This window comes from Coffea arabica, chromosome 10c, assembly GCF_036785885.1.
Source record: "Coffea arabica cultivar ET-39 chromosome 10c, Coffea Arabica ET-39 HiFi, whole genome shotgun sequence".
NCBI lineage: Eukaryota > Viridiplantae > Streptophyta > Magnoliopsida > Gentianales > Rubiaceae > Coffea > Coffea arabica.
In genome coordinates this window covers 32,340,332-32,412,420 of record NC_092329.1, presented here as the reverse complement: position 1 = coordinate 32,412,420, position 72,089 = coordinate 32,340,332, and the positions used below count along the sequence as shown (strand labels likewise).

The window sequence follows — 72,089 nt, the reverse complement described above, 5'->3', positions numbered from 1 at the left end:
ATCATAAAACTAAACTCAACAAGATTAGCAAATCAAATAAAATTATCAAGCCACAATTATGATCTAAATCCCAGAATTAATCCACTCAAAAGACTACTTAAAAATGAAAGGATAATTAAAGTCTAAAAGGGCAAAATTGGTTTAATTACCAAAGGTTTTAGGCCATATCAGAATAGGGGAAATTCGAGGGATTCAAATGCAACCAAAGCAGGGACCTAATTGAAGGACTTACGCAGGTGTTGGAGGCAAATTATGAAGCTCAGAAAATGCAGGACCAAATCACAAAACAAAAAGAAAATGGAGGGACTGAAACTTCAATTTAAGCAAGTATTCATCTTCCCCAAATGAATTCAACATCAGATTAACATTGCTGCTTTCTTACGAAGGAAAAATGTCCGAGAAAAAAACTTCGGACTCACATGAATCTCTTCTCATCTGAATTCCTATCATTAAATCTATTTCATGCAAGAAGGGAAATTAAGAAAACAAAGCCCATCAAATACTGCTTTTATTCATGAAAAACGGCACCGACTACTGGCTCTCTTCATCCGAAAAATGCAGATAAATCACCTTTGAATCAGAAATTTCAATCAAGCAATTCGTCGAACAAGTTAGGGGCGTTAGAAAATTCACCAATTCTTTGTTATATTGAAGCTATAATCGGCCCAAAATTTATCAGAAATCAAGCCATTCAGCTCAATCAACATATGCAGCATGTATATTAAAAAATGAAGCCAATTAACAGGAGAATTGCACCAAACGAAATCACGGAAAACCCATTTCAAAAAACTGGACAAGAACTGAAAATTTTTTATCTCCACCATGTTTCAGTCCAATCAGCAAAAAAGAACATACACAATGACGAAATCACATATAAAGCTATAGACAACTAATCAACATCAGAAAAATGAACAATAAGAGCTCCAAAAAATCTGGAACCGACACTCGAAAATTAAGGAAGAAAGACTTACAGTGTTAATCTCAATGAGCTTTAATGGTGGTGGTAGTGGATTTCGGTGGGCAGCCGCTGCTCTTGCTTGGTTTTTACTTCTTTTCGTTTCTCTGTTTCCTTTTTCTCATTTTCCAGCCGAAGCCTTCCCTTTGCTTTTCCTTGTTTTGCTGTTTTCAATTCCTCCCTCGGTTTACGGCCTTTCCCTTTACTTCGCCGCCCATCCCTCTGTTTTTTCCTCTGTTTTCCTATCCAGCTGCAATAGCCGAAGCCATCACCTGATTTTCTTCTTCTCTTTCCTTTTTCTGATTTTTCTGCTCCCCCCATTTCATCCGCCACCTCCCTTTTTGGTTTCTTCCATTTTCTCTTTTTTTTTTTTTTCAACCCAGCTTAGTCGCAGCCATCTCCCTCAGCCTTTTTCTGTTTTTTGCTCCCCTTTTTCATTGCCGAGCTTTTTCTGTTTTTCAGACCTCCGTTTTTGTTCCGCCGCCCCCAGCCATCTCGTTTTTTCTCCCCTGTTTTGCCGAACATAGCCTCTCTATTCCGTCACTCTCTCTTAAGCCATCCCCCCTTGCGGCTGCTGTCCCTTTTAGCTTATATATGAGCATCTCCTCTACCCTAAAACCCAGCTATCCTTCTGTATTTGCAGCCCAAGGAGCCGTCCCAAACTTTCCTTGCAAGCTGCTACAAATGCAGCTTGCCGCGGCTATCCCTTTTTTTTTTTTTTTTTTATAAAGTAATTTAACAAAAATGATAATAAAAACTAAGTAATAATAATAAAATAAATAAAAAAATAAAAAATAAAAACAATAAACAAACTAAAACAACAAAATTGCCATTTTCAATCTTTTCCTTTCATTTTTCATTTTTCATCATTTTTCACTTTTTTTCATTTTTTCACTTTCAAGAAATCATTGAATTTAAATTACAAACGACTAAATCATATTTTTTGAATGTTTTTTTTTCTTTTTTCTTTTTTTTTCAAGAAATTCTATGTTAAAACTTAAAAATAAAAATAAAACTAGAAACTAAAAACTAAAAACTAAAAAACGAACAAAGCTAACACGGCAAATAAAAAGCTAAAAATAAACGGTAAATGAAATTACACCAAAATTTGGTGTCTACATTCACGTGACTGGATGGCATATATCTTGTATAATTTGGAGTTGGAATCATTTTATATATAGTTGGGAATTGTTTCCGCTTCGCTTTTGATATGTAATTTTTGGAGAATTTGATGTATATTGGAGATTTACATTGTAATATTTGAGGATTGTGGTGAACGACTGAGTCCCGGCGAGAGCTGGGCAGGCGGCCCGCCGAACCCTCTGGTTCGCTTTGGGGGGGAGGTGGGGCCGTCACAGTTGGTATCAGAGCTTAGGCTTCAGATTTCTGTAGTGTATCCTAGGCTTGAAGTTTAGGATGTCGGACTGTGGGTGTGGTTTGAAATATTAGTGATTCTTGCGGGATGTCTTGACTTGATTAGTACAAGATGGAATGTCGAGGACGACATTCTTTTAAGGAGGGGAGTTTGTGACGCCCCGAAAAAAAAAATGAGTTTGAGAACCCGGAAATTTTCTAAATTTCTAGGGTTTATTTTATTTCATCGCCCGCCTTTTCTACATTTTCTTTATTAGAAAAATTCCCCACATAAAGTTTATGAGCAAAGGCAGTTTTAAAATGATTTTTCTAGTATCGGTTAGTTTTTGACAAATTAAGAGCGTATTTTGGACGTGGGACCCGCTAGTGCGGTAAATGCATTATATTTTTGACAACTTGTTGGAATTTTGTATTAAATGATATTATTTTGCAAAGTGTAAAGATATTTGTATTGGAGAGACAAAAAGATAAGTTTTAAACCTAAAGGTGACAAGTGTCACCATAATATTAAGTCTTGGACTTTGACTACACTATTCACTACTTTACCAAATAAATCAAAAAATTGCCAAAAATCATCCTATTTCTAAAGCTACATAGCCAGCTCTCTCTCAAACGAAAAGAAAGAAAAACTCTCAATTTCTTCCTTCTATTTCTTGCTCAATCTTCAAATCCAACCAATCAAACTCCAAATCATGCCATAAAATCTCTTTGCTAAGTGGTCTTGAGGTGTTTTGTGGAGTAGTTTGGAAAGCTAAGGTGACTAGTTGCTCTATCTCTTGTATTGCTAAGGTGAGTTGTGAAGGACCCCTCTCCTTCCTCTAATGATGTTCAATTCATGATTGGTGGTGGTATGAGATGCAATATTATGGATTATTTCTTGATTTGTGGTTGAAGTGATGAAGTTTTATTATTTTTGGGGATTTTTCTGTTTTAATATAAGCATGGTTGTGTGGCTATCTATGATGATTGGAAATGGTATATAATGATTCTAGAAGGTGGAAAAAGTGGACAATTGCAATCAATTTCTGTTTTGGAAGAAATTTCAGAAAATTAGGTTTTGTGAAGGAACATTCTGCCCGAATTTTTAGCTCCTATTTAGAGGCCGAATTGGCCTTGGCTTAAAATATGAAAGTTGTAGGAAATGACATTTTAGAGGTGTCTACAAAATTCCAGGTCGATCGGAGTAGCGTAGAGTGAGAAAAGTCGAAATTACTATTGCTGTTCTGGTTTTACCCGAATGTAAGAATTGCGCCTGTAATTGGTTGTTTTGGTCAGGATTGCTTCCGAATTAGTTGTTGAGGCCTTCTGATGAAATTTAGCCCTGTTTCTTAGATATCATGTGGTTTTGGAATTTCTGGATTTGGACTTGGAGAACCTGAGTTATGATGTTTCCGCTAGAATGCGTTCTGTGAAGTTGTTTTTGTGATTCTGGTGTAGTTTCTTGTGTTTTTGACCTAGTTACACTCGAAACTGGGTTGAGTGACCATCTGGAATATTGTAACCCTATCTCTTAGCTTCAAAACGGTGGGTCTTGCACCTTCATCCGATAACCGTAGTGCCTTTGGTACCATTACCGCAAAATGACGTCAAAACCTGTTTTTCTGGTTTTGAGCTTAACTTTCATTTCCGGACTTTTTCCTAGCTTGACTTGTCTTTGTACTACTTGGAGCTTGCTGAATGGCTATTGGATGAACTTGTTGTTGTGTGTGTACCTTTGGGACTGGCTGAGGAAATAATGAAGCCATGATGGCTGGAAAAGTAAGCAAATTTAGGGGAATTGCTGTCCGAACTTTTAAAGGACTTGTTTGCATTGAGTTTGTGATCTAAGACTTGGATTTGAGCAAGGCAATGATATATGATGGATGGTTTCTGAGCCATGGAGGTGAGTGACCTCAAACAATTTCTAAAGTTATTTATGAACCGTTTCCTGCATTATTTACTTTTGAACTATTTCCACAGTTACTTTTGAACCGTTTTCTTGCATTATTTACCTTTAAACTGTTTCCAAAGTTACTTTTGAACTGTTTTCTTGCATATCATGCGTGCTTGCATATGAGTGTTCCTTGTTGCTGTATTCCTTGATTTATTGGCTTGTTATTATTGATTGATAATGTGTTAAGTGCTTTCAATGATTGTTAAAACGAGTTTTCTAGGCGAGTGTGTACTTTATCGCACTCGACCTAAATAAATATGAAATTTTCAATGATTAATGATTAAATGCTAGTTGCGCATGAATGTAAGCCGTTTGGCTGAACTGGCCACTGCCCTTTGTTACCGATCGACTCGAGCCAGAAGCGGACTCGGTCGGGCGATAGGGTGACCCTGGGTGAATTTGGTATACTCGAGTATTACCTTGTAGTCCGGCTACGTCCGGATGGGTGGAGTCCGGCCAATGGTCGGATGGGTGGAGTCCGGTCAACGTCCGGAAAAGGGGATGAACGAACAAAAGGATGAACGAGGGATTCTACTTACAAAAAAATGTATTTTCAAACGATTGGAGGAATAAGGGGAAATGTCAGGGGAACGAACGAACAAACGAATAGCTCCATGTGAGCCCATATCCTTTTAATGAATGTTACTATCGCTTTCCATTGTAAATGTTCCTTGAATTATTGATACTCCATTTTAATGTATTGTAAATGTTGTAATTGTTTCTGGACTTATCATTTGATTCTTCACATCATTGATTTATGACATCATTGAAATGAACTATTGTGAAACCGATTTAATTACTGATTTTAATGGTTACTCGCTGAGCTTCTAACTCACCCCAAAAATATTTTATTCCCCTCCACAGGGCTCGTGGCGAAGGAAGGACTTGTAGTACTTGTTCACGTGACTGGATGGCATATATCTTGTATAATTTGGAGTTGGAATCATTTTATATATAGTTGGTAATTGTTTCCGCTTCGCTTTTGATATGTAATTTTTGGAGAATTTGATGTATATTGGAGATTTACATTGTAATATTTGAGGATTGTGGTGAACGACTGAGTCCCGGCGAGAGTTGGGCAGGCGGCCCGCCGAACCCTCTGGTTCGCTTTGGGGGGGAGGTGGGGCCGTCACAGTTGGTATCAGAGCTTAGGCTTCAGATTTCTGTAGTGTATCCTAGGCTTGAAGTTTAGGATGTCGAACTGTGGGTGTGGTTTGAAATATTAGTGATTCTTGCGGGATGTCTTGACTTGATTAGTACAAGATGGAATGTCGAGGACGACATTCTTTTAAGGAGGGGAGTTTGTGACGCCCCGAAAAAAAAAAAGAGTTTGAGAACCCGGAAATTTTCTAAATTTCTAGGGTTTATTTTATTTCATCGCCCGCCTTTTCTACATTTTCTTTGTTAGAAAAATTCCCCACATAAAGTTTATGAGCAAAGACAATTTTAAAATGAATTTTCTAATATCGGTTAGTTTTTGACAAATTAAGAGCGTATTTTGGACGTGGGACCCGCTAGTGCGGTAAATGCATTATATTTTTGACAACTTGTTGGAATTTTGTATTAAGTGATATTATTTTACAAAGTGTTAAGATATTTGTATTGGAGAGACAAAAAGATAAGTTTTAAACCTAAAGGTGACAAGTGTCACCATAAGATTAAGTCTTGGACTTTGACTACACTATTCACTACTTTACCAAATAAATCAAAAAATTACCAAAAATCATCCTATTTCTAAAGCTACATAGCCAGCTCTCTCTCAAAGGAAAAGAAAGAAAAGCTCTCAATTTCTTCCTTCTATTTCTTGCTCAATCTTCAAATCCAACCAATAAAACTCCAAATCATTCCATAAAATCTCTTTGCTAAGTGGTCTTGAGGTGTTTTGTGGAGTTGTTTTGAAAGCTAAGGTGACTAGTTGCTCTATCTCTTGTATTGCTAAGGTGAGTTGTGAAGGACCCCTCTCCTTCCTCTAATGATGTTCAATTCATGATTGGTGGTGGTATGAGATGCAATATTATGGATTATTTCTTGATTTGTGGTTGAAGTGATGAAGTTTTATTATTTTTGGGGATTTTTCTGTTTTAAAATAAGCATGGTTGTGTGGCTATCTATGATGATTGGAAATGGTATATAATGATTCTAGAAGGTGGAAAAAGTGGACAATTGCAATCAATTTCGGTTTTGGAAGAAATTTCAGAAAATTAGGTTTTGTGAAGGAACATTCTGCCCGAATTTTTAGCTCCTACTTAGAGGCCGAATTGGCCTTGGCTTAAAACATGAAAGTTGTAGGAAATGACATTTTAGAGGTGTCTACAAAATTTCAGGTCGATCGGAGTAGCGTAGAGTGAGAAAAGTTGAAATTACTACTGCTGTTCTGGTTTTACCCGAATGTAAGAATTGCGCCTGTAATTGGTTGTTTTGGTCAGGATTGCTTCCGAATTAGTTGTTGAGGCCTTCTGATGAAATTTATCCCTGTTTCTTAGCTATCAGCTGGTTTTGGAATTTCTGGATTTGGACTTGGAGAACCTGAGTTATGATGTTTCCGCTAGAATGCGTTCTGTGAAGCTGTTTTTGTGATTCTGGTGTAGTTTCTTGTGTTTTTGACCTAGTTACACTCAAAACTGGGTTGAGTGACCTTCTGGAATATTGTAACCCTATCTCTTAGCTTCAAAACGGTGGGTCTTGCACCTTCATCCGATAACCGTAGTGCCTTTGGTACCATTACCGGAAAATGACGTCAAAACCTGTTTTTCTGGTTTTGAGCTTAACTTTCATTTCCGGACTTTTTCCTAGCTTGACTTGTCTTTGTACTACTTGGAGCTTGCTGAATGGCTATTGGATGAACTTGTTGTTGTGTGTGTACCTTTGGGACTGGCTGAGGAAATAATGAAGCCATGATGGCTGGAAAAGTAAGCAAATTTAGGGGAAGTGCTGTCCGAACTTTTAAAGGACTTGTTTGCATTGAGTTTGTGATCTAAGACTTAGATTTGAACAAGGCAATGATATATGATGGATGGTTTCTGAGCCATGGAGGTGAGTGACCTCAAACTATTTCTAAAGTTATTTGTGAACCGTTTCCTGCATTATTTACTTTTGAACTATTTCCACAGTTACTTTTGAACCGTTTTCTTGCATTATTTACCTTTAAACTGTTTCCAAAGTTACTTTTGAACTGTTTTCTTGCATATCATGCGTGCTTGCATATGAGTGTTCCTTGTTGCTGTATTCCTTGATTTATTGGCTTGTTATTATTGATTGATAATGTGTTAAGTGCTTTCAATGATTGTTAAAACGAGTTTTCTAGGCGAGTGTGTACTTTATCGCACTCGACGTAAATAAATATGAAATTTTCAATGATTAATGATTAAATGCTAGTTGCGCATGAATGTAAGCCGTTTGGCTGAACTGGCCACTGCCCTTTGTTACCGATCGACTCGAGCCAGAAGCGGACTCGGTCGGGCGATAGGGTGACCCTGGGTGAATTTGGTATACTCGAGTATTACCTTGTAGTCCGGCTACGTCCAGATGGGTGGAGTCCGGCCAATGGTCGGATGGGTGGAGTCCGGTCAACGTCCGGAAAAGGGGATGAACGAACAAAAGGATGAACGAGGGATTCTACTTACAAAAAAATGTATTTTCAAACGATTGGAGGAATAAGGGGAAATGTCAGGGGAACGAACGAACAAACGAATAGCTCCATGTGAGCCCATATCCTTTTAATGAATGTTACTATCGCTTTCCATTGTAAATGTTCCTTGAATTATTGATACTCCATTTTAATGTATTGTAAATGTTGTAATTGTTTCTGGACTTATCATTTGATTCTTGACATCATTGATTTATGACATCATTGAAATGAACTATTGTGAAACCGATTTAATTACTGATTTTAATGGTTACTCGCTGAGCTTCTAGCTCACCCCAAAAATATTTTATTCCCCTCCACAGGGCTCGTGGCGAAGGAAGGACTTGTAGTACTTGTTCACGTGACTGGATGGCATATATCTTGTATAATTTGGAGTTGGAATCATTTTATATATAGTTGGGAATTGTTTCCGCTTCGCTTTTGATATGTAATTTTTGGAGAATTTGATGTATATTGGAGATTTACATTGTAATATTTGAGGATTGTGGTGAACGACTGAGTCCCGGCGAGAGCTGGGCAGGCGGCCCGCCGAACCCTCTGGTTCGCCTTGGGGGGGAGGTGGGGCCGTCACAGTTGGTATCAGAGCTCAGGCTTCAGATTTCTGTAGTGTATCCTAGGCTTGAAGTTTAGGATGTCGGACTGTGGGTGTAGTTTGAAATATTAGTGATTCTTGCGGGATGTCTTGGCTTGATTAGTACAAGATGGAATGTCGAGGACGACATTCTTTTAAGGAGGGGAGTTTGTGACGCCCCGAAAAAAAAATGAGTTTGAGAACCCGGAAATTTTCTAAATTTCTAGGGTTTATTTTATTTCATCGCCCGCCTTTTCTACATTTTCTTTATTAGAAAAATTCCCCACATAAAGTTTATGAGCAAAGACAGTTTTAAAATGATTTTTCTAGTATCGGTTAGTTTTTGACAAATTAAGAGCGTATTTTGGACGTGGGACCCGCTAGTGCGGTAAATGCATTATATTTTTGACAACTTGTTGGAATTTTGTATTAAATGATATTATTTTACAAAGTGTTAAGATATTTGTATTGGAGAGACAAAAAGATAAGTTTTAAACCTAAAGGTGACAAGTGTCACCATAATATTAAGTCTTGGACTTTGACTACACTATTCACTACTTTACCAAATAAATCAAAAAATTGCCAAAAATCATCCTATTTCTAAAGCTACATAGCCAGCTCTCTCTCAAACGAAAAGAAAGAAAAGCTCTCAATTTCTTCCTTCTATTTCTTGCTCAATCTTCAAATCCAACCAATCAAACTCCAAATCATGCCATAAAATCTCTTTGCTAAGTGGTCTTGAGGTGTTTTGTGGAGTTGTTTGGAAAGCTAAGGTGACTAGTTGCTCTATCTCTTGTATTGCTAAGGTGAGTTGTGAAGGACCCCTCTCCTTCCTCTAATGATGTTCAATTCATGATTGGTGGTGGTATGAGATGCAATATTATGGATTATTTCTTGATTTGTGGTTGAAGTGATGAAGTTTTATTATTTTTGGGGATTTTTCTGTTTTAATATAAGCATGGTTGTGTGGCCATCTATGATGATTGGAAATGGTATATAATGATTCTAGAAGGTGGAAAAAGTGGACAATTGCAATCAATTTCTGTTTTGGAAGAAATTTCAGAAAATTAGGTTTTGTGAAGGAACATTCTGCCCGAATTTTTAGCTCCTATTTAGAGGCCGAATTGGCCTTGGATTAAAACATAAAAGTTGTAGGAAATGACATTTTAGAGGTGTCTACAAAATTTCAGGTCGATCGGAGTAGCGTAGAGTGAGAAAAGTCGAAATTACTATTGCTGTTCTGGTTTTACCCGAATGTAAGAATTGCGCCTGTAATTGGTTGTTTTGGTCAGGATTGCTTCCAAATTAGTTGTTGAGGCCTTCTGATGAAATTTAGCCCTGTTTCTTAGCTATCAGGTTGTTTTGGAATTTCTGGATTTGGACTTGGAGAACCTGAGTTATGATGTTTCCGCTAGAATGCGTTCTGTGAAGCTGTTTTTGTGATTCTGGTGTAGTTTCTTGTGTTTTTGACCTGGTTACACTCGAAACTGGGTTGAGTGACCTTCTGGAATATTGTAACCCTATCTCTTAGCTTCAAAACGGTGGGTCTTGCACCTTCATCCGATAACCGTAGTGCCTTTGGTACCATTACCACAAAATGACGTCAAAACCTGTTTTTCTGGTTTTGAGCTTAACTTTCATTTCCGGACTTTTTCCTAGCTTGACTTGTCTTTGTACTACTTGGAGCTTGCTGAATGGCTATTGGATGAACTTGTTGTTGTTTGTGTACCTTTGGGACTGGCTGAGGAAATAATGAAGCCATGATGGCTGGAAAAGTAAGCAAATTTAGGGGAAGTACTGTCCGAACTTTTAAAGGACTTGTTTGCATTGAGTTTGTGATCTAAGACTTGGATTTGAGCAAGGCAATGATATATGATGGATGGTTTCTGAGACATGGAGGTGAGTGACCTCAAACTATTTCTAAAGTTATTTATGAACCGTTTCCTGCATTATTTACTTTTGAACTATTTCCACAGTTACTTTTGAACCGTTTTCTTGCATTATTTACCTTTAAACTGTTTCCAAAGTTACTTTTGAACTGTTTTCTTGCATATCATGCGTGCTTGCATATGAGTGTTCCTTGTTGCTGTATTCCTTGATTTATTGGCTTGTTATTATTGATTGATAATGTGTTAAGTGCTTTCAATGATTGTTAAAACGAGTTTTCTAGGCGAGTGTGTACTTTATCGCACTCGACCTAAATAAATATGAAATTTTCAATGATTAATGATTAAATGCTAGTTGCGCATGAATGTAAGCCGTTTGGCTGAACTGGCCACTGCCCTTTGTTACCGATCGACTCGAGCCAGAAGCGGACTCGGTCGGACGATAGGGTGACCCTGGGTGAATTTGGTATACTCGAGTATTACCTTGTAGTCCGGCTACGTCCGGATGGGTGGAGTCCGGCCAATGGTCGGATGGGTGGAGTCCGGTCAACGTCCGGAAAAGGGGATGAACGAACAAAGGGATGAACGAGGGATTCTTCTTACAAAAAAATGTATTTTCAAACGATTGGAGGAATAAGGGGAAATGTCAGGGGAACGAACGAACAAACGAATAGCTCCATGTGAGCCCATATCCTTTTAATGAATGTTACTATCGCTTTCCATTGTAAATGTTCCTTGAATTATTGATACTCCATTTTAATGTATTGTAAATGTTGTAATTGTTTCTGGACTTATCATTTGATTCTTGACGTCATTGATTTATGACATCATTGAAATGAACTATTGTGAAACCGATTTAATTACTGATTTTAATGGTTACTCGCTGAGCTTCTAGCTCACCCCAAAAATATTTTATTCCCCTCCACAGGGCTCGTGGCGAAGGAAGGACTTGTAGTACTTGTTCACGTGACTGGATGGCATATATCTTGTATAATTTGGAGTTGGAATCATTTTATATATAGTTGGGAATTGTTTCCGCTTCGCTTTTGATATGTAATTTTTGGAGAATTTGATGTATATTGGAGATTTACATTGTAATATTTGAGGATTGTGGTGAACGACTGAGTCCCGGCGAGAGCTGGGCAGGCGGCCCGCCGAACCCTCTGGTTCGCTTTGGGGGGGAGGTGGGGCCGTCACAGTTGGTATCAGAGTTTAGGCTTCAGATTTCTGTAGTGTATCCTAGGCTTGAAGTTTAGGATGTCGGACTGTGGGTGTGGTTTGAAATATTAGTGATTCTTGCGGGATGTCTTGACTTGATTAGTACAAGATGGAATGTCGAGGACGACATTCTTTTAAGGAGGGGAGTTTGTGACGCCCCGAAAAAAAAAATGAGTTTGAGAACCCGGAAATTTTCTAAATTTCTAGGGTTTATTTTATTTCATCGCCCGCCTTTTCTACATTTTCTTTATTAGAAAAATTCCCCACATAAAGTTTATGAGCAAAGACAGTTTTAAAATGATTTTTCTAGTATCGGTTAGTTTTTGACAAATTAAGAGCATATTTTGGACGTGGGACCCGCTAGTGCGGTAAATGCATTATATTTTTGACAACTTGTTGGAATTTTGTATTAAGTGATATTATTTTACAAAGTATTAAGATATTTGTATTGGAGAGACAAAAAGATAAGTTTTAAACCTAAAGGTGACAAATGTCACCATAAGATTAAGTCTTGGACTTTGACTACACTATTCACTACTTTACCAAATAAATCAAAAAATTGCCAAAAATCATCCTATTTCTAAAGCTACATAGCCAGCTCTCTCTCAAAGGAAAAGAAAGAAAAGCTCTCAATTTCTTCCTTCTATTTCTTGCTCAATCTTCAAATCCAACCAATAAAACTCCAAATCATTCCATAAAATCTCTTTGCTAAGTGGTCTTGAGGTGTTTTGTGGAGTTGTTTGGAAAGCTAAGGTGACTAGTTGCTCTATCTCTTGTATTGCTAAGGTGAGTTGTGAAGGACCCCTCTCCTTCCTCTAATGATGTTCAATTCATGATTGGTGGTGGTACGAGATGCAATATTATGGATTATTTCTTGATTTGTGGTTGAAGTGATGAAGTTTTATTATTTTTGGGGATTTTTCTGTTTTAATATAAGCATGGTTGTGTGGCCATCTATGATGATTGGAAATGGTATATAATGATTCTAGAAGGTGGAAAAAGTGGACAATTGCAATCAATTTCTGTTTTGGAAGAAATTTCAGAAAATTAGGTTTTGTGAAGGAACATTCTGCCCGAATTTTTAGCTCCTATTTAGAGGCCGAATTGGCCTTGGATTAAAACATAAAAGTTGTAGGAAATGACATTTTAGAGGTGTCTACAAAATTTCAGGTCGATCGGAGTAGCGTAGAGTGAGAAAAGTCGAAATTACTATTGCTGTTCTGGTTTTACCCGAATGTAAGAATTGCGCCTGTAATTGGTTGTTTTGGTCAGGATTGCTTCCAAATTAGTTGTTGAGGCCTTCTGATGAAATTTAGCCCTGTTTCTTAGCTATCAGGTTGTTTTGGAATTTCTGGATTTGGACTTGGAGAACCTGAGTTATGATGTTTCCGCTAGAATGCGTTCTGTGAAGCTGTTTTTGTGATTCTGGTGTAGTTTCTTGTGTTTTTGACCTGGTTACACTCGAAACTGGGTTGAGTGACCTTCTGGAATATTGTAACCCTATCTCTTAGCTTCAAAACGGTGGGTCTTGCACCTTCATCCGATAACCGTAGTGCCTTTGGTACCATTACCACAAAATGACGTCAAAACCTGTTTTTCTGGTTTTGAGCTTAACTTTCATTTCCGGACTTTTTCCTAGCTTGACTTGTCTTTGTACTACTTGGAGCTTGCTGAATGGCTATTGGATGAACTTGTTGTTGTTTGTGTACCTTTGGGACTGGCTGAGGAAATAATGAAGCCATGATGGCTGGAAAAGTAAGCAAATTTAGGGGAAGTACTGTCCGAACTTTTAAAGGACTTGTTTGCATTGAGTTTGTGATCTAAGACTTGGATTTGAGCAAGGCAATGATATATGATGGATGGTTTCTGAGACATGGAGGTGAGTGACCTCAAACTATTTCTAAAGTTATTTATGAACCGTTTCCTGCATTATTTACTTTTGAACTATTTCCACAGTTACTTTTGAACCGTTTTCTTGCATTATTTACCTTTAAACTGTTTCCAAAGTTACTTTTGAACTGTTTTCTTGCATATCATGCGTGCTTGCATATGAGTGTTCCTTGTTGCTGTATTCCTTGATTTATTGGCTTGTTATTATTGATTGATAATGTGTTAAGTGCTTTCAATGATTGTTAAAACGAGTTTTCTAGGCGAGTGTGTACTTTATCGCACTCGACCTAAATAAATATGAAATTTTCAATGATTAATGATTAAATGCTAGTTGCGCATGAATGTAAGCCGTTTGGCTGAACTGGCCACTGCCCTTTGTTACCGATCGACTCGAGCCAGAAGCGGACTCGGTCGGACGATAGGGTGACCCTGGGTGAATTTGGTATACTCGAGTATTACCTTGTAGTCCGGCTACGTCCGGATGGGTGGAGTCCGGCCAATGGTCGGATGGGTGGAGTCCGGTCAACGTCCGGAAAAGGGGATGAACGAACAAAGGGATGAACGAGGGATTCTTCTTACAAAAAAATGTATTTTCAAACGATTGGAGGAATAAGGGGAAATGTCAGGGGAACGAACGAACAAACGAATAGCTCCATGTGAGCCCATATCCTTTTAATGAATGTTACTATCGCTTTCCATTGTAAATGTTCCTTGAATTATTGATACTCCATTTTAATGTATTGTAAATGTTGTAATTGTTTCTGGACTTATCATTTGATTCTTGACGTCATTGATTTATGACATCATTGAAATGAACTATTGTGAAACCGATTTAATTACTGATTTTAATGGTTACTCGCTGAGCTTCTAGCTCACCCCAAAAATATTTTATTCCCCTCCACAGGGCTCGTGGCGAAGGAAGGACTTGTAGTACTTGTTCACGTGACTGGATGGCATATATCTTGTATAATTTGGAGTTGGAATCATTTTATATATAGTTGGGAATTGTTTCCGCTTCGCTTTTGATATGTAATTTTTGGAGAATTTGATGTATATTGGAGATTTACATTGTAATATTTGAGGATTGTGGTGAACGACTGAGTCCCGGCGAGAGCTGGGCAGGCGGCCCGCCGAACCCTCTGGTTCGCTTTGGGGGGGAGGTGGGGCCGTCACAGTTGGTATCAGAGTTTAGGCTTCAAATTTCTGTAGTGTATCCTAGGCTTGAAGTTTAGGATGTCGGACTGTGGGTGTGGTTTGAAATATTAGTGATTCTTGCGGGATGTCTTGACTTGATTAGTACAAGATGGAATGTCGAGGACGACATTCTTTTAAGGAGGGGAGTTTGTGACGCCCCGAAAAAAAAAATGAGTTTGAGAACCCGGAAATTTTCTAAATTTCTAGGGTTTATTTTATTTCATCGCCCGCCTTTTCTACATTTTCTTTATTAGAAAAATTCCCCACATAAAGTTTATGAGCAAAGACAGTTTTAAAATGATTTTTCTAGTATCGGTTAGTTTTTGACAAATTAAGAGCATATTTTGGACGTGGGACCCGCTAGTGCGGTAAATGCATTATATTTTTGACAACTTGTTGGAATTTTGTATTAAGTGATATTATTTTACAAAGTATTAAGATATTTGTATTGGAGAGACAAAAAGATAAGTTTTAAACCTAAAGGTGACAAATGTCACCATAAGATTAAGTCTTGGACTTTGACTACACTATTCACTACTTTACCAAATAAATCAAAAAATTGCCAAAAATCATCCTATTTCTAAAGCTACATAGCCAGCTCTCTCTCAAAGGAAAAGAAAGAAAAGCTCTCAATTTCTTCCTTCTATTTCTTGCTCAATCTTCAAATCCAACCAATAAAACTCCAAATCATTCCATAAAATCTCTTTGCTAAGTGGTCTTGAGGTGTTTTGTGGAGTTGTTTGGAAAGCTAAGGTGACTAGTTGCTCTATCTCTTGTATTGCTAATGTGAGTTGTGAAGGACCCCTCTCCTTCCTCTAATGATGTTCAATTCATGATTGGTGGTTGTATGAGATGCAATATTATGCATTATTTCTTGATTTGTGGTTGAAGTGATGAAGTTTTATTATTTTTGGAGATTTTTCTGTTTTAATATAAGCATGGTTGTGTGGCTATCTATGATGATTGGAAATGGTATATAATGATTCTAGAAGGTGGAAAAAGTGGACAATTGCAATCAATTTCTGTTTTGGAAGAAATTTCAGAAAATTAGGTTTTGTGAAGGAACATTCTGTCAGAATTTTTAGCTCCTATTTAGAGGCCGAATTGGCCTTGGCTTAAAACATGAAAGTTGTAGGAAATGAAATTTTAGAGGTGTCTACAAAATTCCAGGTCAATCGGAGTCGCGTAGAGTGAGAAAAGTCGAAATTACTATTGCTGTTCTGGTTTTACCCGAATGTAAGAATTGCGCCTGTAATTGGTTGTTTTGGTCAGGATTGCTTCCAAATTAGTTGTTGAGGCCTTCTGATGAAATTTAGCCCTGTTTCTTAGCTATCAGGTTGTTTTGGAATTTCTGGATTTGGACTTGGAGAACCTGAGTTATGATGTTTCCGCTAGAATGCGTTCTGTGAAGCTGTTTTTGTGATTCTGGTGTAGTTTCTTGTGTTTTTGACCTGGTTACACTCGAAACTGGGTTGAGTGACCTTCTGGAATATTGTAACCCTATCTCTTAGCTTCAAAACGGTGGGTCTTGCACCTTCATCCGATAACCGTAGTGCCTTTGGTACCATTACCACAAAATGACGTCAAAACCTGTTTTTCTGGTTTTGAGCTTAACTTTCATTTCCGGACTTTTTCCTAGCTTGACTTGTCTTTGTACTACTTGGAGCTTGCTGAATGGCTATTGGATGAACTTGTTGTTGTTTGTGTACCTTTGGGACTGGCTGAGGAAATAATGAAGCCATGATGGCTGGAAAAGTAAGCAAATTTAGGGGAAGTGCTGTCCGAACTTTTAAAGGACTTGTTTGCATTGAGTTTGTGATCTAAGACTTGGATTTGAGCAAGGCAATGATATATGATGGATGGTTTCTGAGACATGGAGGTGAGTGACCTCAAACTATTTCTAAAGTTATTTATGAACCGTTTCCTGCATTATTTACTTTTGAACTATTTCCACAGTTACTTTTGAACCGTTTTCTTGCATTATTTACCTTTAAACTGTTTCCAAAGTTACTTTTGAACTGTTTTCTTGCATATCATGCGTGCTTGCATATGAGTGTTCCTTGTTGCTGTATTCCTTGATTTATTGGCTTGTTATTATTGATTGATAATGTGTTAAGTGCTTTCAATGATTGTTAAAACGAGTTTTCTAGGCGAGTGTGTACTTTATCGCACTCGACCTAAATAAATATGAAATTTTCAATGATTAATGATTAAATGCTAGTTGCGCATGAATGTAAGCCGTTTGGCTGAACTGGCCACTGCCCTTTGTTACCGATCGACTCGAGCCAGAAGCGGACTCGGTCGGACGATAGGGTGACCCTGGGTGAATTTGGTATACTCGAGTATTACCTTGTAGTCCGGCTACGTCCGGATGGGTGGAGTCCGGCCAATGGTCGGATGGGTGGAGTCCGGTCAACGTCCGGAAAAGGGGATGAACGAACAAAGGGATGAACGAGGGATTCTTCTTACAAAAAAATGTATTTTCAAACGATTGGAGGAATAAGGGGAAATGTCAGGGGAACGAACGAACAAACGAATAGCTCCATGTGAGCCCATATCCTTTTAATGAATGTTACTATCGCTTTCCATTGTAAATGTTCCTTGAATTATTGATACTCCATTTTAATGTATTGTAAATGTTGTAATTGTTTCTGGACTTATCATTTGATTCTTGACGTCATTGATTTATGACATCATTGAAATGAACTATTGTGAAACCGATTTAATTACTGATTTTAATGGTTACTCGCTGAGCTTCTAGCTCACCCCAAAAATATTTTATTCCCCTCCACAGGGCTCGTGGCGAAGGAAGGACTTGTAGTACTTGTTCACGTGACTGGATGGCATATATCTTGTATAATTTGGAGTTGGAATCATTTTATATATAGTTGGGAATTGTTTCCGCTTCGCTTTTGATATGTAATTTTTGGAGAATTTGATGTATATTGGAGATTTACATTGTAATATTTGAGGATTGTGGTGAACGACTGAGTCCCGGCGAGAGTTGGGCAGGCGGCCCGCCGAACCCTTTTGTTCGCCTTAGGGGGGAGGTGGGGCCGTCACAGTTTAAGTAGTGTAGACACCAAATTTTGAATTAATGCTTTGTGTTTAGATGATTTGCGTTTTAGTTCATTATGTGTTTGTCTAGCCCTTTTAGGTTTTATTTTATTTTAGTTTTATTCCCTTTTTAGTTTTTAGTTGTTTTTGTAGTTTTTATTTTGTAAGTTTAGCGTAGAATTTTTAGAGAAAAAGAAAAAAAGGAAAAGTGAAAAATGAAAAAAGGGGAAAAAGAAAATCATGAAAAAGAGAAAAAAAGGAAAATTGTTCACAAAAATACGTTCAAATTCAATCTTTTGGCATTTCGGTTTATTTTTGTTAATTTATTTTTGAAAAAATGGAAAATGATGAAAAATGGAAAAATGAAAGAAAAGGTCGAAAATGGTAATTTTGTTATTTTTAGTTTGTTTATTTTACTATTATTTTTGTTAAATCATTAATTTTAAAAAAAAAAAAAAAAAAAAGAAAAAGAAAAGAGAAGCCAAAAGCTGCATTTTTGCCGCAGCTTGCAAATGAAAGTTGCGAGAGGTCCTGGGGGAAATTTTTGGCTGAAGAGGCCAGGTGTCTAGGACACCTGGAGGAGAGGATGAATCTAGAAGGGGTCGGCTAGGTTTTAGCTGAGAAGGAGATTGAGAGAGGGTAAGAAGAAAAAAGGCCGAGAGTGGTGTCGAAAGAGCAAAAACAGAGGATAGGAAAAAACAGCAGGGGAGGCTTACGGCGGCTAAATTTTTTTGGGCGGACATAGAAATACAGGGGATGTCTGCGGAGGCTTTTGGGCGAAGAAAAAAAACAAAGAAAGAACGAGGGGAACGGAGAGAAGAAAAAGAACCGAGAAAGCTCTCGGCTAAGAAGGAGAGCTAAAAAAAGCAAAAAAGAAAAGAGAAACCAGAGAAAAAGAGGGGCGGCGGACAAGGAACTTCATGGGAAGAAAAGGGGAACTTCGTGAAGGCGAAAAATGCAAGGCTGCAATCTGGGGAGGAAGAAACCAGAAAACTAATCGGAAAAAGAAATGGGGGGCTTAAACTTGAATCATCCGATGAAAGAAAATTCTCCAACCACCACTGTAAAATTCCCCCCTATCTCAACCGGCTGCTACCACTCGCTCTCTACCATCCTTCTTCGAATTCCCCCAATTTCCCAAGATAATTCCCGTTTCCAACGCAAGCCCTTCACGCTGTCTGCTCAAACCACCACTAGTCCGCATCTCACTGCCATTGCTGTCTGCCATCACTACTTTCTACCGCCCCGCCGCCACCTTTCAACTTCCGCTGCCATTGTTGCCATCGCAACCGTCGGAATAGCAGGGGTTCTCTCTGCCCCTTTACAAAACCGACTGCCCATCCAACACTTCCACCGCTTGCCCAAGAACCGGAGCCTCCCCTTCGCTTGAACCCGCCGCTGCTGTCCATGAATTGTCGCCGTAAGAAACCGTTGTAAGGAATTGTGGCTGAAATTTGGAATCTGGAGGAGGAATTTCAGGCAGAAAAATGGGGCGGAGGAATTGCTGATTGCCGTAGCGCTGGAACCCACCACCTTACCGTCAATCCTTCACTGCCACCAGCAGATTTTCACCCAGGAAATGAGGTAAGCCAGCCTTCTATGTTCGATTTATTTCTTTTTCTGAGTCTTTAAGACTTTCAAAGCAGAGAGTTATTGTTGCATTTTTCTCATTGATTATTTACAATTTCGGGCATGAATGCTCTCTGGATTCATTGGGTTGTGTTGTCTTGAGTTGCTAATAAAAATTTTGGGCGGGTTATAGATTCATTCGAGCAGAAACTAGCTACAATTTTGTGTGCCCGTTTGGTATTCGATGAAATACCCGACTGAATGTTATGCCCGGAAAATGACTGGTCTGCGTTTGTGCATGTGAAGAAACAAATGGACAGCAATTTCAATGCTTTTCAGAACATAATAGTTGATTTCAAGGGTAGAAAGAAGAATTTTGATCCTGATATGTTAGCATGCGACACTGTCTTTGTTTTCCGTTTCTGGTTCTGCCTTTTCCCTTTGTATGGATATGAATTAATGGCCTGAAATTTGTATAAGAGGGAGCTTGCGAATTGCACCTTGGAGAGTTGTCGGAATAGAATTTTCTGGTATTCACGCGTAGACAAAGCAAGATGAAAACAGCCGGATGCTGGGACTTGTTTTGGAGAAGACGATTGTTTGTACAAGTTCTGCGATTTCAGTCCCCCCATTTCCCATTTCTTTGTAATTTAACCCCAAAGAAGTCTCGGAACTTCATATTTGCCCCCCAAAGCTATTGTAATTCCTTCAATTGGATCCCTGTTTTGTTGCATATGAACCCCTCGAGTTCCCCCCTGTTCTGATGTGACCCCAAAAATTGGAAAAGCTGAACTAATTTCATTCTTTTGAGCTTAGTCCTCTGTTTGCATATTTTATATGGTTTTCTGGACAGATTAATTCTGGAATTTAGACCATAATTGTGGTTTAATATTTTTGTTGATTTGTTCATGTTTATTAGGTTTAGTATTATGGTTTAAGTTTTGTGGGTAATTCTATTTGATTGGGTTTGTAAAAATGGATTTAGTTTATTTCTTTTGGAGTTTTGGCTTGGGCTAAAGAATCAAAGCCCATCAGGTTTGTTGGATTTTTCTTTGAGTCAATTTAATGAAATGGCCCATTCTCTTTTGTTTTGGATGTCCGTTGGGCTGGGAAGCTTTGGCCCAAACAAATAAAGGAAATGGCCCAACGGTTTGATCCATTAAGAAACCAGAAAACTATTTTGCAGATCAGTCCCTGTATTTTCCTTTAACTTTACTGTGGTCCTGGATATTTTCAACTACTTTCAATTCGGTCCTTAATTTAATTGCAATTGGGTCCCTTAACTTTATTTTTCTTTAATTTTGACCCCAAGACTTTATTAATTTTTGCAATCAAGTCCTTTTTTCTTTTGACTTCTTAAATGTGGGTCGTTGGCATGATTTAATTGGTTCAAATTCATGTTTATTTTTTATCCTTTGTGATTATTTGCCAAATAAATTGGTACCTTGACTCCTTTATTATTTTGGAGGGTAAATAAGTTGATTTCACTCCATTAGAGCTTCATTTCAAGGGAGGTATAATTTCTTTTATCCCTTTTGTCTCTCCTATGTGATCCAATGTGCTAAGTGTGAATCGCATGCCTAATTTGCTTTCATTACCATTCTTTAGTTCCATTATTTCATTCCTTCTTGCTTTTATTAAATTGATCTTTAAAATGGGGTATGTGTACACCTCTTGGCTTGTAATAGATAGGGCTGTGGCAAGCAATTTGGTCCATTTTCCCTTTCCCCTTTTGTTTTAGTTAGTGAATGTAGTAAGTTCATTAGCTTGGTTGCATGCCTATGTGTTACTTGTTACTTGCTTTATTAGGGCCTTGCATCTAGTCGAGCCTGCTAAATGTTACGTGCTACGTGTTTATGAGTATTTGATATGTCTACTTGCTTTCCATAGTGTGGATGAATGGAATGGATGAATGTACGTCACCACACTAGTCCAACGCTAGTTGTGGCTTCTTTTATCGTTTCCACTAGTCCAACGCTAGTCGGAATTCATAGAATGGGCTAGTCCAACGCTAGACCCTTAGGGTTTTTTTTCTTGTTAGTGCATCATTTGCTTGTTCACCACATATCACGCATTTTCCTTAGTTTTATCATTTGGCATGATCCTCGAACCCCTTTTCCCTCCATTTAAGGATTTTTGCATTTCATGCTAGTTATAGGGTTCATTTGCTTGAGAGTCCCCTTAAATATGGGATATAGACGAGTGTGGCTTTTTCTAAGCCTTAGCACGCTTGTATTCTCTCTATCAAAGGGCAAATGGAGTCACGATTTAGGTCTCCCCGTACCCATTATGCATGAATTCCCTAGGTTCATGCATCCACTCTATCATTACACTTTCATTTTTTCCTCCCATTTGCACACGTACACCTTTTATCCCTTCATTTGCACACAAACACTTGGATTTTTCATACAATTTCACACATGCACCTTTTCATACACTTGCACACAAACACTTGGATTTTTCATACAATTTCACACGTTCACCTTTTTATACACTTGCACACTTGCACTTTAGCCATCATTTGCATTAATCGACCTCTATAAGGCTTTCCTTTATTGGCCGCCACAATTCATGTGGTTGGGACCAAAAACCTTACAAGAGACATTTTAGAATTTAGGTTTGCATTTTTTCCTTCTTTTTGCATTCATGTAGTGCATCCAAATGTAATAAATTCTTTGGTTAAAACAAGAAAATCTTTGATTAAATCATGCAACTAGCCTTGGCTAGGTCAAAGGGGTGCCTTGGATTTTATCCTTGCCTTCCCCTTTGTCAAATGTGACTCCCGAACCTTTTTCATTGGTTTACGTAGATTAGGAGTCGTTTAAAAAGGGTTTCTCACTACTTTTTCCTATTTTTCTTTAAAAATACATTTTTTAGGTGACTTGGTACACCTTAACTCATTATCAAGTGGCGACTCCGTATTTAGTTTTAAAAACCCTTTTTAAACTATAATTTTGGGTCAAATCGTCGCATTCTCAAAACCCCATTTAGACCCATTTTTCTTTTAAATCACGATTCATTTTCCAATCACAAAAATACATTTTTAAACAATTCATTTATTTATCAAAAAATGGGGCGCGACAGTTGGCGACTCCACTGGGGACTTGAGAGTCCGAGCAATTGATTTAGTCAATTCTTTTCTTCTTTTAACCTTTTCATTTATCACATTGGATGTTTAGGATTGCATTTTTTCCCTTTTCTAAGATTTTTGCATTTCGCGTATCAACTCACTTCCTCACACATTCACCTACGATTGTTTGGATGGATGGATGATTTATTTATGTATGATTTCGCGCTTTGCATTGCATTTGGGGGGGGTGTGTGTCACCTTTAGAGCCTTGTGTGGTTCTCAACCCCTTTCCTCAAAATAGGGAACACTTCATACGTGCACGTTTACTTATTGTTATCCCACTTTATTTTATTTTTTCGTGGGCGTTTCCCACACCGCCTTGTAGGATTAGGATCGATCGCCTTGGGTAGGCGGCTGGTGTGCGCTGCGCCCATAGCGCTACCTAAGGGATCACTCGAGCCACCGATCGAAGGTCTTGGGAGTGATGACCCTTTGCCTTTAGGTCTGAAGGCTTGGGAGCCGAAGCCTTATCGAGTCTAGTTGCATTAGTTAGCCCCAGCCTCATGCATCCATGTTAGCATTTTCCTAGGTTAGAGTCAGCCTCACCCTCTTTTAAGCACATTAGGCACGAGGGAAGGGGTTCCACCCCTTTTACTTGTTTTTATTGTATTTTCTTTTCTTAATTGCTCCCAATGTGTTATGTGAACTATCAATTGCACTAACCATTCTTTTGTTTTCTTGGCTTGCATTCATGTGCCTTAGCAATAAAAGGCTTCTTTGGCACTCTTTTAGTGACTTACCCACTAGATAGCTCACATGTTTAAATTTCAGTCATTATGCTTAATTTTTAATAAGTACATTTCATTTTAGACCTCTTCCCCTCGATGCATTATTTATGCCCTTTAGGCCATATTTGTTGCATATTTACATTGCTTTAATAAAATGGCATCATGCATCTACCTTTGAAGGGAATGCCACATAGGGAATCCCATTTTAGAAATAAACCACCCCATGTCTCGGATATATAATCCAATGAGACCTGCACGTTTACTTTTCTCGTACCATCCAAAGGGGTAGTGCACAAGGTAAGGTAATGATCCGATCCTTTTAAAGAGAATAAAGCAACTTTTGCACATTAGGATATGAGCGTCTAGGAATCACTTTTTGGCCATTTTTTTTTATCAAAATTGGTAAAATTCCCTTGCGTAAAGGACGTTAATTGGAAGAAATTCACAAATAATTCCTTATCGTTGAGACAATTAATAAATTGGGGCCAAATCGTGATTTTAGAAGGCTCATAGACTATTTTTTTGAAACAACCAATGGCCGAACGATTCAGTCGATCCGTTTTGTCAATTAATTTTGAATGAACCATTCATTTGACCAATTTACCCTTTTAGGGTGATTTGGTCGATTTTTGCATAAATCATCAATCTCCATTTTATTCATTGGACTAATTTACTCATTTCTTAGGTCAATTCAATCAATTTTGAATAAGTCATCCGATTTCATTTGACTAGTTTACCCTTTTTAGGGTGATCTAGTCAATTTTGAATCAATCATTCGATCCATTGGACCGATTTGCCTAGTTTTAGGGCGAGTTGGTCAAATCATCATTTCACTCGATCTGTTTGATCAATTGACTTCATTCAATTCATTTGATTAGTTTAATTCATTCTTAGGGTTATCCATTCAATTTTGAATAAATGCATTTGACCATTTTACCCTTTTTGAAGGCGATTCGGTCGATTTTTGAATAAATCATCCATTTTATCCAATCCATTTTGTCAATTCATTCATCATTTAACCAATTCATTCATTTGACCAATTTACCCTTTTTAGGGTCATCCAGCCGATCTTTGGATAAGTCATCAATTCATTGGACCAATTTACCCTTTTAGGGTGATTTGGTCGATTTTTGCATAAAGTTATCAATATCCATTTCATTCATTTGGCTAATTCACCTATTGGTAGGGCAATCGAACCAATTTTGAATAAATCAAGTTTTCATTTAGTCCATTTGTCCAATCTACCCTTTTTTTAGGGTGATTCGGTCAATTTTTGAATAAATCAATTTCATTCAGTTCATCTGACCAATTTACCCTTTCTAGGGTCATTCGGTCAATTTTTGAATAAATCAATTTCATTCAATTCATCTGACCAATTTACCCTTTTTAGGGTCGTTCGGTCAATTCATCAATTTCATTCAATTCATTTGACCAATTTACCCTTTTTAGGGTCATACGGTCGATTTTGAATAAATCATCATTTCACTCAATGCGTTTGATCAATTGATTTCATTTAGTTCATTTGATTCATTTAATTCATTTTTTAGGGTTATCCATTCGATTTTGAATAAATAATCAAATTTCATTCAATACATTTGACCATTTTACCCTTCTTAAGATAATCTAGTCAATTTTTGAATAAACCATCAATTTCATCCTATGCATTTGACCAGATTTCCCTCTCTTAGGGTTTCGGTCTAAGGTTCACTGAATGACCTAGTCTAAACATTGCAATCTCTTTTACACGTCATTTTTTATGTCAATCAAGGCAAGCAATCCATTCGGACTTTGTCCTAATTTTTAGGACAAACGTGTCTTTTCACTCCAATTGGAGGCCAAATTTTTCAAATCATTTTTTTTCACCCAATCAACTGATCGGATTCATCAGGTATTGTATGGTGCCTACTCTAGCGGATTGCATTTTCATGCTAGGCCTACCCTTGGCACAAAAAGGGTCCCCCCATAGGACATGCATACCGGTTTTATATTCTTGTTTACTAACTCTGGGTATTTTTCTTTTGTTTTCCCCCTCCCCTGCATTCATAAAAATGTGTCAATAAGACGAAAATATTCTTCTATATCTGATGATAATTTTAATCCAATAAGGTTTGAAAATCGCAAGTGTTATTTGATTCTTGGGCAGATCTTATAATGAAAACACAAAAGATCTATCTGGAAGCTCTACGCTAAAGCATCTGAGAGATGTTGTAATTGTTTGCCAAAGGAAAATTCTGTTTACTTGATTTGTTAATACATTTTGTTCCAAAAAGAAAAGGAGACAAAAAGTGTGTATGTGGAGCTCTTTACAAGTTTCTCTCTTCTCATTTGTATCATAATTGAACGAGAAATTTTGTTTCAAATTGTTTTCAGCAATAAAATTTTTGGACAATTATTGTCTTGTGTATATGTACATTTCATTCTTTATTCTTACTCATTAGAGATTTCATGGTGAATTTTGAGAAATAAGACCCAATTTGAGATTTTTCAACCTCCAGCCTGAAAATTCACAAGTGTAAGCTTTCTAAAATCCTTACACTCGATTGGTGATCCAACCTGTACAATAAAAGTGCTCAAAAATAAAAGAGGCCACTCAAAAGATCCAATGAGATACCTTTTCTCTTTCACTGTACAATTCATATTTTGCCCACTTCATTTAACCCCAAAATAAAATCAGTCACATTGATTGATAAATTGCAAATTGGAGCAACTTTTTGCTTGCAAATGCCCATTAGTTTAACCAGATTCAATTCACATCTAAGTGAAAGCAAAAATGTGCATTATTCTTATTTGTTTTGAAAATTTGGAATGATGCTTTGAACATTCGTTTCTCTACCTATACACATTTTATCATTTGCTCTCTCATTTGAGCCTTTAAAAGAATAATTTCGTTTCAAATAAGCGCCTTGATGATTACTATCCTACATGAAAAATTTTTAAATATCAAAAGGGGGAATGGATTTTCAATGAGCATTGCATTACGTTGATTGTCATGGAGTGTAAGAATGATGCTTTGGCCATCATTTCTACAACTTAAACACTGTTTTATCCCTTGCATCCTCATTTGAGCAAAAAAAATTGGTGGTTCTTTTCGAATGCACATATGATCGCACCCCACATTGGGGAAGGAGATTGGGGAATTTTGAAAAAGGAAAAAGGGTAAAAGCAAAAATAAAGAGGGAATCACGAATTGGAGAAATTTCCACTTGGGTTTCAATTTTGGAAAAAAAGAAGAAAAAGAAAAAGAAAAAGAAAAAGAAAAAGAAAAGGAAAAGAAAAGGAAGAGATTTGTCCGCACGGACCGCCTATGTTTCACAAATATGGATGAACAAGGGTCTTCCTCAGTCAATTAATTCAGATACATGCCAAAGATTTCCCATTAATGAAAGTTTCCTTTCAGAGTTATTGTAAGGAACGGAATACAAGTCAGGCCATCTTCTTTTTCCGATCAAGCATTCTATCCCTAGTTATCCCTTTTGAGCCTTCAGAATAAAATACTTCGTTTGGCAACCCCTGAGAATCGCAAACCCCACACTGGGGCAAGTTTGCAAAAGAAAGGAAAAACTTCAAGAAGTGAAAAAGTGAAAAGTCGCAAAATCAAAAGCAAAGGAAGAAAAGAGAACCTCAGTTTAAAAATAAACTGGGGCAAATTTTGTGAAAGTTCAAAGATGGCAGAATGCCGAAAAATCAAAAGAAGAAAGAAAATGAAAGAGGAAAAGCCTCAATTGAGCACAAGCTCTGGCAAATTCTGATTTAAATCTAAAAATAGGGTTGGTGCAACAATGCGATCTCAGATTTTTCAAACCGTTCTTGAAATCTGCCTTCAAGCCTTAACTTTTTTAAACACCCCACCAGACCCCATTACAAAAGCCGAAAGTCCTGACTTCTGTTCTTTGCAATGGCCTTGTCGAGAAAATTTCTGATGCTGAAAATTTTAGCTGTATTTCTGAATTACTCGGGTATGAGGAAACCCATCAGCTCGAAAAAAAGAGAGGCAAAAAGCGAAGCAAGAAAAATAAATGCAAAAATATATCGACTCTGAAATCCTTGGTGAATGATGAGAAAAATGCAAACAAAGTTTGAGATCTTTAAGTTCAAAATAGGGGCAATTTTTGGAAAAAGGCGATCTATGGTGCAATATCCTTGAAAGTCTTATTCTTTAACTATCGTTTTCAAGCCACATTACAAGCCAATAAAGTCCATCGTTGACTTATTCCTTCATGACAATCCAAAGTGAGGATCATGCTCGTAAGAAATTCATCAAATCATTTGTGATCATAAGGGTATAACCCGTTTCCACATGTTTAGCTATCACTTCTGCCCATACGTTGCATGCCTAGAAAGCTTGTATGTTGACTAAGTTTTCTTGAAAAATAAGGGTGACAAACTCTTTGCTTTCACTAAGATGTGGCATTGAAGGAATTACAAATTTGGGCACAAGAACCAAACAAATCTCGTCTTCTCATTTCCCTTAACCCCCTCAAAAATCAGATCACTTGATTGGTCCTGACAGATGAACCAACAAGAAATGGTGACCCATTACCTAAAGCGTTGATGCTAAAGTGGGGAAGAAATCTTTCGTAATTTGGCATTATTTTGAGAAATTCATCATGGAATGTGTTATATCAGTTTAAGCAAGACATTCAATTTTCTTCATGTTAGGAAAAGCAATTGCTTACCCTGTGCAAATAAATGGAGAAGCATCCAAACCAATTTTTGCAATCAAATGGGCCCACACTGGGGCAAAATTTTTATTTGCGAAGTTTCGCAAAATAAGCTCACACAGGGGCAAATATTTTTGTTAGTCCAATTGAGAATTTCGTCCAAGAATCAAATAATGCATCTTTCAAATCAATCACGCTGCTCTTTTCATGTAAATGTGAATGCATGTCATATTTCGGTAAGCCCCTGTGCAGGTATTCATTGTTGAAATCGACGAAAAAGCATCTGGTGACGTGGAAGGCCGATGCCGAAGAAAGAGAAAAAGAAGGGAAAAGGGCCCTACACTGAGGGGCAAATTATTTTGAAAAAGATTCTCTCGAAAAATCAGGAAAAATTCAAAATTCAAAAATCAAAAATCAAGTTCAAATTCTTGTTTCTTGGAAAATCAGATTTCTTGTTCCTTGACAAATCAAATTCAATTTCTTGACCAATTGGGTGGCAGGACCGGGTTTTATCCCACTGACCGCTTTTATTTTCGTTGGGAATGGGTTTTATCCCTCCGACCTCGGCAGGCTCGGGTTTTATCCCACTGACCGCTTTTATTTTCGTTGGGAATGGGTTTTATCCCTCCGACCTCGGCAGGCTCGGGTTTTATCCCACTGACCGCTTTTATTTTCGTAGGGCACGGGTTTTATCCCTCCGATCTCGGCAGGCTCGGGTTTTATCCCACTGACCGCTTTTATTTTCATAGGGCACGGGTTTTATCCCTCCGACCTCGGCAGGCTCGGGTTTTATCCCACTGACCGCTTTTATCACGTTGGAACTGGGTTTTATCCCGCCAACCTCGGCAGGCTCGGGTTTTATCCCACTGACCACTTTTATTTTCATTGGGCATGGGTTTTATCCCTCCAATTCTCTCGGCAGGCTCGGGTTTTATCCCACTGACCGCTTTTATTTTCGTTGGGCATGGGTTTTATCCCTCCGACCTCGGCAGGCCCGGGTTTTATCCCGCTGACCGCTTTTATCAATTGGGACCGAGTATCATCCCGCCAATCTCGGCAGGACCGGGTTTTATCCCGCTGACCGTGCTTTATATCACTGACCGATTCCCACTGACCAATTCTTCATACTGGGGCAAATTATCTTTGGAAAGTTTCTCAAAAAAAAAAAAATCAAAAAAATCAAAAAAATCAAAAAAAAAAAAAATCAAAAAAATCAAAAAAATCAAAAATCAAAAAAAAAAAAAAGAAAAAAGGAAAAGGAAAATCAAAAATCAAATCAAGTTCATCACGGCAGGTTCGGGTTTGATCCCACTGTCCGATTGTCAAGACATTTCATTTTCACAACCACTGGAACGTGAATCAGTCCCATTAACACTTCATTTCACTCCTTTCATTTGCATCACCAATAAACATGAGTCAATCCCACCAACACTCCATCTCACTTCAATTCATCCGTTTTAAATTCTGTTCGGGTCAGCCCCGTTTAATTTCTGTTCGGGTCAGTCCCGTTTAAATTTCTGTTCGGGTCAGTCCCGTTTAAATTCTGTTCGGGTCAGTCCCGTTTAATTTCTGTTCGGGTCAGTCCCGTTTAAATTTCTGTTCGGGTCAGTCCCGTTTTAATTTCTGTTCGGGTCAGTCCCGTTTTAATTTCTGTTCGGGTCAGTCCCGTTTAAATTTCTGTTCGGGTCAGTCCCGTTTTTAATTTCTGTTCGGGTCAGTCCCGTTTAAATTTCTGTTCGGGTCAGTCCCGTTTAAATTCCTGTTCGGGTCAGTCCCGTTTAATTTCTGTTCGGGTCAGTCCTGTTTAAATTTTGTTCGGGTCAGTCCCGTTTAACTTTCTGTTCGGGTCAGTCCCGTTTAAATTCCTGTTCGGGTCAGTCCCGTTTTAATTCTGGTTCGGGTCAGTCCCGTTTAAAATTCCAGTTCGGGTCAGTCCCGTTTTAATTCTGGTTCGGGTCAGTCCCGTTTAAATTTCTGTTCAGGTCAGTCCCGTTTAATTTATGTTCGGGTCAGTCCCGTTTTAAATTTCTGTTCGGGTCAGTCCCGTTTAAATTTTCGTTCGGGTCAGTCCCGTTTAATTCCTGTTCGGGCCAGTCCCATCTTTAATTTTTGTTCGGGTCAGTCCCGTTTTAAATTCCAGTTCGGGTCAGTCCCGTTTTAAATTCTGTTCGGGTCAGTCCCGTTTAAAATTCTTGTTCGGGTCAGTCCCGTTTAAATTCTGTTCGGGTCAGTCCCGTTTAAATTCTGTTCGGGTCAGTCCCGTTTAAATTCCTGTTCGGGTCAGTCCCGTTTAAATTTCTGTTCGGGTCAGTCCCGTTTAAAATTCCAGTTCGGGTCAGTCCCGTTTTAATTCTGGTTCGGGTCAGTCCCGTTTAAATTTCTGTTCGGGTCAGTCCCGTTTAATTTCTGTTCGGGTCAGTCCCGTTTTAAATTCTTGTTCGGGTCAGTCCCGTTTAAATTCTGTTCGGGTCAGTCCCGTTTAATTCCTGTTCGGGCCAGTCCCATTTTTAATTTTTGTTCGGGTCGGTCCCGCTTTTAATTTCCTGATCTAAATCAATTACACTTTAAGTTTTGTCAAGAGGGGTCAGTCCCCATTTCTAAAAACGTCCACCGTTCATGACGTTCGCCACCAGATAAAGCAGGTAGGTATTTGGTGTCTATTTCTTTGTCTCAAGTTTTTTCAAAACTCAGACAAAGAGGGGCAAACTGTAGACACCAAATTTTGAATTAATGCTTTGTGTTTAGATGATTTGCGTTTTAGTTCATTATGTGTTTGTCTAGCCCTTTTAGGTTTTATTTTATTTTAGTTTTATTCCCTTTTTAGTTTTTAGTTGTTTTTGTAGTTTTTATTTTGTAAGTTTAGCGTAGAATTTTTAGAGAAAAAGAAAAAAAAGGAAAAGTGAAAAATGAAAAAAGGGGAAAAAGAAAATCATGAAAAAGAGAAAAAAAGGAAAATTGTTCACAAAAATACGTTCAAATTCAATCTTTTGGCATTTCGGTTTATTTTTGTTAATTTATTTTTGAAAAAATGGAAAATGATGAAAAATGGAAAAATGAAAGAAAAGGTCGAAAATGGTAATTTTGTTATTTTTAGTTTGTTTATTTTACTATTATTTTTGTTAAATCATTAATTTAAAAAAAAAAAAAAAAAAAAAAAAAGAAAAGAGAAGCCAAAAGCTGCATTTTTGCCGCAGCTTGCAAATGAAAGTTGCGAGAGGTCCTGGGGGAAATTTTTGGCTGAAGAGGCCAGGTGTCTAGGACACCTGGAGGAGAGGATGAATCTAGAAGGGGTCGGCTAGGTTTTAGCTGAGAAGGAGATTGAGAGAGGGTAAGAAGAAAAAAGGCCGAGAGTGGTGTCGAAAGAGCAAAAACAGAGGATAGGAAAAAACAGCAGGGGAGGCTTACGGCGGCTAAATTTTTTTGGGCGGACATAGAAATACAGGGGATGTCTGCGGAGGCTTTTGGGCGAAGAAAAAAAACAAAGAAAGAACGAGGGGAACGGAGAGAAGAAAAAGAACCGAGAAAGCTCTCGGCTAAGAAGGAGAGCTAAAAAAAGCAAAAAAGAAAAGAGAAACCAGAGAAAAAGAGGGGCGGCGGACAAGGAACTTCATGGGAAGAAAAGGGGAGCTTCGTGAAGGCGAAAAATGCAAGGCTGCAATCTGGGGAGGAAGAAACCAGAAAACTAATCGGAAAAAGAAATGGGGGGCTTAAACTTGAATCATCCGATGAAAGAAAATTCTCCAACCACCACTGTAAAATTCCCCCCTATCTCAACCGGCTGCTACCACTCGCTCTCTACCATCCTTCTTCGAATTCCCCCAATTTCCCAAGATAATTCCCGTTTCCAACGCAAGCCCTTCACGCTGTCTGCTCAAACCACCACTAGTCCGCATCTCACTGCCATTGCTGTCTGCCATCACTACTTTCTACCGCCCCGCCGCCACCTTTCAACTTCCGCTGCCATTGTTGCCATCGCAACCGTCGGAATAGCAGGGGTTCTCTCTGCCCCTTTACAAAACCGACTGCCCATCCAACACTTCCACCGCTTGCCCAAGAACCGGAGCCTCCCCTTCGCTTGAACCCGCCGCTGCTGTCCATGAATTGTCGCCGTAAGAAACCGTTGTAAGGAATTGTGGCTGAAATCTGGAATCTGGAGGAGGAATTTCAGGCAGAAAAATGGGGCGGAGGAATTGCTGATTGCCGTAGCGCTGGAACCCACCACCTTACCGTCAATCCTTCACTGCCACCAGCAGATTTTCACCCAGGAAATGAGGTAAGCCAGCCTTCTATGTTCGATTTATTTTTTTTTCTGAGTCTTTAAGACTTTCAAAGCAGAGAGTTATTGTTGCATTTTTCTCATTGATTATTTACAATTTCGGGCATGAATGCTCTCTGGATTCATTGGGTTGTGTTGTCTTGAGTTGCTAATAAAAATTTTGGGCGGGTTATAGATTCATTCGAGCAGAAACTAGCTACAATTTTGTGTGCCCGTTTGGTATTCGATGAAATACCCGACTGAATGTTATGCCCGGAAAATGACTGGTCTGCGTTTGTGCATGTGAAGAAACAAATGGACAGCAATTTCAATGCTTTTCAGAACATAATAGTTGATTTCAAGGGTAGAAAGAAGAATTTTGATCCTGATATGTTAGCATGCGACACTGTCTTTGTTTTCCGTTTCTGGTTCTGCCTTTTCCCTTTGTATGGATATGAATTAATGGCCTGAAATTTGTATAAGAGGGAGCTTGCGAATTGCACCTTGGAGAGTTGTCGGAATAGAATTTTCTGGTATTCACGCGTAGACAAAGCAAGATGAAAACAGCCGGATGCTGGGACTTGTTTTGGAGAAGACGATTGTTTGTACAAGTTCTGCGATTTCAGTCCCCCCATTTCCCATTTCTTTGTAATTTAACCCCAAAGAAGTCTCGGAACTTCATATTTGCCCCCCAAAGCTATTGTAATTCCTTCAATTGGATCCCTGTTTTGTTGCATATGAACCCCTCGAGTTCCCCCCTGTTCTGATGTGACCCCAAAAATTGGAAAAGCTGAACTAATTTCATTCTTTTGAGCTTAGTCCTCTGTTTGCATATTTTATATGGTTTTCTGGACAGATTAATTCTGGAATTTAGACCATAATTGTGGTTTAATATTTTTGTTGATTTGTTCATGTTTATTAGGTTTAGTATTATGGTTTAAGTTTTGTGGGTAATTCTATTTGATTGGGTTTGTAAAAATGGATTTAGTTTATTTCTTTTGGAGTTTTGGCTTGGGCTAAAGAATCAAAGCCCATCAGGTTTGTTGGATTTTTCTTTGAGTCAATTTAATGAAATGGCCCATTCTCTTTTGTTTTGGATGTCCGTTGGGCTGGGAAGCTTTGGCCCAAACAAATAAAGGAAATGGCCCAACGGTTTGATCCATTAAGAAACCAGAAAACTATTTTGCAGATCAGTCCCTGTATTTTCCTTTAACTTTACTGTGGTCCTGGATATTTTCAACTACTTTCAATTCGGTCCTTAATTTAATTGCAATTGGGTCCCTTAACTTTATTTTTCTTTAATTTTGACCCCAAGACTTTATTAATTTTTGCAATCAAGTCCTTTTTTCTTTTGACTTCTTAAATGTGGGTCGTTGGCATGATTTAATTGGTTCAAATTCATGTTTATTTTTTATCCTTTGTGATTATTTGCCAAATAAATTGGTACCTTGACTCCTTTATTATTTTGGAGGGTAAATAAGTTGATTTCACTCCATTAGAGCTTCATTTCAAGGGAGGTATAATTTCTTTTATCCCTTTTGTCTCTCCTATGTGATCCAATGTGCTAAGTGTGAATCGCATGCCTAATTTGCTTTCATTACCATTCTTTAGTTCCATTATTTCATTCCTTCTTGCTTTTATTAAATTGTTCTTTAAAATGGGGTATGTGTACACCTCTTGGCTTGTAATAGATAGGGCTGTGGCAAGCAATTTGGTCCATTTTCCCTTTCCCCTTTTGTTTTAGTTAGTGAATGTAGTAAGTTCATTAGCTTGGTTGCATGCCTATGTGTTACTTGTTACTTTCTTTATTAGGGCCTTGCATCTAGTCGAGCCTGCTAAATGTTACGTGCTACGTGTTTATGAGTATTTGATATGTCTACTTGCTTTCCATAGTGTGGATGAATGGAATGGATGAATGTACGTCACCACACTAGTCCAACGCTAGTTGTGGCTTCTTTTATCGTTTCCACTAGTCCAACGCTAGTCGGAATTCATAGAATGGGCTAGTCCAACGCTAGACCCTTAGGGTTTTTTTTCTTGTTAGTGCATCATTTGCTTGTTCACCACATATCACGCATTTTCCTTAGTTTTATCATTTGGCATGATCCTCGAACCCCTTTTCCCTCCATTTAAGGATTTTTGCATTTCATGCTAGTTATAGGGTTCATTTGCTTGAGAGTCCCCTTAAATATGGGATATAGACGAGTGTGGCTTTTTCTAAGCCTTAGCACGCTTGTATTCTCTCTATCAAAGGGCAAATGGAGTCATGATTTAGGTCTCCCCGTACCCATTATGCATGAATTCCCTAGGTTCATGCATCCACTCTATCATTACACTTTCATTTTTTCCTCCCATTTGCACACGTACACCTTTTATCCCTTCATTTGCACACAAACACTTGGATTTTTCATACAATTTCACACATGCACCTTTTCATACACTTGCACACAAACACTTGGATTTTTCATACAATTTCACACGTTCACCTTTTTATACACTTGCACACTTGCACTTTAGCCATCATTTGCATTAATCGACCTCTATAAGGCTTTCCTTTATTGGCCGCCACAATTCATGTGGTTGGGACCAAAAACCTTACAAGAGACATTTTAGAATTTAGGTTTGCATTTTTTCCTTCTTTTTGCATTCATGTAGTGCATCCAAATGTAATAAATTCTTTGGTTAAAACAAGAAAATCTTTGATTAAATCATGCAACTAGCCTTGGCTAGGTCAAAGGGGTGCCTTGGATTTTATCCTTGCCTTCCCCTTTGTCAAATGTGACTCCCGAACCTTTTTCATTGGTTTACGTAGATTAGGAGTCGTTTAAAAAGGGTTTCTCACTACTTTTTCCTATTTTTCTTTAAAAATACATTTTTTAGGTGACTTGGTACACCTTAACTCATTATCAAGTGGCGACTCCGTATTTAGTTTTAAAAACCCTTTTTAAACTATAATTTTGGGTCAAATCGTCGCATTCTCAAAACCCCATTTAGACCCATTTTTATTTTAAATCACGATTCATTTTCCAATCACAAAAATACATTTTTAAACAATTCATTTATTTATCAAAAAATGGGGCGCGACAAGTAGTATTCAAGTTACTTATCAAACTCTAGAAAATTCATGCTCGCTCTTTTGGTGTTACTAAAGAAGAAACTAAAACTTTGGAATTCGCATTTAAGTCCAAAAGACGAGGAAAACATATTCCGAGTGGTCACTACTTTCATTTTTCCAAGGGTACGAGTTTCGACCAAATTCCAGCTTATATACCTCTATAAAAGAGGACTCAAATAACCTAGACAATTCGAGTTCAATTCTACCTCAGCTCTTTGCTCGAACCACAAGTACACACGTCTAGTCCTCGAGTGAAAATTTGGGCGGCATGCCCTTTGTATTTAGCTATTTTTCCAGCCATTTATGGCTTCATTGCTTTTCTCAATTCAGCCCCAAAATCACACACAAGTAATGTTACTAACATAGCCCTTCAATTAGGCTCCAAAATCATCCAATTACAACACAAGTCTAATAATACAATCGGAAATCAGTTTTGTAGACAAAAAGCTAAACAGCAGATTTGACATCTTATAGCATTTTGGTCACAAATGGAGCTACGTTTATCGTATTGGGGTTCACCTTATACTGTTTTGAAGCTAAGATAGAGGGTTACAACTTTCATGAAGATAACTTAACCCAGTTCATAGTTGATCTAGGTCGAATTTGCAAATTACAGAACCAGAAATTCATGGTCAGTCTGGTTGTCAGTACTGAATTCAAATGGCAATAACTCAAGCTACACAATTCCGATTGAGGCATTTTTACATGCGTTGGAAAGCTGAAACATAGGGTTAAAACTTTCATGTTTTGGCCAAACGCTGATTTGATATGGATCAAAGTGAAAAATGAAGCCAAACATGTGAAATCTCAAAACTGCCCACTGAAATGTACATTTGGCAGTCAGGGGTATTTAGATCATTTCATATGCTACAGTGCTCTGATTAAATTGAAAGTTTGTAGGAATCTATAAAACACCATTTCCTACAAATTTCATGTTTTGACGTAAGCCTGATTCAGCTTCTAACATGGGCGAATAGTGCTGGTCAGAAGCAGGGCAGTTCAATGCTTAAAACTGGAATTTAATGCATTCAAGGTATAAACTTCTTATTCATGTCTTGAACCACTACTCCAACTTCCCTATCTAAGCTTATTCACATCATATTCTATATAATCAACAAGAAACACAACTCAAACAACTCAAACCCTAGCTCAAAAATCTACCATAAGCATCAAAACTACTTAAATAACTATCATTAGTTAAGAATATGAGTTGCTATACAAACTTAAACAAGATTAAGGGTAAGAAAATGGAAAAATAGCCTTAATACCTTGCGAAAGATGCTTTCAAGAGAAACCTCAACCTTTCCTTCCAAACTTTTAGTACATCAAGCTCCCCAAGTTCCCAAATAAGTATTTAATCGGTTTGGATTTTGGATTTTCACTCAAACTAAGCTAAAACTCAAGATGGAAATGAAGTGTTCTTTACTCTTTTCTTTTTCCTCTCATAAGTCACGACCAAGATGAAGCAAAATGAAGAAAAATTAGCCAAGAAGAAAGATAAGAAGAAAGGAAAATGTCTTGGTCAAAGGTCTTGGTCAAGACCTTGGTTGGATTTTTGACAAATGGCTTAATTACAAATATTTCCATCAAAATATCTCTCTTTTCTTAGTCAATAATGGTGGCTGACTTAAGGGTTAATTAAGAGCTAATTAACTCAACTAAAACAAGGAGATTAAGGTAATAAAGTGGTGTATTCCATCGGTAGCGAACGATACCCATCGGTTCAAACCAATTTTTCTTAAATTGCGTGTACTAGGGTTTTATCGTATGATTAACTAACTTATTATTTTCACTTCTAATTACACACTTAATATCATCTAAAACTCACCCTTAATCACTAAATTTAATACACACTCCATACCGAATAATCACACTACCAAAAGACGTAAAAATCCTAGTTTACCTTAATGATGGAAGTAAAGAGAAAACCCTTAGTTCTATGATTAATTGTAACTATTGAGGAAGTGAATGAGTAGTAAAGCTATTATAAAATAATGGTTTCCAAATAAAAGGAAATTTTTAAGAAAATATGAGAGATTTTACAAGTCCTCTCACAATCACACTACCAAAATGCACACAAAAAACACACACCAAAACCCTAGTATGCACAAAACCCTAACTTATGCCCTTCCTTTAGAAAAATCATAACTTGAGTTATAAATATAAAAAATTCATACAACTTGACTTGTTAAAACTAGACTTCAAATACTAATAATCTTTAGAAGACACCTCAAAGAGATTTATTTCATAAGTTGGTCCAAATTGAGCAATAAGCTACTACAACATTCCTATTGTGAGAACCCAAATATTTTCACATTTTCTTAGCATTATTTTATTTCTTTGCTTCCATTTTATATTTCCTTTAATATGTTAATTTCCTATATATTTTTATAAGTGAAAATAGTTTTTAAATCATTTTCCTAGTATAAGTTAGTGTACGTTAAATTTGAAATGCATTATAGACGTGGGACCCGCTAGTGCGATAAAATTTTGGTGATTAAGTGATTTTTGTGCTAAGTATTATTATTTTACAAGGTGCTAGGTGATAATTAGGGATTAGTTTGGAAGATTAGTGTTGGACGACAATAAGATAAGGATTAATCTTGGCTAACGACTTGTCTTAAATTTATTGGACCTTTGACTTGGACCAAGGACTTTCTTACCTCTTGAATAAAATCAAAATTTGACCAACATTTTCTTCATTTTGAGCTTCCCTTGGCCGACCCTCTTGAGGAGAAAAACAAGGTGAGAAACGTCAATTTCTACTTCACTTTCTAGCTTGAATCTTGAGTTGTAGCCAAACAAAATTGAAACTACACCATACAAGTGCTTATTAAGGAAGGTTGAAGGAGTTGGTGGAGTGATTGTGGGAGAAAAGATACTAAACTACCATTTTTCTTGAGTTTTCAAGGTATTTTGCCAAGAACTTCTTCTTTACTTCAATTAATTGCTAATTAGTGGTTTAAAGTTGTAGTTTTGGTAGTTTATGAGCATATTTCATAGTTGGAAGTAGTATTATGGAAATTCTAGGTTAGGGTTTTGAATGACCCTATTCTATCCGGTTTTATTTGAGCATGTTAGAGACTAGATCAGGCTTAAGTTAAAACATGAAAGTTGTATAAAATGGTGTTAAATAGTTGCCTGTAAATTTTCAGCTCGATTGGCTCAGGGCATCTTGTGAATGACAAAATTACCCCTGCTGCCCTGTTTCTGTCAAAAATGATAATCAGCCTCTGTAAGTGGTTAGTTTGACCAGGAATATTACTGAATTGGTTGTTGATGTCTTCTTACGAATTATAGCGTTGTATCTTAGCTTTCAAATGGCTTTGGAATTACCTAAATTGGAGTTGTGTGTGCTGAGATATGAGTGAATGAATCAGAACTGCTAGTTAAATTTCACAGTAAGCTTCGAACTGGAAAATCTGGAGTTATTTTGGTAAATTTGACCTAGTTAGGGTGAGAACTGGACTGAGCGGTCTTCATGAAAGTTGTAGGTCTTTGTCTTAGCTTCGAAATGGTATAAATTTTACCCCAATCTGATAAGCGTAGTTTCAGTTATGTCTGATATGCTATGTAGCGGTGAATCTACTTTTTTGGTTTCTTAGCTTAAAGCTCATTTCCGGTTATTTTCCTAACTAAACCTTGTACTTGAATGACTTTGAGCCTATTGAACGGCTGTTGTGATGAATTTATATTGTGTATGACTTTGGGATTGATTGAGGAAAATAATGATGCCATAAGTGGCTGGAAAATAGGTAAATACAAAGGGCGTGCTGCCCAAATTTACACTCGAAGATTAGGTAACGATTTGAGAGCGAGCATAAGTTTTCCAAATATTTTACTCATGTCCTTTGGTTTACATGTACTCTTTTCACTTCCAAAACTATATTTATACTTTGTACAAGTAAATATTCGGATTTTCTTTTGTTTACCTAAACTTTGAGGGTTTAACTGTAATATTTTTTCTTGGTTATTATTAGGGTTTGTTTAGGTTCCTTTTCATATGATTTTACCCAAGACACTTGTTATACATTATTTCTTTGCATATGAGTTAGTTTCGGACCAAACAAAGTGCTTTACGAATTTGAGCAACTGTCTTTTCATATCCGGTCGCATTTTGACGTGGCACTATTAATTTATTTTCAATGGAATTTTCTAAAACCCTTTTGGGTATGGTTTTGTGTTTGATTTGGGAAAACTCCAAGTTACTAATGTCCTTTAATCTAAATATATACTTTTCACCTTAAACCTCATATTTATGTATCGCACTAGTACGTATTTGGATTCTCTTTGAATCACTTAGGTTTTGCTGGTTGAAGCATAATGTGTTCTTTTGATTACAATTAGGGTTCATTGGTGATTGAGGGTGTTATCCGGAGGGATATTTTGGACGTTATTTTACGTAAAGAGGTGAGTGTTCCTTATTTGTTATAATTTCCTTGATTTCATGGCTTGTTGTTGCTGTTTGATAATGTGTTAAGTGCTTTCAATGATTTCCAAAACGAGTTTCTAGGCGAATGTGTACTTTATCGCACTCGACCTAAATAAATGTGAAATTTTCAATGATTAAATGATTAAATGCTAGTTGCACATGAATGTAATCCGTTTGGCTGAACTGGGCCCTTACCCTCTGTTACCTGTCGACTCGAGCCAGAAGCGGACTTGGTCGGGCGATTTGGTGACCTTGGGTGAAAGTTTGGTATACTCGAGTATTACCTTGTTGTCGGGTGGAGCCTGGCCAACGTCCAGGAGGGGGTGAATGAAATGAACGAACGAATGTCAATGAAAATGTAGGGTTTTACTTACAAAATGCATTTTCAAGTGATTGGAGGAATAAGGGGAATGACAGGAGAACGAATGAACGAACGAATAAATGACTCCCTGTGAGCCCGTATCCTTTTAATGAATGTGTTATTATCGCTTTCCATTGTAAATGTTTCTTGAATTATTGATACTCTATGTTTAATGTATTGAATTGATTATGTGTTTGGAACCTCACTGAGCTTTTAGCTCATTCCTTTAGTTTTGTTTTTCTTAACAGGGGAAGGCGAGCAAGGACAAGAGCTTGGTTTAGACTAGCCTAGAATAGTTTCTGATTTTGTAATGGTTCTCGCCCTACTTTTTGGCATGGGCTGGACGTATGAAGAATTGAGAACCTTTGTATATTCACTGTTTGTACTCCCTTTTGAGATAGCAATGTATATGAGTTTTACTTTAAGTTTTGGATTATGGTTATACGAATTCTTGTGGTTTTATTTCGGGAATGATTGAGGTATGACTGAGTCCCGGCGAGAGTTGGGCAGGCGGTCCGCCGAACCCTTCGGTTCGCTTTAGGGTGAGATGGGGCTATCACACCTATGTTTACTTGTGCAGGGCAGAATTTTCAGTCAACTTTGCCAACTTCCTAGAATTTATAGAGATTGAATCAAACTCTGAACTTTACACCTTAATCACTATGTGTCTAGTTTCAAATGCAACAAACGGAACTCAATTCCGACTTTCCTATACGAAGTTATAGCCAATTTCCCAAAGCTGCGTAGAACCTCCTGCGAAAATTTCTAGATTTTCTAACAACTTGAGATTATGAAACTTTTCTTAGCAAAATGCACTCCCTTGGCTTACATTCAACCAAGAATCTAAGGCAAGTAATTTCAAATAAAAGCTATAAAGACAAATAAAATTTCGGAGCATCTACAATTGCCCTCAGTTTTCGATTATCCTCTCGAATAATTCCAATTTCCTCAGACAACCGCCCCCGGTCATCGATTACAACTAACACCACGTTATTTAGGTACAAGTAAGTCCTTTGAAGATCACATGAAGTCCTAGTTCGGCGAGTTGAGTTATACCTCCAACGAGCTCTTTTAGGCCCTCCCTGACAATGGCCACCGGAATGCGTCCCCGAGACGGTTCAATACAATCGTTACCTTCCGTAACTTACAATTAAAATTAAAAGCTTAAATGGGACTCCCAATTAAAAGCTTAAATGTAACTTACATATCTCTTACAAGATCGAGACTCCCAATTGTCCATTAATTCAAACCTAATTTCTAATTTTCATCCCCACAAGCAGTCACTTAACTTCCCAAACAGTTCCACAGTCCGGCATCCTAAACTTTTAAGCCTAAGATACACTACAAAAATCTAAAACCTAAACTCTGATACCAACTGTGATGCCTCCACTTCTCCCTAAGGTGAACCAAAGGGTATCTGTGGGACGCCTGCCCAGCTCTCGCTAGGATTCAGTACAATTCCAGTTCAACTTACAGTGTAATACTAACAATGAAAGTCGGAACAAGGGTACAAAGTCATTTCCATACGTGAATATTCAACCTTGCATCATAATTTCAAAATACAATCACTTTCCCAAATATACAACTTTCAAAAGTATCTAGTCGATTGTAAAGCCATAACGGTAAAGTAATTAACATTTCAAGCAGGTAAAAGTAAACAGAAACAATTCAAGGATATGGTAGCTCTTAGGAGCTAATTTCCACATGCTTTGTCAACCTCGATCGAATACCTCCCCGTGATGACACTCCGTCAACCGGGTCGATATTTTAAGTCCGCGGATCTCCACTAACTTCACAGGTTCTCCACCATACAACCCCCCTATCGGGCACGAACTTCTATAAAGGCGCTACTGCACGAATAGGCCAAGCTAGATCTCTTCAATAGGTCAAGCTTATACAGGTTTTCTCATGACTTACCAAGGTTCTCGACCAGAGACATGCAGCCATAGCATATAATTCAATTCAATTCAGGTCAGGTAATTCAATTCAATTTAGGCAATTCAATTACAATTCATTTAAATGAGAATGAGTGCGATAAAGTATACACTCGACTCAGCAGTTATCAATTTTCTGTTCATGAGAAGCAATTCACATAATTGCAACAAAACATGCACTTGACACTCACCTAGTCAAAATAAGAGAGTGGTGCACAATTCAAGTGTTTAAGCGTCGGTTGTGAGGTCTTCTTGAATGCCTGAGCAAACAATAATTATCTATCACACACTATCGCTTAAAACCCTCAATTATCAAGGAAGATTGTACTCTTGTACAATCTAAGAAAATATCATGAAAATTATCCTTAATTACTCGTAAATCGAGACTCTAAAGTGGGGTTTAATAATACAAGGGAAATCTGATTTTTCTCTTTGAAATCAAGTGTAAAACGGTCAAGCAATATCGAAGGGTAATGGAGAGTTTCTAAAAACTCAATTCCCTTCAAGTTCAGAAATTCCAGATTTGAGGTGCAATTTTTGAAAAATCATATCTCATTCGTTGTAGGTCCAAAATTGGAAAACTTAGTACTGTTGGAAACTACTTCCAAAGTGCTAAAAATCCCTAGAAGACAATTTTCCATGATTCTAAATGAAAGACACTTAAATTTTGGCTTAAAACTACTGACTTGCATTTTCAAGACAGATTCGGGGTTGGTTTTTGGCAAACTTTGGAAATTCGGCAATATTCACAGAATGTGAACTAGTCTCTAAAATTTGAAACTCAATTAGAATTACAATCAATGTTTAAAACACAACAAACAAAACAGAATCAGAGTTTTGAGCGCCAAGATATAGCAGCTCAAAGTTGGTTCAAAATGAGGGCTGTTGGGCAATTTTCCAGATTTGGAAGAATAAATTTGGTAACTTATTTGTACATCAAAACGGTCTTAGAATAATACCAAAATTGGTACAATTCAACTTCCATATGAGGACTACTTCTCTACTAAATTTCGTTTAAAAATTCACAAGGGAAGGTAGTTAACTAAACTACCAAAATTTAAGGAAATCCGAAGACAAAACTGCCTTCATGCTTCCGCTTTTCTTTTTTGAACCATTGGCCAATAAAATCATCTCAAACATGGTTCATTTACGAAAAAAAGATCTAAGAAACATCCAACATACATTTGGTAGGTGATTGACACCAAAAGTTTCAAACTAACAAGTCCCAATTCGAGCTAAGCCATTCGGCTAGCCAAAATTAGGGTTTTCTATCACTGGTACAGTTCTGTAATTTGGTCATAACTCAGTCAATTCAATTTGGAATTGGGCATGGTTGGTGGCGTTGGAAACTAAAATCATAAGGCTACATTTCATAAGAAGAAATCCTTGTGAAATTCAGTTCATAGCTAGCTCAAATCCATGCAACAAGCCTCAGCTCATCACTTACTCTCGTGCACAGCAATAAAACAGAATAGGTAACTTTGAAGAATTGATACGGTTCACTCAAGTTGAATCAGGGGATTCATTTTATACCGTTAGAAAACTGGAAATGTCTAGGTTCAAATGCCGCAAACAAAACTTTATTTTGACATCTGAGCAAAGATTTATGATCGTTTAAAGATTACTGCCAGCATACCCCTGTTACGCGAATTTCCAGTTTGTTCTTACTCAAAACTCAACTTTTTCCTAACCAAATCAAGTAATTTTTTGTGAAAACTTTCCACACAACCTATACAACATATCTAAAAAAAATTCAAGGTCATTTGATCACAAAAAAAATTGAACCAAGAGCTCGGCAAGAACAGGGCAGAATTCGGCCCTTCTTAGCTTCAACTTTCCTTTGATTTTCCTTCCACTCTTTCAACTTATATCCACTTGTTTAATAGTTAATCAACATAATTAACCTCCATAATCATTATATCAGTCCAACATGTCCATTGTGGGATTTCACAGAGCCCACTCAATTGATTTTCAACCAAATAAAGATACCCACATGAAGCTACAAGCTTCCAAGTCAAATTTAACTCACTAGAACCAAGTTTAAAAGGTTAGATGATTACCACCTCTTGGATGATGAAAAATCAGAAATTTTAGGTCACTAAGAGCTCCAAGAAACCGTGAGAAAGATGCTCCCTTCCAAGTCCAAGTGAATCTCCAATTTGTTGTGAGTTTGTGTGGTGATTTTGGAGTGAAATGGTGAGAAGATTTGGAGTGAAATGAGAGAGCTCTTGCTCTTCTTCTTTGCTTGAGCATTTTTGGCAGCTTGAGAGGAAAGATAGAGAGTAAAAAATCTGATGGCTAAAGCTTCTCTTGAAAGCTTGATAAAACTTGGGGCCAAAGTTTGGTGAAAGTCAACTATCAATAGTTCGCACGCGCGTGTTTACTGTCCGTTTCTCTCGGGTTTGTTTCACTTGTGCACTAAACCTCTAATGCATTTTCTTAAATATTATAATTATTCACTCTTAGTAGTCTATATTAAGTTTCTGAAATCTCCACTTAGCCGCTCCGGCTCGATTTACGCGAATTTTCGATTCACGCGCGATAAAGTGAAACTTAAAAGAATTCTTGTAACGATAATATAAGTAACCACTACTAGAGTAATTAATCATAAAAATAGTTATTTTAGAAATAAAACTATGAGTACTCACACATATTGATTCCTCAAGCCTCCAATTTGTCGCGTGGTGCGATTTTCGAAAACTTTCGGCGCGAACACGGTATAAGCTTAATTAGAACTCATTCACCTCTAATTCCTCAATTAACTTTTCTTAATCTACTATTGATCATTCTTAATTCTCCAAGATAATTGCACTCTCGGATAGAATATCACCTCGAAACTCGTGTACTCATTATTCCTCACTTAAACGAATCTCGAAAAAATTAAATTTGTTAACGGGGACGTTTTAAAAACATAAGGAAGATATTGTTCCATACGAATGGACTTAAAATGGTTGAAATAAATTATTCGGAGAAAATGAGTGAATAAATATTTAAATAAACCAATAACATTCGATAAAAATACGAAAATTTTCGGGTCCTCACAATTGTCCCCTTTAATTATCAAAAATTTGAGTTACTTAATTTTGCTTGAAAAAGAGAGGTATTTGGAAGAGAGTTCAACTAAACCTTCTATTGTCAAGTTGTACAAACATTTTGGGAAGATTTGCACTAACACTTAATTGTAGCTTGTCAAGCATGAGAGTGGGGAATTTATCTAGCCAATTATTTTAGCTTACATAAATTTATTATATATTGAATTTTTGATTGCTTGTTGCTAAACTATTGCCTTTAGGATTATTTATGCCCGGTCTGATAATTGTCATAGTATGCTTGAAAATTTTTATGATCCTCGAGGCTCAAGTTATATCCTTGGTTAGATTTTGACTCAATTTATGACAAATCATTCAAATTTAGAGAACAATACCACACACATAAAATAGGTAAAGAAATGATAAACTAAGTTCACATTTGTCCTAGTCCTACATCACCTAATAATTTAGCAAACTAAATAAAAAAAATAGTGAAAGAGATAACTAGTCAAGAATTAAGTACATACCGGCCATTTTGAGACGGCTTCCGAATTCACTAGTTGGACAAGCACCTTCGAATCTGATTCAACAGTCAAAGCTCCCGTCTCCCGTTCTGCCCACATTTTTAGACCTTCTAGGAGAGCTTGTGCCTCCGCCTCCAGCACTCCCAAATCCCCAAACTCTTTGTAATAAGCCGAGATCACCCTCCCGTCATGATCACGCAGCACCCCACCCCCCACTGCTTTGCCGATGAGGACACTGGCATCAGTGTTAAGCTTTAGATGCCCCGGCGATGGCTTTTCCCAAGAGACCGGCACCACGGCCTTAGGCCGTCCATAGCTGTTGCCAAAGGCTGCCCAGGGACAAAATCTCGGTCGCCTGAAAAAGAGGCCGAAGAGAAAACGCGAGCCTTACCCATCCGGCCCAACAACTCTTCGATCTGAAAAATCACTTGAGACGAAGTGATGGGACATGCATCAAATCTAGCTTTGTTCCGCACATGAGTGGACGAATCCTGTGAGTGTGAGAAGAACCAGTGGGAAAGCATAGCGGCAACACTGACCGCGGTGAAGGGGAGAAGCCCAAACACCTTGAAAAAGTGTTCCCACACTTCCCCAGCCACCGCGTCGTGCAAGAAAAGGTGATTGATAGTTTCTAGGCCTTGCTGGCAACAACTGCATTTGGAACATAGTGCTACCCCCTTATCTTGCAGCAAGCTATCGAGGGGTATCCAGTTGCGCAACAGCCTCCATACAAAGAAGGATACTCTTAGAGGAACGATGAAACCCCAGACCTAACGATCGATCCACGAAATATTACGCTTCTTGCGGATGTCCCCCCACGCTGGGGCTACGGAGAAATTGCCATTGGTTGAGGGTGTCCAAACCATAACGTCATCTCGATCAAGTGAGAAATGAATGCTAGTGATCTGCTGAACCAAGAAATCGGGGATGCACTCCTTAAGCTGAGGCACATTCCATCCATGAGGCGTGAAGAACTCCGCCACCAGGGAATGCGAGGGATTCGACACCCCTATCACCTGCGCCAGAGGGCGATCTCCACACCAGATGTCACACCAGAAGTCGACCATTCCCTTCCCTAGACACTACCTGATCCTAGCCTCCGCAAAGTCTCGAACTGATAGCAGACGACGCCATGATGCCGGCGAGTGCTGCACCGCAGCGCGCGATGGGTGCATGTCCTTGATGTATTTGTTATGCATGTAGCATGCCCATATCGAGTTCTTCCGTCACAGCCGCCACCATGACTTACACGCAAACGCCTTAGACGAGTCAGAAAAAGAGCGGAACCCCAGACCCCCTTCCTGGACCGGAACACAGAGCTTCTCCCATGCCGCCCAGTGTATCCACTTCGAGTCTACGCTTGCGTCCCATAGGAAGGAGTTGCAGATCCTGCCGAGGGCCGTCACAACGGATTTGGGGGGACAAAATGCCTGTAACAGATATAGGGAAATCGAGCCAAGCACATGCCGGATGAGGACGATCTTCCCTCCAGTACTTAGGAGGGCAAAATGTACTGTACTGCGGGAGATTAGACATCTCCTCCATCAGATGAGGGCTCCTCTTCAGCATGTGTTTCGTGAGGCCAACTCGGTGGCAGATGCCCTAGCATCCTTGCAGGTAGGAGGGCATTGCTGCTACTCCTCGGTTGAGTCCTTACCCCGCAGGGCCAGAGGTGAGGCACGTGTGGACCGTTTAGGAGTTCCTCGGTTGCGGGAGGTGCAACTTAGGGCTTGATTTTTGGGTTTTTATTATTTCCTTTTAGTATATCGTTGCATGATTTAATAAAATTTAGGGCAGGTTGACCCTTTAAATAAAAAAAAAGTCAAAAATTAAGTAAAGTAGAGATGTTACTAGAAAGTGTTCATAATCAACATTCATAGTGAGCTTACAAACAAATAATAGTTTAAGGGTCTATAAGAGAATCCATCCATAGCAATTTTCCAAAAGATGTTACATAACCCATTAGAGATGCATCCAGGTGATATTTTCCAATCAATGTGGAGAATAGTGATACATAATCTTGGCTCTGGGATTTCATTGCCTATGATTGTAACATTTCTGGAAACAATTTAAATGACTCTTAAAATAAAAAGTTTTTCACCTTGACTTTCAATCAAAGCTACCGGTCATAAACTTTCTTGCTTATTTAGTGCAAAAGTATCACAAAAAAGCTGTGTTTTTTTCCCAACAATCTATCAGGTCATGTATGTGAGAACCCGTAAAACCCTAATTATTTTCCTACGGTTTATTTTCCCCTTAATTGCATGTTTTCTGCATTTTCGGGCTTAGAAATATTTTTCCTGGTAGATTTTATGAGCAATTATAGTTTTTAGATGATTTTTATAGTATTGGAGAATTTTTAGAAAATTAAGAGTAAATAGTGGACGTGGGACCCACTAGTGCGAAAAGTTCGGAAAAATTCGGCTAATAAGGTTAAGTTTCGGATACTGTGTAAAATTTATCGGGTGTTAAGTGATAAGTAGAGTGTGTGAAGTGATTGATGTGAGAGAGAAAAGAAAGATAGGAAGGCATTTAATGAGATGCCACATGTCACCTTCTCGTTGGTTATGACTTAAGAAACACTATTCACCTTTTGACAAATTTTTTGACTTTTGACCCAATTAGTTAATATCTCCAAAAATTCACAAAAAATTCCTCATTTTTCTTTCTCTTTGGCCGGCCATCCCAAGCTCCACAAGGGAGAAAGTTCATCAAATTTCAAGCTTCCATCTCACTCAATCTTCCATAAACAAAAGCTTAGACTAGATTTCACTCCATAAAATCCTATCTTCTAGTGCTAGTAAGGGTTGTAGTGAAGTTGTTTTGAAGAGCAAAGGTGTCTACAATCTCTCTTTCCCTTGTTTCTTGGTAAGTGATGCTACAACCTCTCCCCTATACCTAATGATGGTTATATTATGCTTAATGGTGGCATGAGTGAAGGAATATATGATTTGTTTCTTGATTTGGCTTGTTTTGGTGAAGTTTTTATTTTATTGGGAATTTTTCTGGATTAATATGATCTTGATGTTGGGGGCTTGTATGATGAATGATAATGGTTGATAATGACTCTATGAGGTGTATTGGATAGGAAAATGCAATCAATTTTGGATTTGGTGTGAAAATTGAAAAGTTAGGGTTCATAGAATCCCATTTCTGTCCGGTTTTAGATCACTGGGTTATAGGCCGAATTGGACTTTGCTCAAAACATGAAAGTTTTAGGTAATGATGTGCTTAAGGTGCCTGTAAAATTTCAGGTCATTTGGATGAGTATGGAGTGAGTTATGCCGTTTCTACTGTAGCTGTTCTGCATTGAGCAGAATGTGAAAACTGCTGTAGTAATTGGCCTTTTTGACTGGAATTGGTTTGGATTTTGAAGTTGGTGTCTTCTAATGAAATGTATCTGAATGTCTTAGCTAACATATGCCTTTGGAATTTCAGCATTTGGACTTGTATGGACTGAGATATACCAATTACAGTTTTCTGTGTTTTGCGAACCTGTTTTAGGAATTCTGGGTTAGTATTTGGCATATTTGACCTAGTTGTGTTAGGAACTGGATTGAGTGACCTTCTACATTGTTGTAGCCCTGTTCCATAGATTCGAAACGGTGGGTCTTACAACCCCAACCGATATTCGTAGTGAGAGTTGTGCCATTACCGCATTATGACGTCAAAACCGGTTTTCTTATCAAGGCTTAAGTTAAAGCCCTTTCTTAATTTCTGGTTTGCTATCATGCTTATTTGTGCATATGAAACCCTATTGGGGTTGTGTTAAGCATTGTTATATGACTCGTTATCGAGTCTCATTGCATTTGTTTACATGTTCTAGGGCGTGACGGTAGCTCACGACATATTGGTGATCGCGGTGTATGAAACACCACTTTCTCACTTGGTGAGTACACTACTCACTTACTTGTTATAATGTGGCTTTGTGCTATGTGTATTTGATGCCTTGAGGGCTTAATTGGTTATTGGAAATGATTGAGGTGAGGGTGTACTTGACCGCCCTCACCCCTTGTGATTTCATTCGTGGCTATTTACTGTATTACTGTATTACTGCACTGGTTATATGGAAACTGAATTGGTGTTGTTTGGACGGTTGTCCGACTACTTTACTGTATCACTGAGCTCAACCCCGTTTGGTAGTCAATTGGATCGAGCCGGCGAGGGCTTGGTCGTGAAAATTGTCATGCCACGGGGGCTGTACTGAGGAGCCTTGTAGTAATGAGACTCTTGGTTCCGGTATACTCGAGTATTACCAAAAATATTACTGAATGGAGTGCGGGCCCGGTTGGGGTATGTTGGGTGGAAGGAATGGAAGTAAAGTGAGGTCTACGGTTTGATACTTTTGACATTGACGGAGGGTCAATGAGGTTGGATCAAGATTGCAAGCGTGGAAATGGGCTCTTGAGAGCCGACCGTATCCTTTTACCGTTTTGTTTTACTGCTTATTTGTGCACTTTAAATGAAAGTTCATCCTTATGTGACTTTGGTTGCTTATGTAGTAGTATACCACTGGGCTTTAGCTCATTCCGTGTCATTTATTTTCCTTACAGGAAAATGAACACTTTTGGAAAGATTTTGATAGTTGGATGACAAGTTGAGCTCTTGTACATGTAATTTTGTTTAGCTCCTTGAGGGTGATAACCCTAAGTGTATAGCTTTCTTTAATGAAGGGCTTGTGTTGGCCTAATTGTATTGGTATGAACTAATGGGATAGCTTGTACGCCATTTGGCTTGTAAATGTTGATTTCCAATGAATATATATGCTTGGCTGTGATTTGGATGAATTTCGGATCAAGACGACTTCAAACGAAAACGGAAAAAAAATTTTGGCATGGATGAACAGTGCCAAATCCGGCCAGGAATCCGGCCAGAAACTGGCCGGATTGGCCTTGGGAAAAAAAGAATCCGGCCAGTTGCTCTCTGGCCGGTATCCGGCCAGACAATCCGGCCGGAATCTTGGCCGGATTGCAGGCCGGATTGCGAGGGAGTTTTGAAAATTTTTATTTTGCTCTTGGCCTTGTATCCGGCCGAGAATCTGGTCGGAAATCCGGCCCGATTCTGGCCGGATTCTGACGTGGCTTGCACTATTCATTTCGGCTTCGATTTTCGTTTTTTTTTTATTTTGCGATTTTGGCTTGTTTGCGCGCAATGGTATGTTCCGGAACGTAATAGATCGACGTAAACTATACCGTTAGTCCTGGCGAGAGCTGGGCAGGCAATCCGCTAACCCCGTTGGTTCGCCTTCGGGGAAGGTGGGGCTGTCACAGGTGGTATCAGAGCCAGGGTTTGAACTAGCCTGGGTGGGAGAGAAGTGCTCGACTTGAGAATGCTATTGTTAATACCTATTACGGTTATTCATCTTATTTCTTCCTTTGTTATAGGATGGATGCGAGTGGTGACCCGCGTGACCGCCCGGTAGGCGATCGTCCTCGTAGCACGCTGCCGACAATTAAGTATCAACTGAGGCAGAAGGGGGCCGTGGTGCGTTGGAGCCCGGCTAGCCGCGTTCGACAGTGTGAGTGCCGTAGCAATTATGCCTACCCAAATGCTCTAGTGTTAGCGGTGGCAAAGGATTGCGATGTATGGGTAGGTGAAAGGAGGTTTTTAGGAGACCTGATTAGCTTGTCCATTAAGGGGTACGATGTGATTTTGGGTATGGACTGGCTAGCCAAATATAACGCGCAACTGGATTGTAAAACGAAAATAGTTGAATTTCGCATTCCTGGCGAGGCAACCTTAAGGTTAGATATAAGGGGTAGGTTAGCCTCATCTGCTCTCATTTCGGGCATTCGAGCTAGGAAACTGATAAGTAGTGGGGCGCAAGGATTTTTGGCCTTCTTAATTAATACCCCTATGGATAAGTTAAAAGTAGAAGACGTGGCCATAGTGAGGGAATTTTCGGATGTATTTCCTGATGAATTAGTGGCCTTACCTCCGGAAAGGGAGATAGAATTCCGAATAGATCTTTTACCTGGAACTGCACCTATCTCAAAAACCCCTTACCGAATGGCGCCTGCAGAACTTAAGGAGCTTAAGTTGCAATTGCAAGATCTGTTGGAGCGCGGTTTCATTCACGAGAGTGAGTCTCCTTGGGGAGCTCCTGTTCTATTTGTGAAGAAAAAGGATGGAACCTTGAGGATGTGCATTGACTATCGAGGTCTAAATAATGTAACGATCAAGAATAAGTATCCACTGCCCCACATCGACGAATTGTTCGACCAGTTGCAAGGAGCAGTGGTCTTCTCCAAGTTGGACCTCCGACAGGGATACTACCAGTTGTCGATTAGGAAGGAGGACATTCCGAAAACTGCTTTCAATTCAAGATACGGGCATTACGAGTTCGCCGTTATGCCCTTTGGACTGACTAATGCTCCCGCCGCTTTCATGGACCTAATGCATAGGGTTTTCAAACCCTACCTGGACCGATTTGTCGTGGTGTTCATTGACGACATTTTGGTCTACTCTAAGACACGTGATGAGCATGAGGAACATTTGAGAGTGGTGTTGCAGACCTTGAGGGAACATCAGCTGTATGCCAAGTTTAGCAAATGCGAGTTCTGGTTGGAGAAAGTGGCATTTCTCGGGCACGTGATCTCTCATGAAGGTATTTCGGTGGACCCGGCGAAGGTTGAGGTCGTGACAAATTGGAAGAGGCCAGAAACCCCCACGGAAATTCGTAGCTTTCTAGGGCTAGCTGGGTACTACCGAAGGTTCATTAAGGACTTTTCCAAACTGGCAGGACCTTTAACTGACCTAACGAAGAAGCATGGCCAGTTTATCTGGAACGACCGATGCGAAACGAGTTTTCAGGAATTAAAGAAAAGATTGACCATGGCTCCGGTACTGGTCTTGCCAAATGGAGTGGACGGGTTTGCAGTATATGCAGACGCGTCGCGAGAAGGATTGGGATGCGTTTTGATGCAGAACCGGAATGTGATTGCTTTTGCCTCTAGGAAATTGAAGCTTCACGAGCAGAACTACCCGACTCACGATCTAGAATTAGCTGCAGTTGTGTTTGCACTGAAAAAGTGGAGGCATTACCTATATGGGGTGACCTTCGAAGTGTTTTCGGATCACAAGAGTCTTAGGTACCTCTTCTCCCAGAAGGAACTGAACATGAGGCAACGAAGGTGGATGGAATTCCTGGAAGATTACGACTGTACGATCAATTACCATCCGGGAAAGGCAAATGTGGTAGCAGATGCCCTGAGTCGTAAAGTGCAAGTGGCAGGGCTAATGATTAAGGAGTGGGATTTGTTAGAATCCGTGTGTGAATGGAGACCCTGTCTAGGGAGCCATAAGGTGATATTTGGCAATGTTAGGGTTACCTCCACTCTACTGGAACGTATAAAAGAGGCGCAAGGCGAGGATTTGATGGTACGGAAGTGGAGAGAGAAATTGGAAAAGGGAGAAACAACGGACTTCAATTTGAGTCCTGAGGGTCTTTTGAAGTATCGGAACCGAATCGTAGTACCGAAGGAAGAGGTGTTGAAAGAGGAAATTCTGGAGGAAGCTCATCGGTCCAAGTATACAATCCATCCGGGTAGCAGCAAGATGTATCAAGACCTGAAAGGGACCTATTGGTGGGATAATATGAAGAGGGAAATAGCTCAATACGTGCAGAAATGTCTTATTTGCCAGCAAGTGAAGGCAGAGCATCAAAAACCATCGGGTCTATTACAACCCTTGGAGATACCCGAGTGGAAGTGGGAAAACATGTGACGGCCCCACCTCCCCCTAAGGCGAACCAGAGGGTTCGGCGGGCCGCCTGCCCAGGTCTCGCCGGGACTCAGTCGATCACTACAATCCTCAAATGAATTACAATATAAATCTCAAATATACATCACATGGTCCACAAACATACATCCAAGTCTCCAATAATTACATGTCACAAATGCAGCGGAAACTGATTCCAATCGTGGAATGTATACTTACATCCATATCAATTTCAAATATTTATACAAGACCAACTCGTACATAAAATAGATCCAAACTTAAACTGTACACGATATAAGCCATCCAGTCACGTGAATAAGCACAACAAGCCCTTCCTTCGCCTTGAGCCCTGTGGGGGGGGAAATAAAACATTTTTGGGGTGAGCTAAAAGCCCAGTGAGTAACCAGTAAAATCAGTAATCAAATAGTTTTCACAAAAATTCATTTCATTGATGTCATGGTTCAGAAATCAGATGTACGTATTTTTGCTCTCGTGAGCCAGTGAAATCATTGTAATGTTTTAGAAGTTCAATAAGTAACCGGGGGTAAAAATGTAATTTTGTTACAGGTCAACATTTGCACAGTGAGAGTAAAACAAAAGCAGAAAATGACACCACATGGTAATTCCACAAAGCTCAATGAGCTAAAATCTCAATAAGGTTCCGAACATGAAATTTCATAACAAAGCCAACACATTAACCATCAATAATCAATAATTCAAGAAACATTTACAATGGAAAGCGATAGTAACATATTCATTAAAAGGATACCGCTCACATGGAGCTATTCATTTGTTCGTTCCCCTGATATTTCCCCTTATTCCTCCAATTATTTGAAAATTTCATTTTTATAAATAAACCCTCGTTCATCTTTTTATTCGTTCATCCCCTTTTCCGGACGTTGACCGGACTCCACCCATCCGACGTTGGCCGGACTCCACCCATCCGGACGTAGCCGGACTACAAGGTAATACTCGAGTATACCAAATTCACCCAGGGTCACCATATCGCCCGACCGAGTCCGCTTCTGGCTCGAGTCGATCGGTAACGAAGGGCAGTGGCCAGTTCAGCCAAAAGGCTTACATCATGCGCAACTAGCATTTAATCATTAATCATTGAAAATTCATATTTATTTAGGTCGAGTACGATAAAGTACACACTCGCCTAGAAAACTCATTTTAACAATCATCGAAAGTACTTAACACATTTTCAATTAATAATGACAAGCCAATAAGTCAAGAATTACAGCAACCAAGGGACACTCATATGCAAGTACGCATGATATGCAAGAAAACAGTTCAAAAGTAACTTTTGGAAACAGTTTAAAAGTAAATAATGCAGGAAACAGTTCATAAAGAACTTCAGAAATAGTTTGAGGTCACTCACCTCAATGGCTCAGAAATCATCCATCATGTATCATTGCCTTGCTCAAACCCAAGTCTTAGATCACAAACTCAATGCAAACAAATCCTTTAAAAGTTCGGACAGCACTTCCCCTACATTTGCTAACTTTTCCAGCCATCATGGCTTCATTATTTCCTCAGCCAGTCCCAAAGGTACACACACAACAACAAGTTCATCCATAGCCATTCAGCAAGCTCCAAGTAATACTAGTGCAAGTCAAGCTAGGGGGAAAAAAATCCGGAAATGAAACTTAAGCTCAAAACCAGAAAAACAGTTTTGACGTCATTTTGCGGTAATGGTACCAAAGGCGTTATGATTGTCGGAAGAAGGTGCAAGACCCACCGTTTCGAAGATAAGAGATAGGTCTACAACAATGTAGAAGGCCACTCAGTCCAAATCCTAGCACAACTAGGTCAAATGTGCCAAATACTCAACCGGAAACACCAAAAACAGGTTTACAAATCACATAATCCTGTAATTACTATAACTCAGTCTATACAGGTCCAAATGCCGAAATTCTAAAGGCATATGGTAGCTAAGACATCCAGCTACATTTCATCAGAAGAAACCAACATCTAAATCCAAAGCAATTCCAGTCAAAATGGCCAATTACAAGTGCAGTTTTCGCATTCTGATCAACCCAGAATAGCAACAGTAAAATCGGCATATCTCACTCTACACTAATCCAAATGACCTGAAATTTTACAGGCACTTCAAACTCATCAATACCTACAACTTTCATGTTTTGAGCAAAGTCCAATTCGGGTTCTAACATGGTGAAATAAATTCGGGCAGAATGAAGAACTACAAAACCTAATTTTCTGAAATTTCTTCCAAAACAGAAATTGATTGCACTTAATCACTTTTCCCACCTCCTAGAGTCATTAAACATCATTTCCAATCATCATACATGACCACCCAATCATATCCCTATGAAAACAGAAAAATTCCCAAAAATAATAAAACTTCACCAATTCAACCAAACTCAAAAAATAATCCATGAAATTGCATCTTATAACACAAACTAATCATGAATTGAACATCATTAGAGGAAGGAGAGGTGTTCATCCACCACTTACCTTAGCAAAACAAGAGGGAGAGCTACTTGTCACCTTAAGCTTCCAAACAACTTCACCAAACAACTCACTATCACTAAAAGAAGAGGTTTTATGGAGTAGAAACTAGATCAAGCAAGTGTTTTGGAGGATTTGAGCTAGATAATTGCCAAACTTTGAAGAGGTTTTTTCTTCCTTCTTTGCTAGAGAGAGAATCAGCCAAGAGGTTGAAGACAAGAATGAATTTTGTGTGATTTTTAAGATATTTAAGCAATTGGTCAAAAAGTCAAGAAAATGAATAGTAAGTCATAAGCTATTTCCAATACAATGGTGACACTTGTCACCTCCATAAATGCAATCTTATCTTTTCTTTTTCCTCTCACATCAATCAATTCACATCCTCTACTTATCCCTTAACACCCGATAAATTTTACACAGTATCCGGAATTTAACCTAATTGGCCGAATTTTTCCGAACTTTTCGCACTTGTGGGTCCCACGTCCGTTATATATTCTTAATTTTCTAAAAACTCTCCAATACTAGGAAAATCATTTTTAAACTATTTTTGCTCATAAACTTTATCTGGGGAATTTTTCTAATCAAGAAAATGTAGAAAAACGGGCGATTAAAAAAATAAACCCTAGAAAATTACAAAATTTCCGGGTTCTCAAACTCATTTTTTTTTCGGGGCGTGACAAAACATCACAATGGACTTCGTTTCCGGTTTACCGAGGACGCAAAGGGGACACGATGCCGTTTGGGTGATCGTTGATCGATTAACCAAGTCGACCCATTTCTTGCCGGTGAACATGAAGTATTCAATGGATCAGTTGGCCCGACTGTACATGGACGAAGTAGTAAGACTACACGGTGTTCCTGTGAGCATCGTTTCCGATCGGGATCCACGGTTTGTATCACGATTTTGGCAGAAATTCCAAGAAACCCTGGGGACGAAACTCAACTTGAGCACAACCTATCACCCTCAGACAGATGGCCAGTCAGAACGGACAATTCAAACTCTGGAGGACATGCTACGAACCTGTATTCTGGACTTTGGAGGCAGTTGGGGTCAGCACATGACCTTGGTAGAGTTCGCGTACAACAATAGTTTTCATTCGTCGATTCAAATGGCTCCGTACGAAGCTCTCTACGGACGCAAGTGCCGGTCGCCGATTTACTGGGATGAAGTTGGCGAAAAGAAAGCACTGGACCCGGCAACCATTCCATGGATGGAAGAGGCTCACGAGAAAGTTAAGTTGATACGGCAACGACTTCAAACTGCCCAAAGTCGCCAAAAGAGCTACGCGGATAACCGAAGAAAAGACTTGGAGTTTGAGGTTGGGGATCATGTATTTCTCAAGATCACGCCCTTACGAAGTCTTACAGCAGGGAAAGGAAAGAAGCTTCAACCGCGATACGTTGGACCCTACAAGATCCTTCAGAGGGTTGGAGCGGTCGCGTATCGATTGGAACTGCCATCCAGTCTATCTCGAATCCACGATGTATTTCACGTCTCGATGCTAAAGAAGTACCATCCTGACCCATCCCATGTATTGCAACCGGAAGAGATTGAAGTGGATGAATCACTGGCTTATGAAGAAAAACCAGTCCAAGTACTCGATCGAAAAGTTAAAGAGCTTCGAAATAAGCGGATTCCACTAGTGAAAGTGCTATGGAGAAACCACGGAGTTGAGGAAGCTACTTGGGAGATAGAAGAGGAAATGCGAAAGAAGTACCCAAACCTTTTCGGGAATTAAGGTGAGAAATTTCGAGGACGAAATTCTTTTAAGGGGGGGAGAGTGTGAGAACCCGTAAAACCCTAATTATTTTCCTAGGATTTATTTTCCCCTTAATTGCATGTTTTCTGCATTTTCGGGCTTAGAAATATTTTTCCTGGTAGATTTTATGAGCAATTATAGTTTTTAGATGATTTTTATAGTATTGGAGAATTTTTAGAAAATTAAGAGTAAATAGTGGACGTGGGACCCACTAGTGCGAAAAGTTCGGAAAAATTCGGCCAATAAGGTTAAGTTTCGGATACTGTGTAAAATTTATCGGGTGTTAAGTGATAAGTAGAGTGTGTGAAGTGATTGATGTGAGAGAGAAAAGAAAGATAGGAAGGCATTTAATGAGATGCCACATGTCACCTTCTCATTGGTTATGACTTAAGAAACACCATTCACCTTTTGACAAATTTTTTGACTTTTGACCCAATTAGTTAATATCTCCAAAAATTCACAAAAAATTCCTCATTTTTCTTTCTCTTTGGCCGGCCATCCCAAGCTCCACAAGGGAGAAAGTTCATCAAATTTCAAGCTTCCATCTCACTCAATCTTCCATAAACAAAGCTTAGACTAGATTTCACTCCATAAAATCCTATCTTCTAGTGCTAGTAAGGGTTGTAGTGAAGTTGTTTTGAAGTGCAAAGGTGTCTACAATCTCTCTTTCCCTTGTTTCTTGGTAAGTGATGCTACAACCTCTCCCCTATACCTAATGATGGTTATATTATGCTTAATGGTGGCATGAGTGAAGGAATATATGATTTGTTTCTTGATTTGGCTTGTTTTGGTGAAGTTTTTATTTTATTGGGAATTTTTCTGGATTAATATGATCTTGATGTTGGGGGCTTGTATGATGAATGATAATGGTTGATAATGACTCTATGAGGTGTATTGGATAGGAAAATGCAATCAATTTTGGATTTGGTGTGAAAATTGAAAAGTTAGGGTTCATAGAATCCCATTTCTGTCCGGTTTTAGATCACTGGGTTAGAGGCCGAATTGGACTTTGCTCAAAACATGACAGTTGTAGGTATTTATGTGGTTAAGGTGCCTGTAAAATTTCAGGTCATTTGGATGAGTATGAAGTGAGTTATGCCGTTTCTACTGTAGCTGTTCTGCATTGAGCAGAATGTGAAAACTGCTGTAGTAATTGGCCTTTTTGACTGGAATTGGTTTGGATTTTGAAGTTGGTGTCTTCTGATGAAATGTATCTGAATGTCTTAGCTAACATATACCTTTGGAATTTCAGCATTTGGACTTGTATGGACTGAGATATACCAATTACCGTTTTCTGTGTTTTGTGAACCTGTTTTAGGAATTCTGGGTTAGTATTTGGCATATTTGACCTAGTTGTGTTAGGAACTGGATTGAGTGACCTTCTACATTGTTGTAGCCCTGTTCCATAGCTTCGAAACGGTGGGTCTTACAACCCCAACCGATATTCGTAGTGAGAGTTGTGCCATTACCGCATTATGACATCAAAACCGGTTTTCTTATCAAGGCTTAAGTTAAAGCCCTTTCTTAATTTCTGGTTTGCTATCATGCTTATTTGTGCATATGAAACCCTATTGGGGTTGTGTTAAGCATTGTTATATGACTCGTTATCGAGTCTCATTGCATTTGTTTACATGTTCTAGGGCGTGACGGTAGCTCACGACATATTGGTGATCGCGGTGTATGAAACACCACTTTCTCACTTGGTGAGTACACTACTCACTTACTTGTTATAATGTGGCTTTGTGCTATGTGTATTTGATGCCTTGAGGGCTTAATTGGTTATTGTAAATGATTGAGGTGAGGGTGTACTTGACCGCCCTCACCCCTTGTGATTTCATTCGTGGCTATTTACTGTATTAGTGTATTACTGCACTGGTTATATGGAAACTGAATTGATGTTGTTTGGACGGTTGTCCGACTACTTTACTGTATCACTGAGCTCAACCCCGTTTGGTAGTCAATTGGATCAAGCCGGCGAGGGCTTGGTCGTGAAAATTGTCATGCCACGGGGACTGTACTGAGGAGCCTTGTAGTAATGAGACTCTTGGTTCCGGTATACTCGAGTATTACCAAAAATATTACTGAATGGAGTGCGGGCCCGGTTGGGGTATGTTGGGTGGAAGGAATGGAAGTAAAGTGAGGTCTACGGTTTGATACTTTTGACATTGACGGAGGGTCAATGAGGTTGGATCAAGATTGCAAGCGTGGAAATGAGCTCTTGAGAGCCGACCGTATCCTTTTACCGTTTTGTTTTACTGCTTATTTGTGCACTTTAAATGAAAGTTCATCCTTATGTGACTTTGGTTGCTTATGTAGTAGTATACCACTGGGCTTTAGCTCATTCCGTGTCATTTGTTTTCCTTATAGGAAAATGAACACTTTTGGAAAGATTTTGATAGTTGGATGACAAGTTGAGCTCTTGTACATGTAATTTTGTTTAGCTCCTTGAGGGTGATAACCCTAAGTGTATAGCTTTCTTTAATGAAGGGCTTGTGTTGGCCTAATTGTATTGGTATGAACTAATGGGATAGCTTGTACGCCATTTGGCTTGTAAATGTTGATTTCCAATGAATATATATGCTTGGCTGTGATTTGGATGAATTTCGGATCAAGACGACTTCAAACGAAAACGGAAAAAAAATTTTGGCGTGGATGAACAGTGCCAAATCCGGCCAGGAATCCGGCCAGAAACTGGCCGGATTGAAGGCCGGATTGGCCTTGGGAAAAAAAGAATCCGGCCAGTTGCTCTCTGGCCGGTATCCGGCCAGACAATCCAGCCGGAATCTTGGCCGGATTGCCGGCCGGATTGCGAGGGAGTTTTGAAAATTTTTATTTTGCTCTCGGCCTTGTATCCGGCCGAGAATCCGGTCGAAAATCCGGCCCGATTCTGGCCGGATTCTGACGTGGCCTGCACTATTCATTTCGGCTTCGATTTTCGTTTTTTTTATTTTGCGATTTTGGCTTGTTTGCGCGCAATGGTATGTTCCGGAACGTAATAGATCGACGTAAACTGTACCGTTAGTCCTGGCGAGAGCTGGGCAGGCAGTCCCGCTAACCCCGTTGGTTCGCCTTCGGGGAAGGTGGGGCTGTCACAATGTATGTTCACCATGAAAGATCTATGCCTTCTTCTGCAATCATTAAGGTGTGGACTTTCTGGCTAACTTGTGACAGCCCCACCTTCCCCTAAGGCGAACCAAAGAGGTTAGCGGACTGCCTGCCCAGTCTCGCCAGGACTAACGGTGCAGTATAAAGCGATCTATCACGTTTGAAACTTGTAACGCGCGCAACAAGGCAAAAGGGCAAAATATCCCAAAATAAAAGAAACGAACTCCAGAGTCGGCCATGAATAGTAACCGACCCGTCCGAAACCCAACCAAGCATCGAAAAACATATACAACATAACATTAGCCATTTACAAGCCACAACGGCAAGCCAAAACCATTCACTAAGGAAGTACACATTCGATTTGCCTATCAAAAGGAAATGAACCCGTTATACATTAGGGTTTCACTTCAAGAGCAATACAAAAGACATTTACATGCTCAATTCGGCAATTGACTATCCAACCCATTCTCAAAAGTAATTATCACCCTGTAAGGAAAACAAATAACACGGAATGAGCTAAAGCCCAGTGGTATACCACCCAATAAGCAATCAAAGTCATATAAGAATGAACTTTCATTTAAAGTGCACAAATGAGCAATGAAGCAAAACGGTAAAAGGATACGGTCGGCTCTCAAGAGCCCATTTCCACGCTTGCAATCTTGATCCAACCTCATTGACTCTCCGTCAATGTTAAAAGTACCAAACCGTAGACCGCCCTTTACTTCCAATCCTTCCACCTAACATACCCCAACCGGGCCCGCACTCCATTTCAGTAGCTTTTGGTAATACTCGAGTTTACCGGAACCAAGGGTCTCATTACCACAAGGTTCCCCAGTACAGTCCCCGTGGCATGATAATTTTCACGACCAAGCCCTCGCTGGCTCGATCCAATTAACTACCATACGGGGTTGAGCTCATAAATGCAGTAAAGCCATTGGATACTCGTCCAACGACATCAAATTAGTTTCCATGAATGGAATGCAGTATCTCATATATCCAGTGCAGTATTTCAGTAAAACAGTCAATAGCCATGAATAAAATCACAAGGGGTGAGGGCGATCAAGTACACCCTCACCTCAATCATTTCCAATAACCAAGTAAGCCTTCAAGGCATCAAATACACATAGCACAAAGCCACATTATAACAAGTAAGTGAGTAGTATACTCACCAAGTAAGAAAATGGTGTTTCATACACCACGGTCACCAAGACGTCGTGAGCTACCGTCACGCCCTAGAATCACACAACAAATGCAATGAGACTCGATAACGAGTCATATAGCAATGCTAAACACAACCCCAATAGTGTTTCATATGCATAAATGAGCATAATAGCAAACCAGAAATTAGACAATGGCCTTAGCCTTGGCCCCAAATAGAAAACTGTTTTGCCCTTATTATGCGGTAATGGTGTAAAATTCTCTACGGTTATCGGATGGGGGTGTAAGACCCACCGTTTCGAAGCTATGAAACAGGGCTACAACAATGTAGAAGGTCACTCAATCCAGTTCCTAGCTTAACTAGGTCGAAAATGCCAAATACTAACCCAGAATTCCTAAAACAGGTTCGCAAAACACAAAAAACTGTAATCGGTATATCTCAGTCCATACAAGTCCAAATGCCAAAATTACAAAGGCATAAGTTAGCTAAGTCATCCAACTACATTTCATCAGAAGACACCAACTTCAAAATCCAAACCAATTCCAGTCAAAATGTCCAATTACTATCGCAGTTTTCGCATTCTGATCAAAGCAGAACAGCTACAGTAAAAACGGCATAACTCACTCTACACTCATCCAAATGACCTGAAATTTTACAGGTACCTCAAACACATCAATACCTACAACTTTCATGTTTTGAGCAAAGTCTAATTCGGCCTCTAACCCAGTGATCTAAAACCGGACAGAATTGGGGTTCAAGAACCCTAACTTTTCAAATTTCACACCAAATCCAAAATTGATTGTATTTAACCACATTTCACATCCACTAGAGCCATTTTAGTCCATTGCAAATCATCATACAAGCCCCCAACATCAAGATCATATTAAACCAGAAAAAATCCCAATAAAATAAAAACTTCACCAAAACAATTCAAACCAAGATAAAAACCAGAAATTTTAGCACTCTTATCACTAATAAGCACAACATAAGCATCATTAGGTGTAGTAGGGTGTTTCAAGCTTCACTTACCAAGAACCAAGAGAGAAGAAGATGTTGGGCACCTTAATCCTTCAAACAAAGTTCACCAAACAACTTACTAGCTCTAGAAGCAAGAATTTTATGGAGTGAAATGGATGGAAGCAAATGTTTTTGGTTGATTTGCACCAAGTAGAAGCTTGAAAATTGAAGAAATCTCCTTCCTTTCTTGCTCAAGGTGGCCGGCCAACAAGGAGAGAAAAATGGTGAATTTTGTGCAATTTTTGGATATTTAACCTTTGGTCAAAAAAGTCAAAATTGTGAATAGTAATTCTTAAAAGGCATCCAATAAGAAGGTGACACTTGTCACCTTCATAAATGCATTCTTATCTTTCTTTCCTCTCTCACATCAATCACTTCACACACCCTACTTATCTCTTAACACCCGATAAATTTTACACAGTATCCGGAATTTAACCTAATTGGCCGAATTTTTCCGAACTTTTCGCACTAGTGGGTCCCACGTCCACTATTTACTCTTAACTTCCTAAAATTTCTCCAATGCTAGAAAAATCATCTTAAAACTATAATTGCTCATAAAATTCACCAGGAAATTATTTCTAAGCCAGAAAATGCAGAAAACATGCAATTAAGGGGACATAAACTCTAGGAAAAATATTAGGGTTTTACGGGTTCTCACATAACTTATTGATAGTCTAGCTACAACATCAATCACTAGTAGCAACTAAATATAAGCTAGGCAAACAAATTCCAGCCTATTAAATGTTAAATAATTGTAGTAGACACTTGAATTAACAGCTATGATAGCTGTAAAAGAGGCACAAAAGCTCCAGGTACAGTAGCAGAATGATTAACAAAAGGGAAATAATAGAAGAGACAATGAATATAAACTTTAACGACCCCACTTCCCCCTAAGGTGAACCAAAAGGTTTAGCGGACCGCTTGCCCAACTTTTGCTAGGAATCACTCACTAACATTCTTGAAATAGTCTTTCACGCCTCAAAATTAACATAAAAAGTTCCATTCATCCAAGAATTTCAACTTAATTTATAACCCAAAAGTGAAACGTAGGATTTCATTAACAAAGTTCCAAATACATTTCATCTACAAAAGTACTAGTACATGAAGATTATTCACACTATTTCACGCTTACTTGCTCCAACGTCCACTCCTGTAAAGAAAACAAAACTAAAGGAATGAGCTAAAAGCCCAGTGAGATTCCCAAACAAGCAATCAGGTAGATAAAACATAGAAATATTACATTTAACAATTTGCACACTTTGCACAGTAATTAACAGTCATTCAAGAAATAAACATTCAATCATTGGAAGGATACGTGCTCAATTAGAGCCATTCAGTCATTCAGTCTCCGACCATTTCTCCCTTATACCTCCAACGTGTGAAAATAAAACTCCAACAGTGATTATTTTATTCAGTCAGTCATTTCATTCATTGCATTTCATTCACTAGCCAGTACTCCACCAAACTTCGTGGTTATACTCAAGTATACCAAGATAGTGGCCCAGGGTCAACAACCTACCCAACCGAGTCTGATTCTGGCTCGATTAGGCTAGCAACAAAGGGCAAGAGCCCAGTTCAACTAAAGGCTTACATTCATGCACAAGTGATGTTCAATCATTTGATCATTGAAAATTCACATTCACTTAGGTCGAATGCGATAAAGTACACACTCGCCCATTGAAAATCCATTCAACAATCATTGATAAGCATTTAATAGTTTAGCAAACATTCACAACATTTCACATAGTCATTAGAAGAACAACATGCAAGGAACACTCACTGACATCGGTAGATTAAACGTCAACTCTCTGGATGACAACCTTGATCGCTACCAAACTCTGAGGCAAGATTCACAATCACAATAGATTTAAACTTAGTAGATTCAACTAGCTAAAACATACACGTCTAGTATTCCAAGGTATTTCATATACTTCTCAATTTGAGCTCGAGATTTTAAGACCTAGAAAAGTTTTCCAGGACCCACTCAATTCATTTGACAAAATTCCTAGCTTTGGTGATATTCTTTGAAAAAGCATAACTTGAGTTTTGTAGGTCAAAAAATCACAAAACTTACACCATTAGAAAATAAACTTGAAGCAATAATAGGATTTTAGAAGATATCTTTATGTTAGTCAAATTTCAGTTCAAACTCACTGCTGTTTCATGTGCAAAAATAGAAAAGTCATGGTTTTCAAGAAATTTTGCAGATTTACTGGTATTTATAGGAGTTGAACCAAACCTTGAATTTTATATAGTTGAAAGCTCTATGAGTCTAGTTTCAAACGCAACAAATGGAACTCAATTCCGACTTTCCTATACGAAGTTATAGCCAATTTCCCAAAGTTGTGCAGGGCTTCCTGCGAAATTTTTCCAACAAGCAATTAGTTTGGAAAACTAAGTTTTTCCCTTCTTAAACCTTTTTGTTTTGGCTCAAAACTAACACACATGCAAAGAAATAAATTGTAACAAGTGTTTTGAGTAAAATCATATGCAAGAGAAAAATAAAATACCCTAAATTCACACCTTAACCTTCACTTGACCAACAAGGAGAAAATCCAGCAATATGTCTCCATATCTCTTCAAGTTAATCATCCAATTCAAATCTTAGTTTCATAGTAAATGAACCTCAATCAAGGACACATATTGTAGGGACAAATGGTGCATACACTAAGCCACAAAACTATCAACTTTGAACATATATATCAAGCTCCAAGTCACTTACACCAAAGCTGAAATTTTCATCTCAAAGCTGGAAATTAGCCACTAAAGTTGGAAATTCGAATATAGGAGCTAGATAACCGCATACCAAAGCTAAAATTTCATATCCAACCTCATATCAAAGCTAAACCATTCATATCAAAGCTGTCCAATACATTTCAAAGCTGAAAATTGCAAGCTAGTAAGCAAAACCATGAAATCTTCCATAAAACTTCCATATTCAAGTAATATATCCACTAAAATGCAAGATTAAAAGGAAAAAAGTAGTTCCTTGCCAAGAGTACTTTAAATACTAAGGAGAGTAGCAAATCACAACTTTCTTTTCCCCAAAATAACTCCACACCAACCTCCTTCCTTCTTTGGTCCAACCTTCTATGGATGGATTTAGGGTTTGACGTTGATTTTCCCACAAAATCTTGCTAGGAATCAAGATGAAACTTGGAGAAGTTTTCTCTCTTTTCTAGCTTAAGAAAGTCAGCCAAGAGAAGTAAGGAAGATGATGGTTTTTTCTTCAATTTTCCAAGATAAGAGCAAGGACTAGTCTTTGGTCAAAAAGGTCCTAGTCAAACTTTGAGGAATGAGTGACAAATGGCGGCAAATGGTTTAAGCCTATCTCTTTGTCTCTCTTATTTGTCTCTAATCTCCAAGATAACTAGGGTTTCTCTAATACACTTTTAATACTTCTAATCACATAATTCCTCTAGTACCACACTTGTTCTCGCCCACCATATTTTAATGCATACATCTCACTAATCAGTCAAACTACCTTTATGCTCTACAAAAAATTAATGTGCACTAAAATATAAAAGGGAATGATAAAAATCTTGACTTAACCTTTAAAATCACTGTCAAATTAAGGCTAGCAAATAAGCAAGTAAAGTAAAATTGAAAGGAAATATAAATTAATTTTCCAAAAATAGGAAAAATTTTAAAATAATTTTCGGGTTCTCACATAAACAAACAAACAAAAGCTCATGAACATTTCAATAATATTTAAGATATAAGAAAAGAAACAATGCAAACATACCTTTGGCAGAATTAGGAGAATCAAATGAGGGACCTAAAAAATGTGTCAAAGAGCATGGATTAATATTAAAAGATATCTCTATCAGCAAAACTGGTAGAAACAATTTACACATTATTAGAGGCAAGCAAGCCAGAACACTCAATCGATAACGACAAGATTTCATCCATTTGAACAACAGTTTTTCTTCCATATAGACATTACATATAACCACAAAAAAGGTATCCTGAGCACATGGTTTAAGGAGGCTCTATACTAGTTATGCATTTTGAGTTTGAAGACTAGAATAATAAAAGCATAAACTCACATACTATCCAGCGATAGGAAAAATCTTTAAATTCTAGATGTGAAGAAACTATAAGAAGTACTAGGAAAAGAAAACACGGTATAGTAAGGAAATAAACTATAACAAAATGGTAAGTTAGGGTGAAAATGGACAAATGGTTCAAGAAAGCATACTAAAGGCACAATAGCTATAAAAATTAAATGAATCTAAACTAAGAGAAGACAATAAATCCTTGGACATTTTAACAAGTGTCGGAGTAGAATCAAATATCAAATTTGAATAGAGCAACAAAATGGAAGAAGAAGCATACCAAGAGCAAAAAATTTGCATGAGCCAACAATGAACAATTATTATCATTAGAGAGCTGGTTTATAAGTAATAGTACAAAAGAAAACTAAGCTAATAATAAAAAGCAAGGGTAATAAAAGGCAAGAGCAGTGAAAGAAGTATTAGAGAGCAGTGGAATTGGGGGAAAAAATAAGACCACAAGGTGAAAATGAGCAACAATGGAAAAGTAAAAAACATTCAAAATGAAAGGAAAGAACAACTAGTGATAATTAACATTGCCACCCAAAACAACTTTTTTGCTATAGCCCTTTTTATCACCAATGAAATAGTATAGAAATGTAACAGCCCCACCTTCCCCTAAGGCGAACCAAAGGGGTTAGCGGACTGCCTGCCCAGCTCTCGCCAGGACTAACGGATCAGTTTACGTCGATCTAATACGTTCCGAAACTTACCGATGCGCGCAACCAAGTCAAAATCACAAAATAAAAATAAAAAAAAAACGAAGAAAAATCGAAGCCGATGAAGAACAGCACCGGCCACGTCAGAATCCAGATACTAGGCCGAGAGTAGCCAAAATTTTTCTTTTGCCGTTTGAAATACGAGTTGATCCGAAATTCAACCAAATATCAACCAAACATACATACATTGAAATGTAACATTTTCAAGCCAAAGCGGCATATCAAACCATTCATTACGAATATACATGTTCGGTTTGCCAATCAAAAGAAAGTGAACCCAATACACATTAGGGTTTCATTCGAAGAGCTATTCAAAAGATACATTTACATGAGCTCAACTTGCTAGTACAACCCTTCCAAAAGTGATCATTTTCCTGTAAGGAAAACAAATGGAACGGAATGAGCTTAAGCCCAGTGAGTTACTACCACATAAGCAACAAAGATCACATAAGCATAATCTTTCATTTCAAGTACACAATTAAGAAGTAAAACAAGACGGTAAAAGGATACGGACGGCTCTCAAGAGCCCATTTCCACGCTTACATTCTTGATCCAATCTCATTGACTCTCCGTCAACGTTTATGAGTACCAACCGTAGACCTCACTTCACTCCATTCCTTCCACCAAACATACCCCAACCGGGCCCGCACTCCAATCAGTCATTTTGGTAATATTCGAGTATACCGGAACCAAGAGTCTCATTACTACAAGATTCCCTAGTACAGTCCCCGTGGCACGTCAATATTCACGACCAAGCCCTCGCCGGCTCGATCCAATTGACTACCTACGGGGTTGAGCTCAGTAATACAGTAAGGCCGTTGGACATTCGTCCAAACGACACCAAATCAGTTTTCCATGAATGGAATTCAATATCTCATATAGCAAGTGCAGTATTTCAGTAAAACGGTAAACAGTCATGAATGGAATCACAAGGGGGTGAGGGCGGTCAAGTACACCCTCACCTCAATCATTTTCAATAGCCATATTAGCCGTCAAGGCATCAAATTCACATATACCAAAGCCACATTGTAACATTTAAGTGAGTAGTATACTCACCAATCAATTAAGTGCTATTTCATGCACTTCCGTCAGGAGAATGTCGTGAACCACCGTCACGCCCTAGAACACGTAAGCAAGTACAATGAGACTCGATAACGAGTCATAAAGCAATGCCAATCACAACCCCAATAGGGTTTTACAAACATATACAAGCATTATAGCAAACCAGAAAATCAGGAAATGTAACTCATTTGACCCAACAACAAAAACAGCTTTGGCCTCCTAATGCGGTAATGGCACAAAATGCGCTACGCTTATCGGATGAGGGTGTAAAACCCACCATATCGAAGCTAAAAGACAGGGGTACAACAATGTAGAAGGCCACTCAGTCCAAATCCTAGCACAACTAGGTCAAAAATGCAGAATACCAAACCAGAACCGTAATTGCAGGTTTACAAATCACACTATGCTGTAATTCGTACAACTCAGTCTATACAGGTCCAAATGCATTGATTCCAAAGGCATACGGTATCTAAGACATCCAGATACATTTCATCAGAAGACACCAACATCCAAATCCAAAGCAATGCCAGTCAAAATAGCCAAATACAAGTGCAGTTCTGCCATCCTGATCAACCCAGAACAGCAACAGTAAAATCGACATATCTCACTCTACACTACTCCAAATGACCTGAAATTTTACAGGCACCTCAAACTCATCCATACCTACAACTTTCATGTTTTGAGTAAAAGCCAATTCGGCCTCTAACCCTATGATCCAAAGCCGGACAGAAAAGGGGGTTATGAAACCCTAACTTTTCTCATCTCAACCCAAACCCAAAATTGGTTGCAATTATCACTAATTCACACCTACTAGAGTCATTACCCCTCATTATCAACCATCATAGATGACCACAACATCACATTCATATTAAACCAGAAAATTCCTCAAAAAAATAAAAACTTCACCAAATCACTTCAAACCAAGAAATAAACCACAAATATCATCACTTTAGCCACTACTAAGCATAACTTAAGCTTCATTAAGTGTAAGAGGGAATTCACACACCACTCACCTAGTAACCAAGAGAGGTAGAGGTATAGGACACCTTAGCTTCTTCAAGAACTTCACCAAACTAACCACTAACACCAAATGTTAAGATTGTATGGAGTAGAAACTAGTTTAAACACTTGGTTTGGTTGATTTGAGCTAGTTGGAAGCTTGAAGTATTGAAGAGTTTTCTTCCTTCTTGCAAGAGAGAGAGCCGGCCACAATGGTAAGAGAAAATGGTGATTTTTGGTTAAATTTAAGATATTTAACCAATTTGGTCAAAAGTCAAAAAAATGGAATAGTAAATCTTAAGTCAAAACCAATGAAATGGTGACACTTGGCACTACCATTAATGCATTCCTATCCCTTCTTTTTCCTCTCACATCAATCATTTCACATACTGTACTTATCTCTTAACACCCGATAAATTTCACACAGTATCCGGAATTTAACCTAATTGGCCGAATTTTTCCAAACTTTTCGCACTAGTGGGTCCCACGTCCATTATATATTCTTAATTTTCCAAAAACTCTCCAAGGCTAGAAAAATCATCTAAAAACTATAATTACTCGTAAAAATTCCTCAGAAAAATTTCCTAAGCCAGGAAATGCAGAAAACATGCTATTAAAGGAAATAAAACCCTCGGAAAAGATTAGGGTTTTTACGGGTTCTCACACTCTCTCCCCCTTAAAAGAATTTCGTCCTCGAAATTCCTTATCATTGATTACTCCGGGATTAAATTGAGCACTATACTTAGCTAACAGATCGGTACCCCTTCACTGGCCAGGTTCAGTAAATTATTACCTTCCACGTCCTCTAAGGGGTCAAAAACTTGATGTTGTTCTAAGGAGTACACCCGAGAGGACACTTTCGATCCATCCTTGTCCCCCTTCGGCTGGGCAGGGTTGGTCGTAGTTGGTGGCAGAGTCCCTTGCCGCTCGCGCAGACGAGCTGGACAGTTAGCAATTTGATGTTCGGCACTCCCACAGAGCAAGCATTTTCCTCCTTTCCTCCAGCAATTGTCCTCCGAGTGGTTTAATTTTCCGCAATACCCGCAGGGTCCGCGTGCTACAGAAACCGAGCCTCCTCTTGACGGGCTCTCTTGTGACACTCCCGTCATCCTTACTCCTCCCGTTCCTCGTCCAAACTTGGGAGGGGTACTTTCATCCTCCTGCCCCGAACTACTTCCAGAAAATCCTCTCTTTTTCGCCTGAAAGGTTTTCACCTGGAGCCTAGCATTCTCTACTCGTTGTGCCTTCTCCACTGCTTCGCTGAAGGCGTTAATTTGGGCTGCCGCGAGGTCCTTCTGGATTTCTACGTTCAGCCCCTGGACAAATCGCCGTATTCTTCGTTGCTCGGTCATGATGAGTTCGGGAGCGAATTTAGATAGGCGGGTGAATTGGCTCTCATATTCCGCCACAGTTTGAGCTCCTTGGCGGAGTCGAATGAACTCGTCTTCCTTCCTCTCCTGAACTAGAGGAGGGAAAAACTTTGCATTGAACTCTCTGATGAAGTTCACCCAAGTCCTAGGTGTCTGTTCTCGTTCCCACTTCTGCCGAATTACGTTCCACCAGGAACGGGCTGCCCCTTCAAGCTGAAACACGGCAAAAGTCACCTGCCGTTCGTCAGGGTAGTGTAAGGCTGCAAATATATCCACCATCTTTTCAAGCCATCTTTCGGCAACGTCTGGGTCGGGTCCCCCAACAAACTTTGGCGGAGCAAACTTTTGAAAGCGTTCAAGAGCTCTATCTTCGCTCTCGATATGGTTACCAGGGTTTCCGGGGTTAGGGTTTGGGTTTTGGCCCTGTTGCTGCACCACTTGTGCGAGCAAGTCTGTCATTTGCTGCATAGCAGCAGCTATTTGTACATTAGGGTTTACTTGCGGTTCCAGATTGGGTCCAGTAGAGGTTTCCCCCGTACCCCTAACTGGTGTGGGTTGCCTACCCCTGCGTCAACGGCCTCGACCACTTCGGGTGCCTTCCATCAATCTAAGTCAATCTAGGTCATCAAATAAATACACTGTTAAAGGGCACCTAACCCTTCCTTCCGTAGCACCAGACAGGAACAATGAAACAGGAATAAGTAACTCAAACAATTACCGCGAAGAGCATTTAAACACATAACACGTATACATAGATCACATAACCAGGTTAAGCAATTATACGGAACAGTCAGTCAAGTACATACGAAGTCATTCCATGAAACAAAAGGGTCTTCCAAAAGTACTATAGACACCTAGGTCACAAGTACAAAAGAACTCACGAAAAGCTTTTCCCTTTCTAGGGCTTCGTCCAAATATTTATATCTTAATCAAGGTCGATCACGCTTAACCACACCCGAACAAACCACACGAAGTTCCATAGAATCGCCTTTCTAGTTCACCAAATCCTTTCTAACCTAGGCCCTCATATCTTTCGTATCCGGGCGCAAGAATCTCGTCTAAGATAATTCACATCTCGAGCCGGCCGGTCTGTAACAGCCCCACTTTCCCCTAAGGCGAACCAAAGAGGTTAGCGGACTGCCTGCCCAGCTCTCGCCAGGACTACGGATCGGTTTACATCGATCTAT

At 38.8% G+C, this 72,089-nt stretch overlaps 2 long non-coding RNA genes across 2 annotated transcripts; both read left to right on the top strand.

Annotated features, from left to right (window-relative positions):
• The first annotated feature begins 18,193 nt into the window (after nucleotides 1–18,193).
• On the top strand, nucleotides 18,194–20,108 carry LOC113723537 (uncharacterized). Its single transcript, XR_003457053.2, has 2 exons — nucleotides 18,194–19,308; nucleotides 19,487–20,108. It is a non-coding gene; the product is annotated as an uncharacterized lncRNA (long non-coding RNA).
• A 10,835-nt stretch (nucleotides 20,109–30,943) lies between these two features.
• LOC113713650 (uncharacterized) lies at nucleotides 30,944–32,885 on the top strand. The gene is made up of 2 exons (XR_003453598.2): nucleotides 30,944–32,085; nucleotides 32,264–32,885. It is a non-coding gene; the product is annotated as an uncharacterized lncRNA (long non-coding RNA).
• The last annotated feature ends 39,204 nt before the right edge of the window (nucleotides 32,886–72,089 follow it).